The sequence below is a fragment of the Muntiacus reevesi genome, chromosome 7 (genome assembly GCF_963930625.1).
Source record: "Muntiacus reevesi chromosome 7, mMunRee1.1, whole genome shotgun sequence".
In the NCBI taxonomy this organism is placed as follows: Eukaryota; Metazoa; Chordata; class Mammalia; order Artiodactyla; family Cervidae; genus Muntiacus; species Muntiacus reevesi.
This window is the reverse complement of record NC_089255.1, coordinates 37,883,029-37,955,117: the sequence shown is the minus strand read 5'-3', so window position 1 is coordinate 37,955,117 and position 72,089 is coordinate 37,883,029.

Genomic DNA, 72,089 nt, shown 5'->3' with positions numbered 1-72,089 from the left:
CGGAGTTCAGTATAGGGGGGACACGTGTATTTGTGACCAGTTCATGTTGGTGTATGGCAAAAACCATCACAATATTGTAAAGTAATTATCCTCCAATTAAAATAAATAAATTAGTTTTTAAAAAATGTTTAGAAAACCAGTATGTGAACATGCAGCAACAAAAATAGTAGTTGCACCAGGAGAACTGGTAAGAATTTAAGCAGTAAATCAGTCATAATGCAGTCAGAAGGTCTTTGGTTCTTCTCTAAAGTGCCTACATAATAGCACTTGATGCACATTCCTGAGTTGTTTTGCAGAGGCTAAACACTTCACCAGATGGAAGACATTAACAACATGATGACCAGAAATATAGATCAATGGAACAAAATAGAAAGCCCAGAGATAAATCCACGAACCTATGGACACCTTATCTTTGACAAAGGAGGCAAGGATATACAATGGAAAAAAGACAACCTCTTTAACAAGTGGTGCTGGGAAAACTGGTCAACCACTTGTAAAGGAATGAAACTAGAACACTTGTTAACACCATACACAAAAATAAACTCAAAATGGATTAAAGATCTAAATGTAAGACCAGAAACTATAAAACTACTAGAGAAAACATAGGCAAAACACTCTCCGACATAAATCACAGCAGGATCCTCTATGACCCACCTCCCAGAATATTGGAAATAAAAGCAAAAATAAACAAATGGGACCTAATGAAACTTAAAAGCTTTTGCACAACAAAGGAAACTATAAGCAAGGTGAAAAGACAGTCCTCAGATTGGGAGAAAATAATAGCAAATGAAGAAACAGATAAAGGATTAGTCTCAAAAATATGCAAGCAACTCCTGCAGCCCAATTCCAAAAAAATAAATGACCCAATCAAAAAATGGGCCAAAGATCTAAACAGACATTTCTCCAAAGAAGACTTACAGATGGCTAACAAACACATGAAAAGACGCTCAACATCACTCATTATCAGAGAAATGCAAATCAAAACCACAATGAGGTACCATTATATGTCAGTCAGAATGGCTGCTATCCAAAAGTCTACAAGCAATAAATGCTGGAGAGGGTGTGGAGAAAAGGGAACCCTCTTACACTGTTGGTGGGAATGCAAACTAGTACAGCCACTATGGATAACAGTGTGAAGATTCCTTAAAAAACTGGAAATAGAACTGCCATACGACCCAGCAATCCCACTCCTGGGCATACACACTGAGGAAACCAGATCTGAAAGAGACACGTGCACCCCCAATGTTCATCGCAGCACTGTTTATAATAGCCAGGGCAGGGCAGCAACCTAGATGCCCATCAGCAGACAAATAGATAAGGAAGCTGTGATACATATACACAATGAGCTATTACTCAGCCATTAAAAAGAATACATTTGAATCAGTTCTAATGAGATGGGTGAAACTGAAGCCCATTATACAGAGTGAAGTAAGCCAGAAAGATAAACACCAATACAGTATACTAACACATATATGGAATTTAGAAAGATGGTAACGATAACCCTATATGCAAGGCAGAAAAAGAGACACAGATGTATAGAACAGACTTTTAGACTCTATGGGAGAAGGCGAGGGTGGGATGATCTGAGAGAACAGCATCGAAACATGTATATTATCAGGTGTGAAACAGATCTCCAGTCCAGGTTGGATGTATGAGACAAGTGCTCAGGCTGGTGCACTGGGATGACCCAGAGGGATGAGATGGGGAGACAGGTGGGAGGGCGGTTCAGGATGGGGAACACATGTAAATCCATGGCTGATTCATGTCAGTGTATGGCAAAAACCACTGCAATATTGTAAAGTAATTAGCCTCCAACTAATAAAAATAAATGAAAAAAAGCAAAAAACAAAAAACAACTTGATGACCATGAGGATGTGGCCCCTGGATCTACTGATGCCTAAAGATTGATCATTTTGCTCCCTTTAAAAACGCTTTCCTGAAACCCATCAGGGTGTTTGGGGTTTTTGAGCATTTGCTGCCTTGGACTCCTTGTCTGACACCTGCTGCTGCTGCTGCTGCTGCTAAGTCGCTTCAGTCGTGTCCGACTCTGTGCGACCCCATAGACGGCAGTCCACCAGGCTCCCCCGTCCCTAGGATTCTCCAGGCAAGAACACTGGAGTGGGTTGCCATTTCCTTCTCCAGTGCATGAAAGTGAAAAGTGAAAGTGAGGTCGCTCAGTCGTATCCGACTCTTCATGACCCCATGAACTGCAGCCCACCAGGCTCCTCTGCCCATGGGATTTTCCAGGCAAGAGTACTGGAGTGGGGTACCATTGCCTTCTCCGCTGACGCCTACAGTGTTATTAAATAAGGGCTGTATGTCTCAATAACCTCATATAGGAAAAGAGATGGTAAATCTAAAGATAGGTAATTGGGTCTACATAAAAAGTCAGCAAAAAATGTACAGAACTTGTGAAAGAAGGGGAAAGGAGGTTGGATGTCTAAGATGAGAGCAGGGAATCAGGGGAGGTAGGGAGAACAGAGCATTGCCCAGAACTGGAGCCTGAAGACAAAGGTGGCCAGGGGGAAAATGCCAGTGGGATACCCAGCAGGCCTTTTTTTTTTTTTTTACAACAAAATATTTTAATATTCAATTTTAGTTTTGTAGTGCTTCAACACAAACACCTATCTTGCTCTGAAAATTTGTAAGCAAATTCAGCCCAATGTTAGTGCTATTTAAAGATAAAGAAGGCTGATTTTCAAAGCTTAGAGAAGCCTGCACAGAGCAAAGAAATTCTACAAATGGAACTAATTCCAAAATAACAGGGCTAGAAAAGAAGGCAGGAGAAATATGTCTGTCCCTTGTCCTTTATCCTCATATGTGTAACCCATATTCCCCCACCACCAATTACTCTGGGAGCGATTAAGAGAAAGTCCAGGACCCTCCCCCTAGTTCACATGTGAATTAGAGGAATGACCAGGACCTTTTAATTCTATAGTAAGTTTTTACATATTATCTCATGCGATTCTTACATATACAAATTAAAGATTAGAATATGATAATTCAGGTGAGAGAAATGGCTATGGAACCTGTGGCACATTTAGAAAAGTATAAATAAAAGCTAAACAATTTAATACAAATCTTCTAATTTACCATGTAATTTTAATCTTCCATGTTCTCTTAGTTACCCTACCTCCAAAAGTTACTAGGGAAGAAATACACACCATTTTCAAACTAAAACTTTAGATGTTCTACTTTTTTTTAAATGAGAATGGGTAAACAAGCTCTTTAAGAGTTTATTTTAAACACAAGATAGCATCTCTTCTTGATCTGTGAGCATATTTTAGAGGTTGTGCTGTTCCTTATTATTCCAGTAACAGATTGCTGTAAATAGAGTCTAAGATGGTTCTGCTTCAACAAATGGCTCTGCTAAAGTCACAACACAGACCCAATATGCATTGACTTTGCATGACAGGAATATAAAAATACTTCTCAGAGGCAAAATTGAATAAATACATAGTACAACAGGGACTATATCCATGTTTCAAACCTATATTTATAGGTAAAATTAGATAAAAACTTGGCAAGTATTTCTCAAATTCATAAAGCAGACTTATTAAATTAATTAAATCTATATTTGACTAGATTAACAAGTCAATTTGATCAAAATAGATCTTATTTCTATAGATAGATACAATCTTAGTGACAGTTAATTTTATCAAATCCTAATGTATGCCTAAAGCCCTTATTACCCATGTCCACCAAGAGCCTAGGATTTAAATTCTGAGGGGCATACTATTCTCTAATAGAAACTACCATCTGTGAGAAGACAAAATAAGAAGTGCGTGACATCTAGTGGTAGTTGCTGCAATGACAGTTATTTGGAAAAATATTTTTAAAGGCATACCTTGAAGATATTGCCTGCAATGAGGGAGATCTGAGTTCGATCCCTGGGTGAGGAAGATGCCCTGGAGGAGGGCATGGCAACCTACTCCAGTATTCTTGCTTGGAGAATTTCATGGACAGAAGAGCCTGGTAGGCTACAGTCCATAGAGTCACAAAGAGTCAGGCACGACTGAGTGACTTTCACTTCACTTCACTTGAAGATATCAAGGGTTCAGTTCCAGGCCACTGCAATAAAGCAAATATAGCAATACAGAGTCACAGAATTTTTTCTGTTTCCCAGTGCATTTAAAAGTTATGTTATACTATACTGTAGTGTATTAGGTTTGCAATAGCAGTAGGCCTAAAGAAATGTACATATCTTAATTTAAAAATAACAACCACCATCTGAGTTTTCAGCAAATCATAATCTTTTTGCAGTAGTGACACAACTGTCACATCAAAGACCACTGATCACAGGTCATCAAAACAAATATAATAACAATGAAAAGTTTCAATATTTTGAGAATTACAAAAATGTGACACAGAGACATGAAGTGAGCAAATGCTGTTGGAAAAATGGCCCCAGGAGACTTGCTCATGCAGGGGTTGCCATAAAGCTTCAATGTTTATGAAATTTGCAAGATCTATGAAGCACGGTAAAGCAAAGTCAATAAATGAGATGTCTGTAATACAGTTCTGTACAGGTGAAGAAGAAGAAGTTCAGTCATGTCTGACTCTTTGTGACCCCATGGACTGTAGGCTACCAGGCTCCTCAATCCATGGGATTTTCCCAGCAAGCGTACTGGAGTGGGTTGCCATTTCCTTCTCCAGGGGATCTTCCCAATCCAGGGATCAAACCCAGGTCTCCCACATTGTAGGCAGAGGCTTTACCGTCTAAGGTACCAGGGAGGCCCCTCTGTATAGGTAGGTTTGAGCTAATTATTTACAATTTATTTTTTCCCCTCATTATTGCCATTATAGATTCATGACATATGAAAGCTATATGGTCTTTTTATACAACTCGGTCATATGGTAGTTCAGACCCATACCTCAAAAAAAGGCACAGCATGTTTTTTCCCCAAACACACTTTTCCCTTTGATTGTTTTCTCTAAGTATATTCCTTCTGAATACACAACATAGAATCACCCTATTTCTCATCTGATAAAATCAGTTACTTCCCACATTTTAGTATATTGAAAATTGCTTCAAAGGTAACACATTAAAACTGGAATCTTATATTACATTTGCCTTTTTACACAGTTCATGGGGTTCTCATGGTAAGTATACTGTGGTGGTTTGCCATCATCACCAATGTAATAGACATGAACTTGGGCAAACTCCAGGAGAAGGTGAGGGACAGGGAAGCCTGGTGTGCTGCAGTCCATGGAGTCACAAAAGTTGGACATGACTTGGTGATTGAATGACAACATGTTTCATTTTAGGTGCAAGCTATTCTAGTTAAACAAATAAAAAAGAGCCTCACATTTATTACTTAGAGCTCTTATTTTCAAGCCAATCAATATATTTGTGAAAAAAAATACAAATGCATGAAGAAACTTAGGGGAAGAGCATTAAGTGATGAAAATAAAATTAACAACAGACAATATTTATTGTGAGCATATCATCTTCCAGGTAAGTGTGACATAAGTGATTTATCTATATTTTTCATTTAATCCTCACAAAAGCTCTTTGAGATAAGGTACTGTCTTTATCTGCATTTCTAGATGAGAACACTGAGGTTGAAAGATGAGGCAACTTGTCTAAGGTCAAAAGAAAAGGGCTAAGGAATTATCTGACTCCAGACATGGAGTCAAATCATTTCAAATCTGATTTCATTAACTCATTCATTCTTCCTTTAATTTATTCAACAATATTTATCAAGCACTTAGAAAGTGCTAAGAAACTTTCTTTATGCAGGGAACATATCAATAAAACAGAAACACATATTTAAGCAGAAACTTAATGGAAGTTAAGAACAAGCCTTCTTAGTCTCTAGGAAACCAAAGTGAGGAGCAATATTTATAAACAAAAACAACAGTAACAATACAAAGAGGAGGAAAAGAAGGAGAAAATGACAATTTCAGTGGAGTATAAGAGAGGAGAGCAAAGAGGAAATCTCTTGGCATACATTACTTCAATTACTCCTGTGATTTAAGTACCTTGGGACCAGTGACAAGATGGCATATTTTTTGCAGGATGGCTTTAATATTATTTATTACAAATTCTAGGAAGCATTCCAAAACTACTCCTTTCACTTTATCTGGCTCCTCTATGGAGTATATTCCCCAGTGGCCATCACATATTTGATGTTTGGACACTGCATATTTTTCTCTCCTTGGAACTCTGTTCAAAGCAAGTAATAATTCTAGTGAAGGCAGATATGCATGTTTGAGCTGATAAAGATTAAAAGACAATCAGCAGTCATAGAAGACAGACCTTTTAAGCAAACTGATGACATCTTTTTCTTTGACTGTATACTTAATTGCTTATTGATTTAAAAAATAGGTTATAAGATTAGCATATGGAAGAAAGACATTGAAACTATTTTTTATGGGCACTTAATCAACAACTAATTAGATCTTGGATGAAAATTATTTCTTTCAAGTTGCTAAATATGTTTCCCTGTTGGGGTAAAAATTCCAGTTAACAACTCTATTTTTAGCTGATAGAAAGTGTTCAAAGGGCTGCATCAGCTTGCCCCACAGTGTATGTGATTCTGTGGATAAATCACCATGAGTAAAGCCATGCAATCTTAAAATGATCTATCACAACTGAAAATCAATATATCAAGCACATAAAATAGTGTAAGATAATTCGCTTGCCAAGTGATAAATTACACATGCATATCAATGCCACATGTAATGCAATGCTCATAAAAAGTAAGCTTAAAATTCTTAAAATATATGATTAATGAAACTAGCATAGTCTGAAAAAATATATATTATACTGCTTACACTAACCAATATATTATACTCAGAGTTTTATGCTTCTGAGAAATGGCATTTACATATACAGTATCAACATTGCAGATAAATCAGGATTTCTTGCACTGAAGTCCAATTCTTTGGGTAGTGATTCATGTTTCACTTTTAAAAATGGTGATTTACACTAATGTATTTCTCATAAAATATTTAATACCGCCTACAATTATTGCCAAAACTATGTTCTAACCCTCTCTATCAAGATGTCCACAGAAATGCTTCCCAAAGCAATAATAAATTTGTGAACTTTGATATTTTACAATAAAGCAACAATATTTCAAACAGAAAATTCTTGTGCTACAAACCTGAGCCTCCTCCTCGGCCTTCCCATCTGCTGTAGATATCCATGCTGATTATGCATAGGGCGGGAAGAATTTACTGATTTAATTTGATTTTGGGTCTATTCCATTTCACTTTCTGTACTAACCATAGTATTCATAAACGTAACCAAAAACAGCCTTTGGGGGAATTCTAATTAACAGGCATTTGTAGTCTTGAAGCTTACCTGAACAACATACTCCTGGGAAAAAGTGATAGTTAAGAAAAGAATCTCCCACTGAGAACTTCCCTGGTGGTCCACGGGTTAGGACTCCATGCTTTCAAAGCAGGGGCCAGGGTTCAATCCTGGTCAGGAAATTAGATCCCATATGCCACAACCAAAGATCCTACCAGATGCAACTAAGACCCTGTGCAGCCAAATAAATAAAAAAGGAAAAAAGAAGAAGAAATAGAAATATCCCACTGCTTTGTGTCCCAGGAAACAATTACTGCAAAGAATCACTCCTCTCTATTTGACTTAGATAATATTGTTCCTCTTGTTTACCAATGGCAGGGCCAAAATTAGACTCTCCAAATCCCAGTCACTGTTTCATAAACGATTAGCAGAACTGCGTGTTCTTGCCAACTAGTCTGGATTAAATGCTCCCTAATTTAAATTGATCTGCCTTTAGTCAGGCTTCAGCACATCCCTCAGGATCCTAAACTCTGGCCCATCCTTGAGCATAATAAAGCATTAGAATACTGAACAACTTCCCCTTCACTGTCCCTCCTGGGAACCAGCTGACCACAAGGAAAGACATTTCCTGGTCAACTGTCCCACCACATCACCTATTCATCCTCCACACCTAGTTATCTCTAGCCACATGTATTCCTCCCTATAAAAGCCTTTTCTGCCTGACTTTTGAGATACCCGGGGCTCTCCTGAGTAGGTGTGTCCTCCCTATTGCAATAGTATTAGCTGCTCAGTCACGTTCAATGCTTTGTGACCCCAAAGCATTGCCCATCAGGTTCCTCTGTTCAGGGAATTCTCCAGGCAAGAATACTGGAGTGGGTTGCCATTCCTTTCTCCAGGGAATCTTCCCATTCCAGGGATTGAACCCAGGTCTCCTGCATTGCGGCAGATTCTTTACCATCTGAGCCATCAAGGAAGCCCATCACAATAGTTCTCCTTCCCCCACTGCAATAGTCTGTTAGAACAAAGTCTCTCCTTACCAAAGTCAAGATTTGTTTGTTTGTTTACTCGACAGCATAAAAAATATAGAAAATAAACCATTGCTACTGACAGCTGAATATTTTTCTCTTTGCTACATTAAAATACTGTTGTTGTTGTTGTTTTTAGTAACAGCCTTACTGAAATATACTACATATAGCATAAAATTTACCCTTTTAAAGTATATAATGGGCTTCCCAGGTGGTGCAGTGGTCAAAAAAGCCACCTTCAATGAGGGAGACCTGAGTTTGATCCCTAGTTCGGGAAGATCCCCTGGAGAAGGAAAAGGCAACCTACTCGAGTATTCTTGCCTGGAAAATTCCATGGACAGAGGAGTCTGGTGGGCTACAGCCCATGGTGTCACAAAGAGTCAGATATGACTGAATGACTTCACTTTCACTACATGAGATTCCATAAACAAGGCAATCTGATCTAGTAGGGGCAGATGGGAATTGATCAGAGAAAATTTTGCTGAAAACAAAACAAACCATTTGGAAGACCTCCAGTTAACCTGGAAAAGATCAGAAGTGAATTGATCTGGAGGTCCGGAAAGAACTTCCATGAATAGGAAACAGCAAATGCCCATGGGTCAGAATGAGGTTACTAAGTCTGAGTCAAGAAGAGCTACAGATCAGTGTGGTCTATAATCAGAATGAACAAGGCAGTCATACTATGCAGGACTGCAACATGTCAAGTATTTGGGGTTTTCTCTCAAGAACAAAGGGAAGCCATTGAACAGTTTTCTGCAGGGCAGTGACAAAATGAGATTTGCATTTTAAACAGATCGCTCTGGCTCTACTGCTGAGAAGAGATTGGAATGGAGCAAGAGAGGCTGCAAGAACACTATTAAGGCTACATTTTCAGTCCAGTGATTTGGATCTGAAATGGTTTTTTATCATAACTGCACAATATAATCTTCTTGTTATTTATGATCTTCCTCGGAGAGAAACAGTTTCATAATATGATGTCCTCAGACTTTGGTTTTGGCCATCCAAATTTGAAAGGCACTATATTGCCTGTTGGCAGAAAAACCTTTCCCAGAGCTCCTGTGTATTGGGTGAATTTGGCAAGTTTCATGGCAGACCATCTGTGCAAAAATTCTCTGCTTTTCTAGCACATTTAGCTCTGTGGTCCCATTCGGAATTGCCTCAAAATGCTGTTTCATTTTTTCACTTCAGTTTCAAGCAGAGGAAACAAAAATTAAGAGCCTCTTTAAAAGGTTTATACTGAGCAAATTTTAATTTTTGCTCTTTTATTTTTATCAGTATAATTTCTGAAATAGGTGGTGCTAATTACCAATTGATATGTGTTGAATGTATAATTTTTAGACTTCAGTTTCTTTTAAAGTTTATCATATTAATAATTAAATCAATGATTCTATGAGAGGCCTCCCCTATTACCTTCTGACCCTTTCTACATGTGTGAAATATCGCAAATCGGGCAGATTTCATATTTACTTGAAATAAATATCTACACTTCTATAATGAATTGTTGTAGACTTAAATTTGCAATGTAGTTTCCTAAAAAATCAAGATGGCAAAGATATTGTGAATGAGAACATAGAGTTAACAAGTTATTCACAAGATATGTTTCTGTGAATAAAGAAATAACAGGAATTTCTGAAAAGGAAGTCAAATTTAAGTTCAGTATTTTTCTTACAAAAGCAGTACAAATTATTAACTCATGCTTTTCCAAATCACAAGTAAAAAATACATTGTGTGTGTTGTTTTCAAATTTGGAATTCATAATTTAGCACTTAATCTATAAATAAAATTCAGTGTTACAATTTAGGGTATGATTTCATATTTTTGGTTATTTTTAGATTAAAATAAATATTTACAATATTCAAAAATGTTCATAAAGTAAGTTTAATGACTGCCTTATATGCATCGCTGTTAGTCACTAAGTCATGTCCCACTCTTTGGCGACCCCATGAACTGTAACCCACTAGTTTCCTCTCTCCATGCGATTTTCCAGGCAAGCATGCTGAAGTGGGTTGCCATTTCTTTCTCCAGGGGATTTACCCAACTCAGGGATAGAACCTACACTTCCTACATTGGCAGAAGGATTCTTTATCACTCAGCTACCAGGGAAGTCCCACATGTTATATATATATATATATATATATATATATATATATATATATATATATAATTTTCAATGACTGAAAATAAATATTAGATGATTTCTTCAACCCATAGCAGGCTAAATCTTGAAGAAAATGAGTCTTTTTTAGCTAAGACCATTGGTAGTTGGACTGCAAGCACAGGAGTATAGAAAAAAGACTAATCCAGAGAGCTCTAATTGTAGGAGGAGAAAGCATGAACTGTCACAGTTATACTTAGAAAAGGGAGGAGAGACAGAGGGACTAGAAAAAATTTTAGAAGGAAAAGATAGGGTGTAAGTAGAAAGAAATAGATTTAAGGGACTAGATCTGAAAGAGAGAGTGCCTGATGAAGTATAGATGGAGGTTCGTGACATTGTACAGGAGACAGGGATCAAGACCATCCCCATGGAAAAGAAATGCAAAAAGGCAAAATGATGGTCTCAGGAGGCCTTACAAATAGCTGTGAAAAGAAGAGAGGTGAAAAGCAAAGGAGAAAAGGAAAGATGTTCCCATTTGAATGCAGACTTCCACAGAATAGCCAGGAGAGATAAGAAAGCCTTCCGCAGTGATCAGTGCAAAGAAATAGAGGAAAACAACAGAATGGGAAAGACCAGAGATCTCTTCAAGAAAATTAGTGAAACAAAGTGAATATTTCATGCAAAGATGGGCTCAATAAAGGACAGAAATTGTATGGACCTAAGAGAAGAAGAAGATATTAAGAAGAGGTGGCAAGAATACACAGAACAACTGTACAAAAAAGATCTTCATGACCCACATAATCATGATGGTGTGATCACTCACCTAGAGCCAAACATCCTGAAATGTGAAGTCAAGTGGGCCTTGGAAAGCATCACTACGAACAGAGCTAGTGGAGGTGATGGAATTCCAGTTGACCTATTTCAAATCCTGAAAGATGATGCTGTGAAATATGCCAGCAAGTGGAAAACTCAGCAGTGGCCACAGGACTGGAAAAGCTCAGTTTTCATTCCAATCCCAAAGAAAGGCAATGCCAAAGAATGCTCAAACTACTGCACAGTGGCACTCATCTCACACGCTAGTAAAGTAATGCTCAAAATTCTCCAAGCCAGGCTTCAGCAATATGTGAACCATGAACTTCCAGATGTCCAACCTGGTTTTAGAAAAGGCAGAGGAACCAGAGATCAAATTGCCAACATCTGCTGGATCATCAAAAAAGCAAGAGAGTTCCAGAAAAACATCTATTTATGCTTTATTGACCATGCAAAGCCTTTGACTGTGTGGCTCACAATAAACTGTGGAATATTCTAAAAGAGATGGACATACCAGACCACCTGACCTGCCTCTTGAGAAACCTATTTGCAGGTCAAGAAGCAACAGTTAGAACTGCACATGGACCAACAGACTGGTTCCAAATAGGAAAAGGAATACGTCAAGGCTGTATGTTGTCACCCTTCGTATTTAACTTATATGCAAAGTACATCATGAGAAATGCTGGGCTGGAAGAAGCACAAGGTGGAATCAACATTGCCAGGAGAAATAACAATAACCTCAGATAGGCAGATGACACCACCCTTATGGCAGAAAGTGAGAAGGAACTAAAAAGTCTCTTGATGAAAGTGAAAGAAGAGAGTGAAAAAGTTGGCTTAAAGCTCAACTTTTAGAAAACTAAGATCATGGCATCTGGTCTCATCACTTCATGGGAAATAGATGGGGAAACAATGGAAAAAGTGTCAGACTTTATTTTGGGGGTCTCCAAAATCACTGCAGATGGTGATTGCAGCCATGAAATTAGAAGACGCTTACTCCTTGGAAGGAAAGTTATGACCAACCTAGACAGCATATTAAAAAGCAGAGACAATACTTTGCCAACAAAGGTCTGTTTGGTCAAGGGTATGGTTTTTCCAGTGGTCGTGTATGAATGTGAGAGTTTGACTGTGAAGAAAGCTGAGCACCAAAAAATTGATGCTTTTGAACTGTGGTGTTGGAGAAGACTCCTGAGAGTCCCTTGGACTGCAAGGAGATCCAACCAGCCCATCCTAAAGGAGATCAGTCCTGGGTGTTCATTGGAAGGACTGATATTGAAGCTGAACCTCCAGTACTTTGGTCACTTCATACAAAGAGCTGACTCATTGGAAAAGACCCGGATGCTGGGAGGGATTGGGGGTAGGAGGATAACGGGACAACAGAAGATGAGATGACTGGATGGCATCACCAACTCGATGGACATGAGTTTAGGTAAACTCCGGAAGTTGGTGATGGACAGGGAGGCCTGGCATGCTGCGATTCATGGAGTTGCAAAGAGTCAGAAATGACTGAGAGACTGAACTGAACTGACTGAAGTAGAAAGATTATTACAAGAGTCACCCTGTGAAAGGAACCATGGTGGAAGTCTGGCATTTAAAGAGGATTTTTATGATATCCACTCTTCTCCACTGTATCATGGAAATTTCATTAAAAATATATATCATCCATTTTTTTAGGAGTCAGGTATATGCTTTTGTGTATGTATTTATGTGCTTCCCTTTAAGTGTGCGCGGGGGGCAGGGAATAATGTAAAGTCTGCCAAGACTGAACCCTTGGAAGCCCAGTTGCTCTTGGGATAAATTCAAGAAATATAAAAAAAAGCAAAGATAGGTTATTTAATTTTTGTTTTTAAATCAACCTGTTAGATTTGGTTTGCAAAGTAAAAATAAATCATTACCAGTTTAAACCTAGGCAGTGGTTTGGGTCAAAAAATTTTATATCCAATACACCAGTAACTAGAAACCTCGCTCTATCATTCAGGATGCAGAGATCTTGCTCAAATGATTGAGTCAGTCAGTTTTGGCATCTATAAATGGAAAAGAGAAAATGATAAAACCAGGGATAGAAGGATTAAAGTGGATAACAGATATGAACTTCTCAGCAAAGTGTTTGGAACATAGTGATTGCTCAATAAATGGTGGCATGTATTATTTTAATTAACTTTCCAAAAGAGAATCAATATTTTTCTGGTGTACATGCTGCTTTAAGACTTTGTTTTTTCTAAATAATATGATTTCCTCAAAAACAGGCAATAGTTTAAAATAGTATAGTACCTGTTCAAGTACCTGAAAAAGGTCAGTGTTCATTTCAATACCAAAGAAAGGCAGTGCCAAAGAATGTTCAAACTACCGCACAGTCGCACTCATTTCACATGCTAGCCAAGAAATGCTCAAAATTCTCCAAGCTAGGCTTCAACAGTACATGAACCTAGAACTTCCAGATTGTCAAACTGGATTTAGAAAAGGCAGAGGAACCAGAGATCAAATTGCCAACATCTGCTGGATCATAGAAAAAGCAAGAGAATTCCATAAAAACATCCTCTTCTGCTTCATTGACTGCTAAAGCCGTCGACTGTGTGGATCACAACAAAATGTGCAAAATTCTTCAAGAGATGGGAATACTATCCCACCTGACCTGCCTCCCGAGAAATCTGTATGCAGGTCAAGAAGCAACAGTTAGAACCGGACATGGAACAATGGATAGGTTCCAAATTGGGAAAGAAGTACGTCAAGGCTGTGTATTGTCTTCATGCTTTTTAACTTCTGTGCAGAGTGCATCATGAGAAATGCCAGACTGGATGAAGCACAAGCTCAAATCAATATTGCTGAAAGAAATGTCAATAACCTCTGATATGCAGAGGACACCACTCTATTGCAGAAAGTGAAGAGGAATTAAAGAGCCTCTAGATGAAGGTCAAAGAGAAGCATGAAAAAATGGATTAAAACTCAACATTCAGAAAACTAAGATCATAGCATATGGTCCCATCACTTCATGGCAAACAAATGGGGAAACAATGGAAAAGTGACAGACTCTACTTTTTTGTCTCCAAAATCACTGCATATGGTGACTGCAGCCATGAAATTAAAAGATGCTTGCTCCTTGGAAGAAAAGCTATGACCAACCTAGACAGAATATTAAAAAGCAGAGACATTACTTTGCCAACTAAGGTATGCATAGTCAAAGCTATGGTTTTTCAAGTCATCACGTATGGATGTGAGAGTTGGACTATAAAGAAGGCTGAGCACCAAAGAATTGATTCTTTTGAACTGTGGTATTGGAGAAGACTCTTGAGAGTCCCTTGGACTGCAAGGAGATCAAACCAGTCAATCCTAAATGAAATCAGTCCTGAATATTCATTGGAAGGACTGATGAAACTGAAGCTCCGGTACCTTGGCCACATGATGTGAAGAGCTGAGTCATAGGAAAGACCCTGATGCTGGGAAATATTGAAGGCAGGAGGAGAAGTGGACAAAAGGGTATAAGATATATGGATGGAATCACCAACTCAATGGACATGAGTTTGAGCTGACTCCAGGAGATGTTGCAGGACAGGGAAGCCTGGTTTGCTGCAGTTCATGGAGTTGCAAAGAGTTGGACATGACTGAGTCACTGAACAACCTGCTCAAGTATTTATGCTGATAGACAGATATTAGTCATTCCCTAACTACCCTTATAAGACACAAGGTATTTCATGTTATTATACACACACACACACACACACACACACACACACACACACACACACACACACTATTGGGTTAGCCAAGAAAGTTCAACAAACCTTTTTGGCCAACTCAATATACAATATACATTATGTATATTGCTGTAATGTCATATATAAAACACGTTCATATATAGGTCAAAGCCTACACACAGCACACAGAATTTAATAGGCACTTTTGCTGTTTAGAAACATCCATGGTAAACAAAGGGCTTCCTGTGTGACTCAGACGGTAAAGAATCTGCCTGCAATGCAGGAGACCCAGGTTCAATCCCTGGGTCGGAAAGATCCCCTGGAGAAGGGAATGGCAACCCACTCCAGTATTCTTGCCTGGAGACTCCCATGGACAGAAGAGCCTGAAGGACTACAGTCCACGGGGTCTCAAAGGATGGGACGTGACTGAGCTACTAATACTTTCACTTTCATGGTCTACAAATCACTATTCTACTTAAGTTCCCTAAACAATCCCACACATTTATTTCTTCTCTCAATAATATCAAATTCTTCACAATGAAACATGATTATTCTTAAATTCTAGCCTTCATAAGTCAATTTCTAATCATCCTCTTTTCCTACTCTCTCTGTGAAAGTTTGGGGCATATTTTGTCCAAAGTCAAACCTCTGTTGCAGTAGTTCTCTCACCTTTCATCCTCCACCTCACCCTCACCTCTGCCATCACTTTTTCTGTCAATGGAATTTGTTCTACATATTCCTTTCTCTTCAGATATTTCATCTCATGGATAATGGGGAGAAAAATACTTTGGTATATATTTCCTAAAATAATTTACATCAAAAGCATTTTCTAATTTAAAAAATTGTTCTTCCTTTGTTCACATTGAAAATTCCTATTAACAAATGCTACCTAGTCTACGAAGACTCTATGATTCCATTAGAGGGAGTTAGAAACTATGTTCTCTGTGCTTCCAAAGAATGATGTGCATATCTTCATTATCTTCTGATTTCTTTATGCACCCAAAGTGCAAGCATGTTATTGGCAGACTGTGTCCTGAAGCGTTTCATATCTTCCACCCTTCCCCCTTTGCTTTGTGTCCACTCGTCACAGGTTGTGCTCCATCCACAGTATGTGAAGCCTCAACCTTTCTTTCAATGAAGATCACATTATATTTTCACAAAAACAATCTCAGTTTTTCTTGTATGAATTGCTCTTGGATGTCTCTGTGTTTTCTTCTAGTCCACTGACCAGAACTCCTTGTTAATACCAATCATATGCTTTTTCCTGGACCTCAAAGAAAGAATTTAGACTATTAGGGCCATTAACAATGTATATTTTAATAGTTTTGTATATGTGTGTGTGTGTGTATTCTTTCTTTCTAGAATATGAGCTTTTTGATACCATTGAAATTAGATGCAAATTAAGACTCAGTTTAAATTCTGTTCTTTTTCTGCTCCTTCTATTTTCTTTTCTGAGTTAATATCATCATGCCTTTGGTTTCAGTTGTCTGCTATATGTAGATGTCCAATCCATTCTGGCGGATATAATAAAATACCATAGATTAGGTAGCTTGTTAGCAACTGATTAGTATTTTTCATCGTTCTGGAAGGTGGGAAGTCCAGCACCAAGGCACTAGCATAACTGAATTCTGGTGAAGGCTCTCTCCCTATTCATAGCTGGCACCTTCTCACTGTGTCCCTACATAGAATAGGCTAGAGAATCTCTCTTGATCATCTTTTTCAAGGCATTACACACCTTCAAAGGATCTACCTCTTAGTACCATCTTCTTTGGAGGTTAGGATTTCAACATATAAGTTTTGGGGAGACACAAACATTCAGATCATAGTAACAGATGAATTGCAATCTGTATGTCCAATTTGGACTTTCTTTATGTACTCTAGACCAACTCAGAATTGGTGATTTCTATTCTACAATGTTTTGTGATATCCTCTGCCCCAGGATATATTTTGAACTTGTTTTTCCAGAAATGAACTTACAATAGTCTACAAAACCTTTCCTGTACTCAATATTCTCCCAGTGCTTACTTTCTTAATTAAAGGCATATAATTTTGCTAGTTAAATATATCAGACACTTTGTGTCAGCCCTTACTTCCATATGCAATCATCACCAAATCCTATTGATTTTACTTGCTAAATATACATTTATCACCATCTGGAGGCTGGGAAGTCCAGGATCAAGGCACTAGCCTTGTACAATTCTCTCTTCCAACTGTACAGGTATCCTTAAATAAGTAACCATTCTCTTTTCTTAGGCATTCTATCCTAAATTTTGTGCCTACTTCCAATATGGACTCCCATTAATAAATTCTCCAGAGTTATCTTGTAGCCAGGATTATCTTCTCAAAGCACACATCTAAAGAATTCACCTCTGCTTAAAACATTTCAATGGTTTGCCCTTTTCTTAAAATTAAATTAAAACTCTATAATTTGTCCTATAATTTTCAGAAAGGTCTAGCTCATTCCTCTCTAGGCACACTAGCCTTCTGTCTAAAAGTTAGATGTCATAAGAAGTCAAAGAATGTAAATATAGTTTCAGCTATTAGGTTACCAGATTAATTTTTTTCAACTGTTGCTCAAAAGTTGTTATTCTCATCTGTGATACAAGCTCTGCTAGTATCTGTTAATATCTCTGAGTTATCAGTTGTATTTAATAATTCATCATTATTTTCTAAGATCAGCGTAAATAAGGTCAGAAGAAATAGAATGTCATCGATTAATTCATCTTGTCACGTGGACAATTTAATGCATTATGATATTCTATATGGAAAAGACATTCAAAGTTCTCAGTTGACTAACTAATAAACCTTAGCTCTTCTACAAAAATATACCTACATTTAATAGCTTTTGTTTTTTAAAGAGACTGAACTAAATGGAGGTACATTAATTGACTGCTGAGCATAGCTTCAGGATCTTTATTCAAGTTTATTTAAAAGCAATCTAATTAATTTAAAAATCCATGCATCTCATAGTGGTGAGCTGTGTTGATTTTGATTGGGTTTACTTTGTCTATGTTTAAACAAAGACCTTGTGGCATTTGCTTTGCCTCACATGGAAATTAAGTTAAGACACAGCCTGCTAGTTTTCAGTGAAACTGAAGTAATTGCTTATTAAATGATCTTTAAAGCCATGCTACACCTTGATTAAATGTCCTTTATTTTAAATCTGTTGTAACACTATTCATTATTTAATATGGTTCTTAGTAAAGAATTTTGTATTATGCAGTTTTGTTTTAATGTAATCATCTGAAATTTTATTCAATAATTTACTTTATTAAAATTCTTTAGAGACAAGAACCATATGCACATTTTTCACATTTTGTAGAAAATTTCTAAAGTTCTCTAGAAGAAAATAAGATATTGTCATTTTCTAACACAAATAATACTTTGAAATCAGAAGGTAGGTTTCAAAACCATGATGTGAAGAAAGTACTCATTGAGAGCAAACTCCCAAGCACCTATTGTAGCTATAACTCTGTTCAAATCTGCCTAGTGAATTTATGAAATATCCTTCATTTCTGAAAAATTTACTTAATTCACATGAGTAATTAAAGCCCAAAGTTATGTTCTACTCTCTAAGATAACATAAAGAACCCAATATAAGTATTGTTGGGCTGTAATGGAGTCAAAGCATAGTAATTAAAATATAGAGGTTCAGTAAAATTCACTGCAAAAAAAAAAAAAAATCAACATTTGGGAGTTGACAGGGAAATTTCTCCCACTATGTAAATGTAGTTTATCAGGAGTATTTAAATTTTTTTTTTTCTGCTAATATGTGATGACAATCTATTCTAGACTAGAAGTATCGGTAAAACTTACTTCCTAAAATTGATGAAAATGTGATATCTAACTGGTTTTTCAAGCACTTTATTTTAACATTGATATTTATATAAAATTAAGGCATGTGTTCAGAGAAAGAGGTCCCAGACTTGGAACTGAAACATTTTGTGAAGAAATGAGAATTGGAGCCAGCCTCCAACTGTGCTGCTCCTTGCAACCACCAGTGCTGCGGCTGGCAGCTGCTTTCACCACTGTCTCCTGTTATACTGTTTTTGTTTGTTTGTTTTTTCCCATTGGATGTAATATATCTTCTTTCAATATTTAGCCACTGTTCTTTTCTTAAGGCTGGAAAACCAGATATTTTTACCTTGTTTTCAAAGTCCTATAACATACTCAGTATTTACGTTATTGTGCTCCCTTTTTCCCTCCTTTGGTCACGGACGATAATGTCAAATACAGTTAGGCTGGGATTTTATATATTATTGCTAAAAGTTCCACCTAACAAAAATCCATACAAGATATCATGTTATCTAAAATGAGGAAAAGACTTGTGTTTTAATTTTACATATTTTTTCCACATATAAATTAAAAGGGCTTAGATGAGTGCAACATCCAAGGGTAAGTGGTACTGTTTAGTTTTATAACAACTAATTTTTCTATATGTAAAACATTTAAAGTGCATGGAAGGAGGTGTACTAATGTTATAAAATACAATAATAGTTTGATTTAAGTTATATCTGGCTATTTTAAATATTCATCAATTGGAAGGCCTTCAAAACACACACTTGTGAATATATAAAATATTCAATTAATTTCACAGGGAGATATTTAAAAATCTATCCTTGCAAATAATTAATCTCATGTGGCAAACACATTTTAGAGCTATGAATCACAATATCAGAGAATCAGACTAATAAAAGCAAGCTGCTATTCCAGATATTTTTCTTTGGTGATTTAAGAGCTTTATATTTTAACCTCGCTTTAGGAGTGTGTCCAGCTACAGCTTTTTCAAAACATATTTGATTCCACTTTTAGGTAAGATCAGAGTCCATTGTTTTTAGCATACAGCAGGTGCTCAATTAATGTTAAGAGAACAAGTGGACATTCACTTGGAAGGATAAATAATCCTACTTGAATGGTATTTACATAGTCTCCTTGCTTTCAGGCTTTCCCCAACTCTAAGTCATCATTGGGCAGTATTAGATCAATCTCCTTGGTATGCTATCACAAGGTTTTTTGAAAAAAGCCTGAGTTTCACAAAGCCATAAAGCATGGACTCTAGTATGACATTCATGGTTCTTCATAAAATAAACCCACATTTGTTTTTCATATATATCTTTCACTATTCCCCTACAGGAATCTTTGATCCACACAAACTGATATACTCAGTGTCTCTCCAATTTTTTCAAGTTGTTTTCTTCTCTACCTTCACACTCAGGCACACTACTTTCTAAACCCTAATCATCCTTTAAAGAGCTGTTGAGGTTCTTAATCTTAAGCAAAGTTTTTCCTGACAATCACAAGGCTATCCTCAGGAGGAGTGATTAGGAATCACTGCCTGAGTCCTGTGTTTTTGAAGTCTCCAAGGATGCAGGGGAAGGACCTAGTCTTACACATATTATGCAGCCATCAAGTCCCCATCACAAGGGATAGAGCTGGACTCCTCATATGCAACTAATACCACCACAACCAACTCCCAGCCCACTAGTGAGTATTGCCTACTGTGAATCGAAAATGTATTCTTTCCATCCACTAATGGTTGCTCCTTAGGATGATTTGCCATCATCATTTGCATGGACCATGGCAGTCCTTCCACTCTGGTGCTCATATATTCCCCATTCTTTACCAATACTCCCCCTAACTGCCAATTCCATTTTCAAAGTCATTCCAGTTTTTTTTTTTTTAATGTAAATCTAATAGATTTAAATATAAACATTTCAGCTTCCAGAATTTTTAATATGCTAATAACTTCCGATCATATTTATTTTTCCTTTGTTTTTCTTTTTTTTTTTTTTATTTTTCAGTGGGTTTTGTCATACATTGATATGAATCAGCCATAGAGTTACACATATTCCCCATTCCGATCCCCCCTCCCACCTCCCTCTCCACCAGATTCCTCTCTGTCTTCCCAGCCCACCAGGCCCGAGCACTTGACTCATGCATCCCACCTGGGCTGGTGATCTGTTTTACCATAGATAATATACATGCTGTTCTTTTGAAACATCCCACCCTCACCTTCTCCCACAGAGTTCAAAAGTCTGTTCTGTACTTCTGTGTCTCTTTTTCTGTTTTGCATATAGGGTTATCGTTACCATCTTTCTAAATTCCATATATATGTGTTAGTATGCTGTAATGTGCTTTATCTTTCTGGCTTACTTCACTCTGTATAATGGGCTCCAGTTTCATCCATCTCATTAGAACTGATTCAAATGAATTCTTTTTAACGGCTGAGTAATATTCCATGGTGTACATGTACCACAGCTTCCTTATCCATTCATCTGCTGATGGGCATCTAGGTTGCTTCCATGTCCTGGCTATTATAAACAGTGCTGCGATGAACATTGGGGTGCACGTGTCTCTTTCAGATCTGGTTTCCTCAGTGTGTATGCCCAGAAGTGGTATTGCTGGGACGTATGGCAGTTCTATTTTCAGTTTTTTAAGAAATCTCCACACTGTTCTCCATAGTGGCTGTACTAGTTTGCATTCCCACCAACAGTGTAAGAGGGTTCCCTTTTCTCCACACCCTCTCCAGCATTTATTGCTTGTAGACTTTTGGATAGCAGCCATCCTGACTGGCGTGTAATGCTACCTCATTGTGGTTTTGATTTGCATTTCTCTGATAATGAGTGATGTTGAGCATCTTTTCATGTGTTTGTTAGCCATCTGTATGTCTTCTTTGGAGAAATGTCTGTTTAGTTCTTTGGCCCATTTTTTGATTGGGTCATTTATTTTTCTGGAATTGAGCTTCAGGAGTTGCTTGTATATTTTTGAAATTAATCCTTTGTCTGTTCTTCATTTGCTATTATTTTCTCCCAATCTGAGGGCTATCTTTTCACCTTGCATATAGTTTCCTTTGTTGTGCAAAAAGCTTTAAAGTGTCATTAGGTCCCATTTGTTTATTTTTGCTTTTATTTCCAATATTCTGGGAGGTGGGTCATAGAAGATCTTGCTGTGATTTATGTAGGAGAGTGTTTTGCCTATGTTCTCCTCTAGGAGTTTTATAGTTTCTGGTCTTACATTTAGATCTTTAATCCATTTTGAGTTTGTTTTTGTGTATGGTGTTAGAAAGTGTTCTAGTTTCATTCTTTTACAAGTGGTTGACCAGTTTTCCCAGCACCACTTGTTAAAGAGATTGTCTTTTTTCCATTGTATATCCTTGCCTCCTTTGTCAAAGATAAGGTGTCCATAGGTTCATGGATTTATCTCTGGGCTTTCTATTCTGTTCCATTGATCTATATGTCTGTCTTTGTGCCAGTACCATACTGTCTTGATGACTGTGGCTTTGTAGTAGAGTCTGAAGTCAGGCAGGTTGATTCCTCCAGTTCCATTCTTCTTTCTCAAGATAACTTTGGCTATCCAAGGTTTTTTGTATTTCCATACAAACTGTGAAATTATTTGTTCTAGTTCTGTGAAAAATACCGTTGGTAACTTGATAGGGATTGCATTGAATCTATAGATTGCTTTGGGTAGAATAGCCATTTTGACAATATTGATTCTTCCAATCCATGAACATGGCATGTTTCGCCATCTGTTTGTGTCCTCTTTGATTTCTTTCATCAGTGTTTTATAGTTTTCTATGTATAGGTCTTTCGTTTCTTTAGGTAGATATACTCCCAAGTATTTTATTCTTTTTGTTGCAATGGTGAATGGTATTGTTTCCTTAATTTCTCTTTCTATCTTTTCATTGTTAGTATATAGGGATGCAAGGGATTTCTGTGTGTTAATTTTATATCCTGCAACTTAACTATATTCATTGATTAGCTCTAGTAATTTTCTGGAAGAGTCTTTAGGGTTTTCTATGTAGAGGATCATGTCATCTGCAAACAGCGAGAGTTTCACTTCTTCTTTTCCTATCTGGATTCCTTTTACGTCTTTTTCTGCTCTGATTGCTGTGGCCGAAACTTCCAACACTATGTTGAATAGTAGTAGTGAGAGTGGGCATCCTTGTCTTGTTCTTGATTTCAGAGGAAATGCTTTCAATTTTTCACCATTTAGGGTGATGCTTGCTGTGGGTTTGTCATATATAGCTTTTATTATGTTGAGGTATGTTCCTTTTATTCCTGCTTTCTGGAGAGTTTTAATCATAAATGAGTGTTGAATTTTGTCAAAGGCTTTCTCTGCATCTATTGAGATAATCATATGGTTTTTATCTTCCAATTAACATTTGAATCATAGGAGTCCCAGAAGAAGAAGACAAAAAGAAAGGCCATGAGAAAATCCTCGAGGAGATAATAGCTGAAAACTTCCCTAAAATGGGGAAGGAAATAGTCACCCAAGTCCAAGAAACCCAGAGAGTCCCAAACAGGATAAACCCAAGGCAAAACACCCCAAGACACATATTAATCAAATTAACAAAGATCAAACACAAAGAACAAATACTAAAAGCAGCAAGGGAGAAACAACAAATAACACACAAAGGGATTCCTATAAGGATAACAGCTGATCTATCAATAGAAACCCTCCAGGCCAGAAGGGAATGGCAGGACATACTGAAAGTAATGAAAGAGAATAACCTACAACCTAGATTACTGTACCCAGCAAGGATCTCATTCAGATATGAAGGAGAATTCAAAAGCTTTACAGACAAGCAAAAGCTGAGAGAATTCAGCACCACCAAACCAGCTCTTCAACAAATGCTAAAGGATCTTCTCTAGACAGGAAATGCAGAAAGGTTGTATAAACGTGAACCCAAAACAACAAAGTAAACGGCAAGGGAACCACACCTATCAATAATTACCTTAAATGTAAATGGGTTGAATGCCCCAACCAAAAGACAAAGATTGGCTGAATGGATACAAAAACAAGACCCCTATATATGCTGTCTACAAGAGACCCACCTCAAAACAAGAGACACATACAGACTAAAAGTGAAGGGCTGGAAAAAAATATTTCACTCAAACGGAGACCAAAAGAAAGCAGGAGTCGCAATACTCATATCAGATAAAATAGACTTTCAAATAAAGGATGTGAAAAGAGACAAAGAAGGACACTACATAATGATCAAAGGATCAATCCAAGAAGAAGATATAACAATTATAAATATATATGCACCCAACATAGGAGCACCGCAATATGTACGGCAAACGCTAATGAGTATGAAAGAGGAAATTAATAGTAACACAATAATAGTGGGAGACTTTAATACCCCACTCACAACTATGGATAGATCAACTAAATAGAAAATTAACAAGGAAACACAACCCTTAAATGACACCATGGACCAGCTAGACCTAATTGATATCTATAGGACATTTCACCCCAAAACAATCAACTTCACCTTTTTCTCAAGTGCACACGGAACCTTCTCCAGAATAGATCACATCCTGGGCCATAAATCTGGTCTTGGAAAATTCAAAAAATTTGAAATCATTCCAGTCATCTTTACTGACCACAGTGCAGTAAGATTAGATCTCAATTACAGGAAAAAAAATTGTTAAAAATTCAAACATATGGAGGCTAAATAACACGCTTCTGAATAACCAACAAATCATAGAAGAAATCAAAAAAGAAATCAAAATATGTATAGAAATGAATGAAAATGAAAACACAACAACCCAAAACCTATGGGACACTGTAAAAGCAGTGCTAAGGGGAAGGTTCATAGCATTACAGGCTTACATCAAGAAACAAGAAAAAAGCCAAATAAATAACCTGACTCTACACCTAAAGCAATTAGAGAAGGAAGAAATGAAGAACCCCAGGGTTAGCAGAAGGAAAGAAATCTTTAAAATTAGGGCAGAAATAAAAGCAAAAGAAACTAAAGAGACCATAGCAAAAATCAACAAAGCTAAAAGCTGGTTTTTTGAAAAAATAAACAAAATTGACAAACCATTAGCAAGACTCATTAAGAAACAAAGAGAGAAGAACCAAATTAACAAAATTAGAAATGAAAATGGAGAGATCACAACAGACAACACTGAAATACAAAGGATCATAAGAGACTACTACCAGCAGCTCTATGCCAATAAAATGGACAACTTGGATGAAATGGACAAATTCTTAGAAAAGTATAACTTTCCAAAACTGAGCCAGGAAGAAATAGAAGATCTTAACAGAGCCATCACAAGCAAGGAAATCGAAACTGTCATCAGAAATGTTCCAGCAAACAAAAGCCCAGGACCAGATGGCTTCACAGCTGAATTCTACCAAAAATTTAGAGAAGAGCTAACACCTATCTTACCCAAACTCTTCCAGAAAATTGCAGATGAAGGTAAACTTCCAAACTCATTCTATGAGGCCACCATCACCCTAATTCCAAAACCAGACAAAGATGCCACAAAAAACGAAAACTACAGGCCTATCATATTTAGAATGAAAACAAACTTCTCACCATGACATATAAGGCTGTATATGAATTGGTCTCTAGTCCTCTAGTCTATCCTCTAATTTCAATTTCCACCCTTCTCTCCTTGCTTTCGATGTAGTTACATGAGCTTTTCACTGTTCATAGAACACTGCAACTCAGACACATCTTGGGGAATTTACACTTTCAGTTCCACTGAGCTGTAATTTTGAACCCACCAAACTTAACGTGGCCATCTCATTGCTGTCTTTTGGATCCCTACCTGCCGTTTGGGAGAAGACCTCCTTAAGCAATGTCCCTGACACACATACCGACACCATTTTCTCTCATATCCTTTACTTTGGAACATTTACTACTACTGAAATAGTCCTATGATGTTTACTTTTTTTTTTCTGTCTATATTGACTAGATTTTGAGTTCAAAAAGAACTAAGATATTGTGGGTCTTGTTAACTTCTGTATCTTCAATACTTAGACCTTCAATATTTAGTGTTTGTCATAAGACAGTGGACAGTCAAAAAATATTTTTTGAAAACCTAAATGGGAAAAAAATAGATGAAAGAATTAGACAAAATTGCTCATGTAAAAGCATTTATATACTCTTAAAAATTATGTTAATATCACAACCATCTATTTGACACTCAGCTAAATATTGCCTTGTACTCATTGTTATAACATTATAGTATCTTAAATTCTTTCACTTATTCATTAAGTTAAAATTATTAAATGTTACTATGGGCCTTGAAAGATGCAGTAAATTCAACAGATTCATTACCAACATCAGGTAGGTGGGATGTACTGGAATCCAGCCTAGCTTGGGGGAGGGGCAGCAGTTAGGAGTCTTTCCAGAGGACCTAACATTCAAATGGAGATATGAAGAATGAACAGGAAGCAACAAATCAGACACTGAGGTGGATGAGGTAGAAGAATAATATGTTTACTAACCTATTTATCCCTCATATGACCCAGCAATGTCCTCTGAACCAGAACTAGAATATAAAGAAAATAGATACAGCACATAGGCAATAAATAGTGACTGTTATATTTGGTATCCTATTCTTTAAAGGGCCAGAATGTGGAGGGATGATGCAGAAAAGAATAAAAAAATATATTTATTAATTCCCATTACATGCCAAATTCTAGGCCATCAGTTTTCACACGAATAATTTTATTTTATTCTCTTGATGGCCGTTTTGAAGGCTGAGCCTCATCAGGTTTTATTGACCCTCATAAATTATACTTACAGCTGAAGCTTTAACTGGGTATATTCTGACTCTTGAAAATCCAAGCTCCTTTCTGTTACCTGACTGGGTCAGTAGTTCTCAATCTGACTGTACATTAGAAACAGGAAACTGAGGCTGCGCTTGAGACCAATAAAATCAGAGTAGCTGGGCGTGGAACCCAGGCTTCAACACCAGCTAAGCTTTCTCAGCTGAATTTGATGCGCAGCCAAGTTTGAAAAAATCGCCTGTTTAGATCAAGAACAAATCTCCAGCTAGTTTAATTAATTCATTTTGGTTTTCTCATTCATATTTCTGTCTTCAACAAAGATGTCACCCAAACCACAATAAGCAAAAAAAAAAAGAAAAAAAAAATAGATTCTCTTCTTTGGCATGGCCTCTTTAATGCATTAGTCCTGAAAAGTCAACTGTGAAGGTTGAAACAGCATAACTAAATAATTAAGCCACTTTTGTCTCTCAACATACTACATACTGTGTCTGTTTTAATAATTCCTGGCTCCACCAACATATGCTATCAGATTTAAGTCTCTATGGTCTGGCACTACATATTTTTAGTAACCTTAGCTTCCAAAGAAGAACAGAAGAAAGTAACACCATTTACATAACTACAGGAACATGATTTATTTAAGTTTGCAAAAGAATATCACAGGCGAATGCATAAAACTTAAAAATTCATTCTTCTTTATACTTGCTACAACAAAGGATCAGCTGGCACTTAACAAAATTTCTGTGGTATATATTATTATTAGATAAGGCTTTTGCAGCTTAATATAAAAGGGGTTAACATCGCCGGTAGCCATTGCCCTCAAATGAATCAATATTCTCCTACTGCCCTGGGCTACAAAACATTTTCCTGGCTTAAAGATAGTATGTGATCCTTGTCTTACAGTTGTCATCATGAAATTTAATACCACAAGCAGTAGACTCTGTAAATAAATATCTAATATAAATGCCCTATTAGTCCCTTGAGATAAAGCAATAAGTCATATTTTAGAAAAGTATTTTTTACCAATCAATACATATTCTGATCTTTGGATCATCATATCAGTTCCTATGACTGATAACTACTTAGCACAGAGATCACTGAAAATTAAAACTCTATGACATCATTACGTGACCCTCTAACCCAATGATTCCTCTTTCCTCTGGACTATATCCATACTCATTAATCATGAACTTGATTTATTATTAGTAATATTTGAGACAGAGATAGAATAATTTATCTTTTAAAAAATGATTTGCTGCACAAAGATGATTTTAGCAGCTTTATTCACAATTACCAAGACTTGGAAATAACTAAGATATTCTCCATTATATGGAAAGATAAACTGTGGTACATCCAGACAATAGAATGTTATGCAGTGCTAAAGAGAAAAGAGCTATGAAGTCATGAAAAAACAAGAAGTCTTATTTTTAAATATATATTACTAAGTGAAAATAAGACAATCTGAAAAAACTATATATTTGTGTGATTCCAATTGTATGAATTGGAAAAGACAAAACTATGGAGACAATAAAAAGATTAGTGGTTTCCAGGGGGTAGGGTGTAGTAGGAGGATGAACAGGTGTAGCATAGCAGATTTTTAGAGCAGTAAAAATAAACTGTGTGACTCTATAACAGTGGACTGATGTCATTACGCATTTATCCAAACCCATAAAATGTACAACACTAAGAATGAAACCCAATGTAATCTATGGACTTTAGGTGATTATGATATACAATGTAGTTCATCAGCTGTAGCAAATGCACCACTCTGGCAGGGGATGTTGATAATCAGGGCAACTATGCATGTGTGAAGGAAGGGGATATATGGGAAATCTCTATACTTTCCTCTCAATTTTACTGCAAACCTAAAAATTGAGTCTATAAAACAATTATATATACAACATAATATATATATTATATATATAGGGAATGAAATACAGAGATATGCCTCAACATAGAGGAATCTCACAAACATACATACTGCACAATTGCATTTATATTCAGTTCAGTCACTCAGTCGTGTCCGACTTTGCGACCCCATGAACCGCAGCACGCCAGGCCTCCCTGTCCATCACTAATTCCTGGAGTTTACCTAAACTCATGTCCATTGAGTCAGGGATGCCATCCAACCATCTCATCCTCTGTTGTCCCCTTCTCCTCCTGCCCTCAATCTTTTCCAGCATCAGGGTCTTTTCCAATGAGTCAGTTCTTCACATTAGGTGGCCAAAGTATTGGAGTTTCAGCTTCAGCATCAGTCCTTCCAATGAACACCCAGGACTGATTTCCTTTAGGATGAACTGGTTGGATCTCTTTGCAGTCCAAGGGACTCTCAAAAGTCTTCTCCAACACCACAGTTCAAAAGCATCAATTCTTCAGTGCTCAGCTTTCTTTATAGTCCAAGTCTCACATCCATACATGACCACTGGAAAAACCATAGCCTTGATTAGATGGACCTTTGTTGACAAAGTAATGTCTCTGCTTTTTAATATGCTGTCTAGGTTGGTCATAACTTTCCTTCCAAGGAGTAAGCATCTTTTAATTTCATGGCTACAGTCACCATCTGCAGTGATTTTGGAGCCCAGAAGAATAAAGTCAGCCACTGTTTCCACTGTTTCCCCAGTTACGTCTTTCAGTTTTATATTAATAGTGTATGTAACCAAGACTCTGGTGTTTACTATTCAGTTCAGTCACTCAGTCATGTTTGACTCTTTGTGACCCCATGAGTCACAGCATGCCAGGCCTCCCTGTCCATCACCAAATCCCAGAGTCCACCCAAACCCTTGTCCATCAAGTCGGTGATGCCATCCAGCCATCTCATCCTCTGTCGTCTCCTTCTCCTCCTGCTCCCAATCCTTCCCAGCATCAAGGTATTTTCCAATGAGTTAACTCTTTGCATGAGGTGGCCAAAGTATTGGAGTTTCAACTTCAATATCAGTCCTTCCAATGAACACTCAGGACTGATATCCTTTAAGACGGACTGGTTGGATCTTCTTGCAGCCTCAGGGGCTCTCAAGAGTCTTCTCCAACACCACAGTTCAAAAGCATCAATTCTTTGGTACTCAGCTTTCTTCACCATCCAACTCTCAAATCCATACGTGACTACTGGAAAAACCATAAGCAGGCAAATCTAAACTATGGTTTTGGAACAAATATTCATTATCTCCCATGTGTGAGGTTTTATGATGATAAAATTTAAAAACTGTGGTGTTAAAAATTAAGATAGTATTTACCTTTGGGGAGAAGAGATAGTGACTGCACAGAACTCTAGAGAATGGTCTATGTTGGATGGATAATGTAACATTTGGATAATGGATAATGTAACATTTCTTGAGGTGAATTGTGACTACTGGGATATCTTTACTTCAGGGTAATTTATTGTTTATTAATTGTGTGTATGTAAGATTGTGTTGGTCAATTCATTGTCTCTTTTCACCATTTTGTTAACATAACCCCTACTGGAAAAATAAAATGGTTTCTTAAGGAAGTCATCATTACATATCAGGTTGTGGAGTAAGCAGGGCTGAGATGAGAATAAGAAAAGTTTTATCCATAGTTTTAAAATGCTTATAATATGATTATTTTATACTTGTAAATAAAATAACACTATGATTATAAATAATTGATTTAATATATTCATTAGGGAAGTCTTGATATTAACTATAAACACTTTTGGTGGCTAACCTAACATATTTAACAAGAGGTAACAAAGCTGCATTTCTTTTAAAAATATTCCAATGAAGACTTTCTCTTAAATCTTAACTAACCTTTAGTCTTCACAGCTTAATCTGAATCTAAAAGTATTAAAAAATTTATTATATAAATTCAGCAGTATGAAACAAATGTACTAATACCTCAAAGGTTAATCTTAAATCATATTTTAAAGATCATCAAAATTACACTGACCTTAGCCATTTTATAGCACTCTTATCTTTTGGCCAAAGAAAATTCTCCTGATCTGTCATTTAACAAATTATATGTGATTAAGCAAGATTTGACCAAAAAGTGACAGGTCAGATCTTCTCATGGAGTGTTGAAAATGTGGAACTGCTACATTGCATCTGCAAACTGTGACACTGCCTCAGACATGTATGGGGCAGGACTGATGTCATCTGTCTCAAACAATGGAGAAAGATTCTCAGCATGTGGCCTAGAGGCTATAAATGGCCAACATTTAGTGCTTGAGGTCAATTCAATAATACAATAGGATTAACCATACATGCCCCCACTTTTATTAAGCATTATTTGTTTATTCACTTCTATAACATCACTGCTTTGTTGCTGTTTTTAGCATTCTTATTATATCCTCCCTTCTTACTCCTTTCACTGGCTACACTTTAGATATTTGGCATCCATCTGTGTGAGTGGTGAACCAAATATAAGAAACATTTTCTCTGAATTAGACTAACCACATTAGTATGGACTTCCTTTCATAGGCAATTTCCATTTCTTCTGAAGTTAAAATATATTCTGGAATATCATCAAACAGAAAGGAGAGCAATGAGACATTTCTTTGTGCTGAAACTTAGCATTACTTTGTTTCTTCTTCCACACCATATTTTACTGTTTTTCTGTGTATACTAAACTTGTATCAGTCATGTTTTAGACAGCAGTTGCCATGCCAAGCAATGGAGATAAATATATAAGGGAGAAGACATGATTGTGAAGTAGACAAAGATCAACACAAATATAGACAAAATAGGCATAATAGAGTGTTACAGTTGACGAAATAAATTAATGAGCTATAATCATGGTAAATGGATCCTCATATGAGGATAAAGAGAGATTTCAAATAAAGGTTAAAACCTGAAAGCAGAATAGGTATTCATTAGCTGAAGGGTGAGATATGATAATGTAGGCATACAGTGTAGCTTAAGTATAATCAAGACCTGAAGTAGTCTTGCTGGGGATGGTAATTCCCAGTTGCTGGAGCAAAGACTGTGTCTCTGGATTAGAGAAAGGAGCATAATAATGTGCATGGTCACTAGATACATATAAGCTTGGAGAAGTAGGAAGGACACATTGTTGAGACTGTGTATGTTGTATTAAGGGGTTTCATCTCTTACTATAGAGAATCAAAAGACACTAATGCATCTTAAGCAGGGGAATAATATAGCCAGCTATCTCTGGCAGCAGTGCAGAGGGAAGACTGGATTGGAATAAGGTTCTAATGAAATGATTCTAATGAAAGGGCTGAAGGTAAATAAAGCTTTATAAATACAGAGAAGATGGAAATTAGAGATGTTAAGGAAAAAGAAAATGCAAAGTTTAGTGACCATAGCTGGTGAGAGTAGGAATCTTGGGAGAAATCTAAGATGACACCTGAGCTTTTAGCTTGAGTGATTTTGTTTTCTATTTGATTCTTCTGCTCTTGTCATGTATTTTTCTATTTTCTTGCTTTGTCTTGAATTAACTGATTATTTAGTTAAAGATATTTTTATCAAATTTACTGATTTACTATTATACTGATTTCTAGTGTTTTCTTTATTTATCTAAGGCAGTAGTTCTCAACTTTGGTCATTTTGAAATAGGGGACATTTGCCAATACCTGAAGACACTTTTAGTTTCACAGTTAAAGAAAGTGCTACTTGCACCTAAAAGATGATGCTGTTAAAGTGCTATACTCAATATGCCAGCAAATTTGGAAAACTCAGCAGTGGCCACAGGACTGGAAAAGGTCAGTTTTCATTTCAATCCTAAAGAAAGGCAATGCCAAAGAATGTTCAAACTACTGTACAATTGCAATAGCCACACACTGTAACAAAGCAGTACTCAAAATTCTCCAAGCTAGGCTTCACCAGTACATGAACTGAGAACTTCCAGATGTTCAAGCTGGATTTAGAAAAGGCAGAGATCAAATTGCCAACATCCATTGGATCACAGAAAAAGCCAGAGAGTTCCAGAAAACATCTATTTCTGCTTTGCTGACTATGCCAAAGCCTTTGACTGTGTGGAACACAACAAATTGTAGAAAATTCTTAAAGAGATGGAAATACCAGACCACCTGACCCATCTCCTGAGAAACCTGTATGCAAGTCAAGAAATAATAGCTAAAACTGGACATGGAAGACTGGTTCCAAACTGGGAAAGGAGTATGTCAAAATTGTTTATTATGACCTTGTTTATTTAACTTACACACAGAGTATATCATGGTGAAGTGCCAAGCTAGATGAAGCACAAACTGGAATCAAGATTGCCGAGAGAAATATCAATAACCTCAGATACGTAGATGACACTACCCTATGGCAGAAAGTGAAGAGGAACTAAATAGCCTCTTGATGTCAGTGAAAGAGTAGAGTGAAAAAGCTGGCTTAAAGCTCAACATTCAAAAAACTAAGATCATGGCGCCCAGTCCCATCAATTCATGGCAAATAGATAAAGAAACATTGGAAACAGTGACAGACTATTTTGGGGAGCTCCAAAATCACTGCAGATGGTGGCTGCAGCCATGAAAGTAAAAGACACTTGCTCCTTGGAAGAAAGACTATGACCAACCTAGACAGCATATTAAGAAGCAGAGACATTACTTTGTCAACAAAGGTCGGTCTAGTCAAAGCTACGGTTTTTCCAGTGGTCATGTATGGATGTGCTGCTGCTAAGTCACTTCAGTCGTGTCCGACTCTGTGCGACCCCACAGACAGCAGCCCACCAGGCTCCCCTGTCCCTGGGATTCTCCAGGCAAGAACACTGGAGTGGGTTGCCGTTTCCTTCTCCCATATGGATGTGAGAGCTTGTATATAAGCTGAGCACTGAAGAATTGATGTTTTTGAACTGTGGTGTTGGAGAAGATTCTTGAGAGTCCCTTAGACTGCAAGGAGATCAAACCAGTAAATCCTAAAGGATATCAGTCCTGAATATTCATTGGAAGGACTGATTCAGAAGCTGAAGCTCCAATACCTTGGCCACCTCATGGGAAGAACTGATTCATTGGAAAAGACCCTGATGCTGAGAAAGATTGAAGGCAGGAGGAGAAGGGGATGACAAAGGATGAGATAGTTGGATGGCATCACTGACTTGATAGACAGGTGTTTGAGCAAACTCTGGGAGTTGGTGATGGACAGGGAAGCCTGGCATGCAGCAGTCCATAGGGTCGCAAAGAGTTGGACACAACTGAGCGACTAAACTGAACTGAACTTCCATCTAGGGGCCAGTCAGAGATGCTATTAGACATCCTACAATGTATAGGACAGTCCACAACAACAATGATTTATCCAGCCCCAAATATTAATAGTTCTGAGTCTGAAAATAATGTATATAAAATACATATTTAGCTTATCACAGGTTAACTTCCTATAATATTAATGTATTTCACACATAGGTAAGAAACCTTATATCATCCTGCTTTCATTCTCCATCCCTCTCACCCCAACACACTGCTTTTTTGGTGTTATTGTCATATTCTAATTCCACTATTTTTATAAATGGCAAATGTATTTTTTTTTGCTTTAAATAGTCCTTTTGACTTTTCAGATGTTATTTTATATCTGTTCCCTAGGTACACATTATTTAATATATGTAGTTGCTATCAAAAGACACATTTTTAATTGTTTCCAAAGCCACACTTAAAAATTAAAGCCTGAGCAATCCACTAATTTGTAATGTTTTCACACTCGTTATCGGTCAGCAAGACATCACATTGGTGATCAGCCCCAATCACTGCTGTTGCTGCTGCTAAGTCACTTCAGTCATGTCCGACTCTATGCGACCCCATAGATGGCAGCCCACCAGGCTCCCCTGTCCCCGGGACTCTCAAGGCAAGAACATTGGAGTGAGTTGCCATTTGCCCCAATTGCTAGTATAGTTAAATAAATGGATCTGATGTCCTGTATTCAATGCATTGCATCTTTTAAGTATGACTTGACTTTTTGCCAACTCTTTCTACAAATGTGAAGCTGCTAGGTTATGTATCTTTTAAACTGCAGCAGTTTCCTTGAAATATACTATATGTCACTAAGTTAAATATGTTGAGGCATTTTAGCATTTTATCTTACGCTCCATGTTTTTAAAATTTGTATTTTTCAAAGTTAAAAATTATATCATACTTTTATTATGCAGTACATGCATTTTTATTGCTTCAGGCTTTTATGTAAATACACTTGCTAATTTTAGTTTATTACTAAATACATTTCTTTTATTGAGCTCATATTTTGAAGTATTATACATTTAACATTTAGTAGAGAAAAAGTGACAATTCTATTTGAATTAATAAAAACATAAAATCTTAATTTTTTTAAAATTTTGAAGTATATTGATTTTATTAAAGAGTGAACATTAAAAACAGGGAAAAGTGTTAGGGCTTAAAATCCTAATCCATTGCAAATATAAAAAGACCATTTAATTTTCTTTTAACACAGAAATCTAATCTTGAACCCTTGAGCATTTCATGGTCTCTTCACCTTACAATTCCAGTAAGGTGATCTTACTAAGAATCCATTGAAAACAGCTTTGATCCTTAATGTCACAGCCCCTCTATTTTATGACTGAGATAGTGAGCACTTTAGAAATCAAGGCTGGGAATGACTATCCTTTGCATATTCAATCATCCTTTTATTGAAAAATAATAACCTTTTTCTGATTCAATGCCCTTTGCCCTATGTACAGTTTTAGTCTTTCTTCTAGTTTCTGACATAAAACAAAAATTTTCAAAAGGTCTGCAATAAGTATTAGCTAACAATAAAAGAAAGCTCTCTTGCCTTCAACTGCCTATGAACAAAATAACTTGAATCTTAATGTTCCTCTAAACCATTCATTTGCTTACAATGTTAAATTGCTTTAGTATTAAACTGGATTTTTATGTTTTTTAGCTATTTGTGGTTATTTGAGCAAAATCATATTTTAATTCTTCTCTCTTCATTATATAATTTTCTCTTACACAATATTGTAGCCCCTTTCAAAGTATTTGAAGTACTGTAGTAAATATTTATAGTATTTGATGTATTATAGTGCCCACTTCTAATGTTACTGCAATGAACAGGTTACCTACATTAACAAACCTAAAGATAATAACAATGGAAATGTTTTTAAATCAATAATTTTTTTTACACTTGACACATTAATTAGACCATATTAACAAAGATAATACAATTAAGCATTTAAAACCACATGAAATCTTACAAAGTTTTGTATAAAACAAAATATATGAATTATCTAGCTATAGAGGAATTGAACAAGATCTCCTGATGGAAGTTATACCTGTCATCATTCGGTTCAGTTCAGTTCAGTTCAGTCGCTCAGTCGTGTCCGACTCTTTGCGACCCCATGAACCCCAGCACGCCAGGCCCCCCTGTCCATCACCAACTCCCAGAGTTCACCCAAACCCATGTACATTGAGTCGGTGATGCTATCCAACCACCTCATCCTCTGCTGTCCCCTTCTTCTCCTGCCCTCAATCTTTCCCAGCATCAGGGTCTTTTCAAATGAGTCAGCTCTTTGCATCAGGTGGCCAAAGTATTGAAGTTTCAGCTTAAACATCAGTCCTGCCAATGAACACCCAGGACTGATTTCCTTTAGGATGGACTGGTTGGATCTCCTTACAGTCCAAGGGACGGTCAAGAGTCTTCTCCAAAACCACAGTTCAAAAGCTGTCATCATAGTAGAATCTATATCTGGAAATGAGGGCGCTTCTCCAGAAAGCACCTGTTTCCATAGCTTATATTGTACATTGAACATGGTTTTTTAAGAGCTGGGTTGACTTGTTTATGAAGAACAGAAAATGGAACTTAAACTATCTTAAAGAGTAAGGAGAATTATTTGGTTTAGGTAACTGAAAATAACATAAGTTTGCTATAAACAGAATAGCTTGCACAGAGCTTCACCAGATTAGGAAATGTAGCCTTGCTATAAAATTGATCATTCTCTAATGTCTGAGTTTTTCTGACTCCAAACTGCCTAGTTCTTCTAAACAAGGCACTGAATACTTTGCCTCTATTAGTATTGTCTTAATACATCTTTTTTCTCAAAGGATAAAGATCCCTTTTTTAAAGCCTTTGAATGAAAAGTTCCCAAGTATCCCATTCCCCTGCCTGCTGATAATCTCTTTTCCTGCTGTCAAAGTGTAATTTTAAAAAGTCGAAAACGCGATTCATGCAAATAGATACAGAACAACCACGTGTTAAAATTTATGTAATTAATTAATGAAGAACAAGCCAAATGGTAAAGCTAATACAAAAAATTTAAGAGGCCCAGTATTTTCAGTGAATAAAAGCGATGCAGAGAACAAGTAAAGACAGTTAAATAACATCTCTTTTTTTTTTCCTGGCACATAAGTATGTGTATATTCTGAGAGCTCACGAGGAAAATATATGCAAGGTAAGGGTAGAGATTTTAAGACAAACTTTATTTGACTTACCCATACTTCTCATGTTTTCTCTAGCTGGTCCAGTTCTACATCAGAAAGTATTACAGTGGAAGACAGCAAGGAAAGAGAAACTCAGGGAAATCTAATTGATAAAATCTTTGTAAAATCACTTTTCTTTAAAATTTGCATAGATATCCATAGCATGAGATATGCCATTTGATAAGTGAAATATCCCAAATCATTTTTCTAAGAATTTCAAGCTAATTTTAATATGTACATCTAACCTTAAGTACTACAGTTATGGGAAAATCTATTCACATATTGAACAAAGAATATTCATTGGAAGGACTGATGCTGAAGCTGAAGCTCTAATACTTTGGCCACCTGATGTGAAGAGCTGATTCATTAGAAAAGACCTTGATTCTGGGAAAGATTGAAGGCAGGAGGAGAAGGGGATGATAGAGGACAGGATGGTTGGGTGGCATCACTGACTCAGTGGACATGAGTTTGAGCAAGCTCTGGGAGATAGTGAAGGACATGGAAGCCTGGCGTGCTGCAGTTCACGGGGTCACAAACTGTCAGAAAGAACTGAACAAATGAACAACAATTTTCTTTATTTAAGTTAATTTAAATATTATAAGATGTACATATCTTAAGAAATGAACAGCAAGAGTTTCACAAATGTCTATATTCATGTAATCAATTCCCCAATCAATAAATAGAACATTTCTATCAATCCAGACATTTCACTTTAGTCTCCAATAAAGCTCTGCTCCTGGAGGCAACCACTAACGTGGTTTCTGTTACCACAGATTAATTCTGCCTATATTAATTATATATAAATGGAATCACTTCTTTACTCAACATGTTTTAAAAATTCATCTATTTTATCATATGTCTCTGGTTCATTAATTTGTACTGCTATATGTTATTCTATTGAAATTCATATGCCAGAATTTATCTATTTAATTGCTGATGGTTATTTGGGTTACTTCCAGCATTGAGCTATTATAAATAAAGCTAACAATTAGTCATGTACAATTTTTCTATGACATGTCTTCATTACTCTTGGGCAAATACCAAGGAGTGGAATAAATAGATCATACAGTAGTTGTACGATTTTTTTTGCAAACAATTGACAAAATGTTTTCTAGAAGACTTGATTGTTTTACACTCCCACCAGCAATATATGAAAAGTATTTTTGCTCCACATCCTTGCCAACATTTTGTGTTGTCAGTTATTTCCAACCTTAGTTACCAAATGAACAGTTAGCAATATCTCATTGTAATTTTTATTTGCATTTTCCTGTCAAGAGTTTTTTCATGCAATTTTTGAGCAGCAAAAAGCAATGTTTTTAGAAGGGTCTACTCAAGTATTGTTTCTTTTTATATGACTGTATTATAATTATTATTGATTTGTAGAGTTTTTTTTTTAATATATCCTGGGTACGAGTCCCTCACCAGATATATGTTTATAAACATTTTCTCCCAGTTTGTGATTTATCTACACATTTTATTGATAACATGCTTTGCTGAAGCCTTAAGGCCATTGGATATCCTTATGAGAAAAATGATAGAAATAGCAAAAAAGCTTTCTAAAGTATGAGTATATCTGCATATTCAAAGCTCAATGAATTAAAAAATATAGTTTAGTCAAGGGATTGAACCCAGGGATTGAACCCATGTCTCTTGTGTCTCCTGCATTACAGAAAGATTCTTTACCTTTTCACATGCATGCACAAGGCAATTTCCATAAAAAGTAATGATGTCACTGGGGAGAAAAGCATTAAACATCAAAAGTTAAAAAAAAAAATCATATATTGGGACAATCTCTGATCCAAGACCAAACCACTCTTTGGAATTCATTTGAGTTCCTGGATCTAATTCCCTACCAACTTCCCACACAACACAAAGCAATTCTCTGGCACCAGCATAGTGTCAAAAATTCAACTCAATTCTGACCCCATCTAACTAGAGAGAGCATCAGATTCCACACGTGAAGAGCTCAGTCCCACAAGAATGCCCCTACCCTGCTCCCAAGTCCAAGCTGTTGCCTGTACTTCTGACCAACTGGCTAAAAATCAAACGTTTCCATGGCTTCTTCCTCAGGCTCAATTAATTCACTAGAGCTGCTCACAGAACTCAGAGCAAGTCTACTAACTAGATTTCTGGTTTATTATAAAAGGATAGAATTCAGGAACAGCCAGATGGAAGAGATGCAAAGAGCAAGGTAGGCAGGAAAAGGAGAAAAGCTTCCATGCCCTCCAGGCACTTTTTCACCAACCCAGAAGCTCTCCATAGTCCTTTTGCAGTTCTATGGAGGCTTTATCACATAGGTGCAACTGATTAAATCATTGGCTATAATCAATCAATTCAACCTCCAGTTCTTCTCCTCTCTCCTGAGGTTGAGAGCACTAAAGGTAAGAGAAGATAACTTTGGTTGTTTCTAAATATTCCAACTCTTTAATTATGGGGTTGGTTGTTTCCCCTCTCAACTGCCCTCATCCTTTGGCTACCTAAAGACTTTCCAAAATCAGCTCATTAACATAACAAGACACCTTCATTGCTCCTATCACAGGAAGGATCAAAAGCCAAATGTATATTTCTTACTATAAATCATAATATTACAATAAGTTTTCAAAGAAGGGAATCACAAGCTGGCTTGGACAGGCTGTCATGTGCCTCCAGAAGCACATGCCATTGGTTCTACCTGTGGTTGGGCAAATGTTGATATCAACTTAAAAGAAAAACATTCAAAATGAGAATTGTGAGTTTAAGTTGTATTCAGGATTTAATCCTCAGCACAGGACTAGAGCCCAGAAGACAGTCACTCAGTCAACTCTGAGTGACTGCTCGGAAGAAGTAGGGGAAAAGTCAGTTTTTATGTGACTTTCAGCTAGAAAATACTTGCAGCTAATCATGTATCTTGGTAAGATTGCTGCTAATCACAAAGAATAGATACCTCAAAAATTTTAAAGCTTTTTTATGTATGAAAAGAAAGAAAGTGAAATGACTCAATCGTGTCCAACTCTTTGCGACCACATGGACTGTAGCCTGCCAGGCTCCTCTGTCCATAGAATTTTCCAGGCAAGAATATTGGAGTGGATTGCCAAGCCCTCCTCTAGGGGATCTTCCCAACCCAGTGATTGAACCCGGATCTCTGGCACTGCAGGCAGACTCTTTACCATCTGAGCCACCAGGGAAGCCCTTTTTATGGGAAGATGCAAATACTTGAGGTCATTAAAATTTTTCCTAAGGTATCTAAGGGTCTGCTTGTCCAAAGCATAAACTGCCTCATCCTGTTTTTCATTCTGAAGTCCTTTCAGGGTGCGCTGTTGGGCAGCACTGCAGTGGGTTACACCTTAGCCTTTGCAGAACTGGGTTGTGAGCAGTGCTCTTTGTCTTAGTGATCTTAATTTTTTTTTTTTTTTTTTTGCATCCACATTGGACAGAAGGAATTAGGATAAAATGAGAAAACTTCAGGGGCAAAGCATTCTCTTGGGATCTATCTCTCATCAATAAAAAGGTTATTTATTGCATACATCAGTTTTCTAAGATAATTGTTGATTTAAGTGTAAATGTAAGGTAATTTTTTTACTTACTGGAACATTATGAAGCAATTTCTTCTTATCTAAAACTAATGCTTTTCATATATGTCAATAGAGAATTTTTTCCCATAATATAAAAGTCTACTTGAAACCTTGACTCTTTTCTTACTAGCTATACAGCTTTATTGATTTCCATTGTGAGATATACAACTAAAGCATGCGTTATAAATACTGTATCATTCAATGAAATAGACTGTCTTTATACAAAATGCTTTATTCTCAAAATGACATTGACCTTTTTGTTCCTGGCCCAATGAAATGCATCCTGAAAAGGATAAAAGAAATGGTTTGCCTTTCAATACATTTAAGTTAAAGTCTGAATTCTGTAACTATTATTTAAACATATACTATTTGTCTTCTTTTAAGCTACTTTTTTTTTATCACCAGCATTGTGCAAGATACTTTTGAAGCAAGGTGCTTTTAATATAATGTCTCATTTAATTCTCACAACATCTTTATGATTAAAGTTCAGGGAAGTTAGATAATTTCCCTAATAGTACAGAGCTGCAGACTAAAACTCAGAGAAGTGAAATAGCATCTCCAACTACAAAGTCTGACTAAACACAAGATCCTCTCTTGAAATGTTAACTGGTGAATTAATGGATTTTCATATAGGAATCATTTGCATTCATCTTCTGTAATTTTGAAATTATTTCAAAATTAACATAAAAATTTTAAAAAGTAGTAAAATTCATTAGTATAAAGTATTGCCATGTATTTATTTTAGTGTTTGAAAGGCTGGGTTCATCACTAATTATTGCATAATATATAATCAATATTTGTAATATTACTTTCCAAAGTAATAGAAACACTTTGCATGTAAATAGTATTGTCAAATCATTTACAATTTTGTTTACTGTTTTAGGTATTTTCTGACCTAAGATTGAAATGTTCTGCAAAGAATATCCATTTTGTAGTCATTTTAACAGAAAAAGCCCCTAGATTTTAGAAGGGTTCATTAATATCTTATATGTACATGAAACAGATTTAGTGCCTATAGCTGTATTCCTTGTTCTTAAATTATCATGAAGGATATGCTGCTAATTACAGATCAAAGAAATAGTTCTTTTATAGTTCCTTTTCTCCCTAAGGTTATATTTTCTCACTTAAGAGGGTGAAATGTAAAATTGGTGGTTATGAAATAATACATAAAATCATCTCTGCAAATAATGTAAGAGTTACTGTAGATCAAGTAGAGAAAGATTTTCCCTGAGAGGTATAATCACCACAAAGACTTTCTAGAGGATGATGGTTTTTCTTTCCAAGGAATGGCCTTAATTTCTTTTTTAATATGCCAGCTGAAGAACAACATTATTTATTTTGCTCTTGCCTTAATGCCAGCAGTAATTGAACACACACAAAAGTTCATAAATAGTTAAAATATTCTCAGTTTTACCATAGCTTTTCGTAAGTCAACTAGAGGGTAACTATTTTAATTTGTTAATTTAGTCCAAATTTGTTACTGAATATTTTAACATTTAAAAAAAACAGATCACATTTTATATGTAAATAATACATTAATTAAACATTATTATTTAGTTTTTAATTGTTGGTGTGACCATCCAGAGATTTATTGGATAGGGGTGATCTTGTTTATGTGAGAAAACTAACTAGTTTTAATACCTTGTATACTTTAAAATATGGAAAAATTGGTTTATAATCAAGATGTCTTAAAACTGAAAGTACATAAAACTAATTTATACTGCCTTTATCACTTTCCTAAGAGAAAATTTCCCAGGAAGACAGTTACACTATTCCAACTCTTCAGCTTTATTCTTACTTTATGGAAAATAACAATTCTATGGGATGAAGACTTATGTCTAATGTACAGTCCTATACTTTACTAGTTGTTTGACTTAAGTTACTAAATTTTTCATAACTTCTGATTCCTAATAAATAAAATAGGAGTATTATATATATTGGCTTTCCTGATAGCTTAGTTTGTAAAGAGTCTGCCTTCAATGCAGGAGACTCTGGTTCAATTCCTGGGTCAGGAATATCCGCTGCAGAAAGGATAGGCTACCCACTCCAATATTCTTGAGCTTACCTTGTGGCTCAGCTGGTAAAAAATCTGCCTGCAATGTGGGAGACCTGGGTTCAATCCCCGGGTTGGGAAGATCCCCTGGAGAAGGGAAAGGCTACCCACTCCAGTATTCTGGCCTAGAGAATTCCATGGACTGTGTAGTCCATGGGGTCACAAGTAGTCAGACACGACTGAGTGACTGGAAAAAAAAATTATACATATTATGTACATCTGTTTTCAATATTGTCTGTCATAAATCAGTATTAAATTATGTAAAGTATAGAAATAATACAATGTCTGGCATGTGATAATACTCAAAAGTAGTTATGGAAGTTGTTATTATTTTTCTTTCTCTCAGGTGAAATGTGCAATTAATTGTGCTTACAGTCTGAGATTAGCTATAATCACCTCAAGAAATATTTTTGTCTTTAATCCTCTCCTTTTCTGTTTCCTTCAACATTTGTTCAACTGCCTAAGAAAATTATCTTTCCTTGTGCGTTTTTCTTCCTTATTCTACTAATAGTTTTAACTTTTTAAAAATAACACAAATTACTGTCACCAGTAACACTGGTGCTTTTGATATATCAGTTTATGGGAAAATAAATTCATAAGCTTTTAGATAATATGACAGCAATGTCTTACTAACCCAAGGCAGTATATATTAATACTTTTCATGCCAGAGACTTGTATAGTTAATATGTAAGAAATATAAATTTCAACTTAAATGCCCTTAACAATAAGGGGAATTTTTTGTTCAAGCACAAAAAATAAAATAAAATTATTATGTAGCACAAAGGTGAACCCAGATTAACAATTTCAATGAAGGACCCAGTATTTTCCATAGCTTCACTCTGCCTTTTCTATCATCAGCTTTGTTTAAAAGCATGCTCCACTTATGATCATAAGATGACTAACAATAGCAATCTGTTTTCTGCTTCTTGGACAGCCAGAAGGAAAATAAATGTCTCCCCCTAAACTAGTACTTCTGAAATTTAATGTGCATTTGGATCACCTGGGCAGGTATTTTGCTAAATTGAAAATACAGATTCAGTAGGTCTTCAGGTTCAAAATCCTGAATTTCAAACAAGCTCCCAGGTGAGGTCAAAGCTGTTGGTATGTGGATCACACTTTGAGTAGCAAAGCCCCAAACCAGTGATCCTCAGAGTGTGATCTTCCAATTACCAGAGTAATGAGAATTCTTAGGCCTCATCTATGACCCCAGAAATTCTAGGGATGAGATTCAGAAATCTGTATTTTAACAAGTCTGCTAGATGATTTGGATGCACACTAAGTTTGAAGCCCACTGACCTAAAGGATACAGAAAAGACCTGGGTTTGCTCCTATGGAAACCTGGTGACTGCCATGCACTGACGAACTTCAGCCTGATACACTTATTCATTTCTGAGCCCACCACTGGGCAATAACACTGGAATAACTCTAATTAGTCTTTAAAAATCAAACTGTTCTTGTAGCTGGAGGTAAGATTTATACTTCATGATGACAACACAATAAGAAATGTGAGGAATGGCAGCCGTGGGAAAAAATGACATTTCCATTGGATTTCAGCATGAAACCCTGGGAATAAACTGGGTAACAAGGAAATTGATCTAAGAATCAAAATAATTCAACAAATGGTAACTAAATGCTTACTAACCCCTGTATGTGCATGCTTAGTCGCTCAGTCACGTCCAACTCTTTGTTACCCCATCGACCTCAGCCCACTAGGCTCCACTGTCCCCATGGATTCTCCAGGTAAGAAGACTGGTTGGGTTGCCATGCCCTCCTCCAACCCCCTGAATATGAAGCATTAAACTGGGTATTGTGAGGCATAAAAGGCAAGATGCAATATAACTGAGAAAGCGTGAACCAAGGGACACTCATCAGTCTCATACCTCTGTAAGTGTTAAAATAAAGTGATCCCCAAACTTACTGACCATGAGACAGTGGGGCCTGAGCTGGAACTTGATGCACACATAGAAACTAGATGTCAGGAGGGGAAGAGAGAGACATCTTAGGTTAAGTGAACTGCAAGGACTTGGATATAAAGATTCAGAAGACAAAGGAAAACCTAACTAGCCTTTCTAAAAAGATTGCTTGGGGAACTAAAATAGTTCAGATGCAGTTGGGCCAAATTTTGGAAATGCATTAATGTTATGTTTTGAAATCTAGAGCAACCTTATTAGGTAGATATATTATCCATATTTTAAAATTGATACACTGAAAGATAAATTAATCTGTTAGGGTCACACAGCTAGGAAATGGCAAATTGGAGTGTAATCTGGGGAAGTGGAAGTTAGGAGAGAATAATTATGGAGTTAAGTCAGTAATCCGGACATTTAAAGGAAAGTGTAGACCAGGGTAGTGGCAGAGAAAATTACACAGGAATGCAGACTGGGGGGTAACTCATAGAAACTTATTTTTAAACTGAAAATATTGCCAAGGGAGAACAAAATTAGTACCAAATGTGAGGGGAAGAAGTAAGTTACAAGAAAGAATCATGAATTCCAAGTAGGAGTGATCATGGGAATATAAGAAATAGATATGTTAGGGACATCCCTGCTGGTAGAGTGGATGGGACTCCACCTGCTAATGCAGGGGACATGGGTTCAATCTCCAACTTGGGAAAATTCCACACACCGTGGACAACTAAAGGTCATGCGCCAGAATCATTGGAGCCCACATGCTCTAGGGCCTGTGAGCCACAACTAACAGGCCCCTGTTCAGCAACTACTAAAGCCTGCACGCCTGAACCTGTGTTCCACAATAGGAGAAGCTACCACAACGAAAGCCTGTATAGCACAACCAAGAGTAGCCCCCACTCACTGCAACTAGAGGAGCCCATGTGCAGCAACGAACATGCAGCACAACCAAAAATAAAATTAATTAATTCATTAGAAAAGGAATATAAATGTTAGAAAGAGCTCAGATTGGGATTTTTTTTTTTTAAGTGAGTTTGTACATCCTGAAATAATAGACATTTGAGTGAAATATAAGAAAATAGAATTTAGAGGTTCTATTATGGGCTTTATCAACAGATAATACAAGATGAAACTCTAGCTCTGTCCATAGACTTAAGTAGTCTGGCCAATTTCTATTAATTTTAGTTGGTTTTTATTTACAAATGGGGTTAATGATAACAATAATACAGGAACCAAGAACTTTCAGATGTACAAGCTGGATTTTGAAAAGGCAGAGGAACCAGAGATCAAGCATCCATTGGATCATAGAAAAAGAAACAGAATGCCAAAAGAAAAATCTACTTCTGCTTCATTGTCTATGCTAAAGCTTTTGACTGTGTGGATCAAAACAACCTGTGGGAAATTCTTCAAGAGATGGGATTACCAGACCACCTTACCTGTCTCCTGAAAAATCTGTATGCAGGAAAAGAAGCAACAGCTAGAACCAGACATGGAGCAATGGACTGGTTCCAAACTGGGAAAGGAGCACGTCAAGGCTGTATATTGTCACCCTGCTTATTTAACTTATATCCAGACAACATCATGCAAAATGCCAGGATGGATTAAGCACAAGCTGGAGTGAAAATTACCGGGAGAAATATGAACAACTTCCGATATGCAGATGATGCCACTCTAATGGCAGAAAGTGAAGAGGAACTAAAAAGCTTCTTGATGAGGGTAAAAGAGGAGAGTGAAAAAGCTGGCTTAAAACTCAACATTCAAAAAACAAAGTTCATGGCATTTGGTCTCATCACTTCACGGTAAATAGATGGGGGAAATGTGGAAGCAGCGACAGATCTTATTTTCTTAGGCTCTATAATCAGTGTAGATGGTGACTGTAGCCATGAAACTAAAAAATGCTTGCTTCTTGGAAGAAAAGCTATGACAAACTTAGACAGCATATTCAAAGCATATAACTTTACTGACAAAGTTCTGTATAGTCAAAGCTATGGTTTTTCCACTGGTCATGTACGGCTGTGAGAGTTGGACTGTAAAGAAGACTGAGTGCCAAAGAATTGATGCCTTCAAACTGTGGTGCTGGAGAAGACTCTTGAGAATCCTTTGGACAGCCAGGAGATCAAACCAGTCAATCCTAAAGGAAATCAACCCTGAATATTCATTGGAACAACTGGTGCTGAAGCTGAAATTCCAGTACTTCAGCCACCTGATGTGAAGAATGAACTCATTGGAAAATACCCTGATGCTGGGCAAGATTGAAGGCATGAGGGGAAGGGGACAACAGAGAATGATATCACTGGATGGCATCATTGACTCAGTGGACATGTGTGTGAGAAAACTCAGGGAGATAATGAAGGACAGGGAAGTCTGGCATGTTGCAGTTCATGGCGTCGCAAAGAGTCGGACATGACAGTGACTGAACAACAACTGTAGCAAACATTGCTATCTTGAAAATTGTAAAGTACTTGGAAATATTCCTTCTACTTGACATATGCCCAATGAATATGTTTTTCTTATTTTTTTATTGTTAATAAATGTCTAAATGATGGTTTTAGATTTAATAGTATAACTTAAATCCATAAATATAAAAATTGAGATCATATAATGAATGAAGACTCCATGAAAGAAGTTTAAGCAGGAACAAAGCAAAAATTATGATAGTCAACAATCCACACTGTTGTAAATATAGAAGAAATTGGGAATGAAAATACATAGCTCTCTAATTTTAATAAAAATGTTACCAAACCAAACTTGGGCCTACTAGCTCATATGCAATAAAGTCAATCTACTTACATTGAGCTATGGTGAAGGAATGTGCAGTACTTATTTCAGGGGCAAGACAAAGAGTCCAGGGAAGATAATGCTCAGGAAAAAAAAAAAAACCCAAAAAACCTTTCTGAGTGGTTTCAAGAAGCATTTTTAAAGGCAAGGTGAAGGAAGGGATTTATCCAGGTGTGAAGAGTTAGTGCACAATTTTCTATTTGATGGTGAGGTAACAAGGTGGTGTCACAGAGGTTAAAACTGCTGATCCTCAGGCTGCAACAGGTCTGCAGGCTACATGCTCATGGTTACCATTTGGTGGAGGCTTTAGTAATTGTAATACAATTACAGGAATATGCATAATATACTCTTATCTACGTACTTTAGGGAGGAACTAAAGATCCTGTGACTGCCATATTGCTGACTTATTGTGTAAATTGATACCAGTTCTCCTGGCCCAACTGTCAGTTTTGTCACCACATGTTCACATCCTTTCAATCATTAATTCTTGATCAGGGAAGGCATGGAAGACTACAGCTTTTTTTACTAACAAGAGACAGGCAGATGAAATGGGGGGAGCAGTCTTTCCTGGGAAGGCACTATAGGGTACTTTTTCCATACAGTTAACAGGTACTGACATAAAGAAATAGAGTTAAGACCAGCTATGTAGGAAAGGCTAGTACTTGTTGAGCACTTATATATGCCAAACATTAGTACTATTTCATTTATCTAACAGCCCATTCTATTATTATCTCCATTTTATAAATGGGGGCATTGAGGTATGGACTATTTTATAAGTTGGTCCAAGTCACATAGCTTATACATGATAGAGTAAAGATCTGTCCACAGACAATCTTACACTAGAATCCAGATGCCTAGACACTACACTATACTCTGTAATCCAAGCTACATACAAAGAAATGTGTAAAAAAAACACAGCTAAGTTACCTTTAACAAGTCTCTTTAACACCCCATTAGAATGTAAGTATTTGATGGTTTAAATGAAGCAATTTAAGTAGTCTTCCTCTGTCTTACATCTTATACCTATCTAAGATGTGTTAGTTTAATAACTTTAAACTCATCCCAACATAATGGTACAGGGAAGGTAATTTAAAATTCATATATGCAACTTAACAATTTTGAGTTACTGCATTTTTTTCTTCAAGGAAACCATGGCTTAGAAGCATTTATTATGGAGAATAAAAGTTTTAGTTGATAGGAAAACATCAGAGACTCTACAGGCACAACTAAAATATAATTCTGCTGAAATCTGTAAATAACAGTCTAAAACTCAGGAGAGTTTTATAATAATATTTTGCCTGTGTATAATGACTTTTCTTGAAATATCTCAGTGGATCTTATTATGAATCATAATTATAATTAAGCTTCAGAATATCCCTCATATTTTTGTTGTTGTTTTGGTTTTTTACCTTGAGAGATAGTAGGAGGAATACTAATTTTTCAGGGTCACTGAAAGAGTCGGAGGCTGAAGGAGGAATAGAATAAAGGTTTCTTACTCAAGTCATCTGATAAATATCACCACGGGTTTACAAAGGGTTTGGCAAAGAACATTAAAGCGTCAGAAAAAATAATTGAAGAAAAGAAGTATACCACAGGGAAGTCAAAGAAAGCAACTTTGAAAGTTTTCATTTGTGAAGCTTAAGAATATTCCTACCTCTACAGTCCCCACATGCATCCTACTTGTTCCATAAATCAAAGTAATAAAGAAATTAAGAAAAAAAATCTTAAATTGGACTTCCTCTGAATATCTGTATATCTAACTGAAATCCCAGTGATCAGTGATCAGAAATTTCTTTCTCTGTAAGATGAGAAAACTAGTAGAGTATACATTCTATATAGAACCCCAGAAGTAAATATATTAGTATGTTTTTTTTTTTCAAATTTGGAATAGTATAATCCCTGAAACCTAAAACAAAAATAAAATTAAAGGTAAATATAAATTAAAAAGTTTTAGTTGTAGAAAGCAAAAGATTTTTATGGAATTTTCACATCAATATATAAAAAGTAATTTTAATTTGGTTTCATAATTTAAGTAAAAGCCAAGAGTTGTTACATCCCAGAAATAGATAACCTTCTATAAAGGTAAGATACCTAACATACACTACACTCAATTACAGTTACTTAGCCCTCCCTTTTATAGGTCTTTCAGTGGACACAGTAAAGGATTAATCAGGTAAACATTTACAGATAAGAGAAAGTTAAATAAATTTCCATTATTTTGTAACCCTGTGCATTGGTTTTACTCACTGTGTTTTAAAGTACTCATAATGATATGGGGTGGAGCTTCCCTGGTGGCTCAGTGGTAAAGAAGCCACCTATCGATGCAGGAGATGCAGGTTTGATCCCTGGGTCAGAAAGATTCCCTGGAGGAGAATTGCAACCCACTCCAGTATTCTTGCCTGAGAAACCCATGGACAGAGGAGCCTGGCAGGTTACAGTCCATGGGATTGCAAAAGAGTCGGACACAAACTAGCAACTAAAGCAACAAAGATATGAAGCAAAAAAAAAAAAAAAAAGATAGCTCTTTTACTCACCAAATTAAAGAATGGAAACATAGCTTTATCACATTTGTACATGTAAAAACAATATAAAAACCTCATGCATGTGAAAATCAACATAAAGAACAAAAATGTTAATATTAACACATTCCATTTATTTAATGAAATTTAGAAATGACCCTCTAATAGATATCACATAGTATTATCAAGATACTAATAATTTAATGGAGATTAGAGATAATTTTTTCTCAAATTTTCTCAAAGATCAGTTTTGTCTAAATTCTCAGGGTTAGTTAGGGTACAGTTAGGATGAACTCCAAGGTTATGACTTTCTCCACTATAAATCATAACTTGTTTCTTTTTCTTTCTGTATAAATGCTTTTAAGAAACATAGGTATCATCAAATCACCAGTTAGATATCTTTTTCCCAAATGCTATCACAATTTTCTGCTTCTATTTCATTTTAACTGATGAAATGAGTGTCGGATAATGAAAATTCATAAGAGCAAAGGAGATACCTGAGAATAAATGTGATTGCAACAATCATACAATGCCCTAAAAAAGATACAAAAGAATGATTCATAAGAATTCTCTGAATAAACTCTTTTTTTTAAAACCTTTTCAATCCTAGCCACTTTGCAATCAGTTCAATTTCTCTTGACACTCTTTGAAGGACAAAAAGTCAAATCATTTTGCTGTTTTCTGCAAAATCCAATTTTACCCACACAGCATAATTTATACGTATTTAATTAACAAAATACTAGCCATCCATCCTTTAAACTGATAACATTGGTGCCAAAAAGAAAATGTATTTAAATCCATCAGTAAAAAGAATAATTTCAGGTAACATTAGCTGAGCAATTTCTTGGTGAGAGGGACCACACTAAGTTTTACATGTCATTTGGTCGTGTGAGTATAGTGGTTAACAACTCTGACCATTGAATCTGATTGTAATAAAGGTGATCCTATACTACATTAAAAATATTCCATGTCTAAAGAAACCCCTACATTACTTGAGAGGCTTCTCTAGATCCTCAGATATATTTGACATGCTATTTTATTTTTTCTAAATCTATCATTCATAATTAGTTCTTGAAAGTATTAACTACAATACTGAAGTTTGACCAGTGTGGTAATGCAAAATTATAGAGGGTCCCCACAATTATTATTATCACCCTCTAGTGTCAATATCCTGTATGACCCAGGCCCCTCCCACATGGGTAAGCCATGTGAATAGGATACTTTAAGGTAGAATACCACTGCTATGATCAGGTTATGCTATATGGCAAAAGTTGACAAATTTTGCAAAAGTAATTAAAACCTTTAATCAGCTGACTTTAAATTAATGAAAGGGGAGATTATCATAAGGGAGCTTGATTTACTCAGGCAAACCCTTTAAAGAAATTAGGAGTGGAGGGATTTTAGAAGTTGAAGTAGTTCAACACAGCAGAGTTATGATCCTTCTGGCCTTGAAGAAGCTAATAGCCATACTGTGAACTGCAGGTGAAAATGATCATTTGACAAGGTCCTGAGGATGACCTCTAAGAAACAGCGTCATTTCTGGTCAACAATAAGTACGGAATCTGGAGCTTTAGTCCTATAACAAGAAGCTGATTTCTATCAAAAAACAGTAAATTCAGAAAGGGTCTCTGAACCTCAGGTGAGATTGTAGCCTAAGCAACACTTTGATTTCAGCCTGGTGAGATCCTCAGCAGGGGAGGATACTAAGCAGAGGGTGCATCTACCCATAATACTGGTCCACAGAAACTGTGAGATAATAAATTTGTGTGTTGTCTTAAGCCACTAAATTATAAAATTTGTTACTCAGCAACAGAAATGAATAGAACCAGTAATCTAATTTCTGATACAATTCTAAAACATTTAGATTGATTTGGCACCTGTGTACACCTCCACTCTCATCTATTGAATAAAATACTTAGGGAAATACTTTTGTGATTAGAGTTCAGATTGGTAAGGTTACTACATTAAATAGATTTTATAAAATTAACTTGTGTGTCCCATTAAGAGTGTACACTTAACAAAAACCCAATAATGTACTTATTTTTATCCTAACATTTAAATATCAATAAATTAATGCAGAGTACATCATGAGAAATGCTGGGCTGGAAGAAGCACAAGCTGGAATCAAGATTGCTAGGAGAAATATCAATAACCTCAGTTATGCAGATAACAACACCCTTATAGCAGAAAGTGAAGAGGAACTAAAAAGCCTCTTTATGAAAGTGAAGGAGAGTGAAAAAGTTGGCTTAAAGCTTAACATTCAGAAAACAAAGATCATGGCATCTGGTCCCATCACTTCATGGGAAATAGATGGGGAAATAGGGGAAACAGTGAAAACAGTGTCAGACTTTATTATTATTATTATTATTATTTTGGCTCCAAAATCACTGTAGGTGGTGACTGCAGCCATGAAATTAAACATGCTTACTCCTTGGAAGGAAAGTTATGACCAACCTAGATGGCATATATAAAAGCTGAGACATTACTTTGCCAAATAAGGTCCGTCTAGTCAAGGTTATGGTTTTTCCAGTAGCCATGTATTGATGTGAGAGTTGGACAGTGAAGAAAGCTGAGTGTGGAAGAATTGATGCTTTTAAACTGTGGTGTTGAAGAAGACTCTTGAGAGTCCCTTGGACTGCAAGAAGATCCAGCCAGTCCATCTTAAAGGAGATCAGTCCTGGGTGTTCATTGGAAGGACTAATGTTGAAGCTGAAACTCCAATACTTTGGCCACCTCATGCAGAGTTGACTCATTAGAAAAGACCCTGATGCTGGGAAGGATTGGGAGCAGGAGAAGGGGACGACAGAGGATGAGATGGCTGGATGGCATCACCAACTCAATGAACATGGGTTTGGGTGGACTCCGGGAGTTGGTGATGGACAGGGAGGCCTGGCATGCTGCGATTCATGGGGTTGCAAGGAGTAGGACATGACTGAGTGACTGAACTGAACTGAATGCTATGTATTTTGCTGGATACACTTGTAGGGAAAAAGAAGGGATTAGAACCAGCCCTAAATGAGTTTCTAATCTGATTTAGAAGGAGCAATTAACTTAAAATTTAGAAAGTGACTTTATATACAATTATTAAGCAATAACCATTCACAACACTCACTGGCATCCTGTTTCTCTTGTTCATCTCCACTGTCAGATGAGCGAAGACAGGTACTGACCTCTTAGCTCAAAGTAGCCACGTGATAGAATTTTGCTCATCAAGATTCAAGTGGAGCTTCTCTGGTGGTCTAGCGGTTAAGAATCTGCCTGCTAATGTAGGGAATACAGGTTCAATCCCTGGCCTGGGAAGATTTCAAATTCATGGGGCAACTAAGCCCAAGTGCCACCAAAACTGAGAGCCCACGTGCACTACAGCCCATGCTCCACGAGAAGAGAAGCCCCCGCAAGGAGAGAGTAGTCCCCCTTGCTGCAGCTAGAGAAAACCCTCATGTAGCAATGAAGACCCAGCACAGTCAAAAATAAAGGAACAAACAAAATTCAAATGGAACTCTGCTGATACTAGTCTATTTATCAGTTTATTCCTCTCCGGAGTATAGATATCATACTTGGGATGGTGGCAACCATTTTTCAATCATAAGGGAAAAGCCAAGAAATTTTACAAATATGTCAAATATCTATCTCTACACTTACTTTCAGTGGAGAAAGAAAATCTATTTAGGTTGATGTTAGTTGAGTTTTCCATTACTTGTGGTGAAAATTTTCATGACTACCATTTTACAATTTCAAAGGCACTGTGCATTTACACAGAGGAGAGCCCAAGAGTCTCATAACCTGTTGTCACAAGTGAAAAAGCAGTACAGAGTGGGAAAATCTCAGGTCCATTTCCCATTTTTCTCATCTCTTCATCTATGCATGCTAAGCATTAAGATCTTGTTTACTTTATTGTACTACCTAAGCTTATAAAAGAATTAAAGGTATCATGGAAGAAAATTCAACTATGTTGTGTTTAATCACATAAAATGTGACTCTTTATATCTTTCTTAAAAAATTAAAATGAGAAAAAGCTTTAGCAATAGCTATTCAAAGCACTTTTTAGTTTGTTTTATCTAATTGAAAGGTTTTTTTGTATCCTTCATTCTTTCAAAAACAGGGCTTGATGGCTTACAGAATTATGTATTTTATTATACCAAGTAATGATTAGTGAGTTAAAAGGTTGAAATTAATGGAATACGTGATAAATCTAAAAATGTAATTAGAAGCAAAAATATCAAAATATTCTATGTAATAACTAATGATAGTCTGAGTTCAATTCTTAAATTCTTAAAGAAATAAGAGTAACAAAGCCAGCTTCAACGTCTATATCCAATGGCTAATAATAAACCAACCATTCAGAAGTGCCACAATTTTTATTTCTGAGACTGAGCAAAATTTCTCTCAGTCTCAGAAGAAACACTCACTGTATGATGCCTGTACATCACTTTAGACAGCACCATATCACTAAAGTCAACAGCCCATTTTTAAAAGCTGGTACTCTCGAAGCATTTGAAGGGACAGTTCCACAAATGGCTTTTGTATATAAAAATCTCATTAAATCAATAAATAAAATATTAAAACATTTAAATGAATAATATACAGATAATATGAATCTTTAATATTTATACTGAGAACAGTAGATATTTTATACATAGAACAAATTTATACATACTAGTCATCAAAGGTATGCAAATTAATGAAAGAAAATACATATTTGCTTTACTATAGATTTTTAAATAAATAATAGTGGATTGATTACAGTACAACTTAGATTCAATCACTGTTACAGAGCAAATTGTTCATTTTTTGAAAAAATAATTTCCAAATTATTTTGGAAAAAATAATTTGCCATCTGTAGTTTGGAGCCCTGTTCACCTCTTTTGACTCAGAAATTTACTTGAAGAAAACTTCCCTAAAATATTGAAGCCAAATTTTGAGAAGACTTTTTTTGGTAATACTAGTTACAGCAGAAAACACTTTAAAATACCTTAAAAGTCTAATAGAATCTTAGTTCTCCTTTAGGATGTTTGTTTAAAATGCCTGAAGTTATTTGGTAAGTATTTATAGTCTTAAGAGAAAAAGAACTCTGATACATACTTTAGAGTTACATTATAATTTACAACTATTTTAGGATATATGCATACAAATATGGATTTTTTTTACATTTATTTTTATTAGTTGGAGGCTAATTACTTTACAATATTGTAGTGGTTTTTGTCACACACTGACATGAATCAGCCATGGATGTACATGTATTCCCCATCCCGATCCCTGCTCCCACCTTCCTCTCCACCCGATTCCTCTGGGTCTTCCCAGTGCACCAGGCCCGAGCACTTGTCTCATGCATCCAGCCTGGGCTGGTGATCTGTTTCACCCTAGATAATATATATCTAAATATAAATATGTAAGATATAATTTAAAATAATATGGAGTGTTTAATGCAAATAAGATTATAAATCTATAGCTACAATATTAGTATAGGATTTAGTAACTATGGTTAAAAAGTAGAGATTGGAAACAATTCATAGGTGTAGCACATACTAAATAACTGATAATGTTGCTGATATTGTTTTATGCTGTGTTTTTTTAAAAGCCTGAAATGAAATCAAGCAAAAATATAGGTCATTATTATATTTGGTTAATAGATATATATAGCTAATTTTTAACATCTACCTACCTTCAAAGTTAAAATCTTCTAAAAAGAAAAAATATTACTTCTAAGGAAAAGTTAAACTTTACCTAAGGTGAAATATACAATACTAAAACCTCATATTTTTCCTCTTTCTTCTTCATTAAAAATCACAGTAAATTGGCTTGTTTATTATGGTACAGATCTTTTAGAAATTTGCTCTAAGTTAAGAATGCCAGTTAATTTAACCCATAAAAAAGAACATATGCATTAAACTGATTCAATTTACAATTATAAAAGTACTTGTCCCCCACTCACAAATACACCCAACAGAATAAAAATTCTTTGGAATAACTTTTACTTAAAGATGAACATCTAGAATAAAAACCTACTGCTATAGTATGTGAAAATTTAGGAAGAACATAGAATTTTCAAAGTTTTATTCAATTATATATATATGAGCAATTTTTATGGACTAGAGGTCTAAAATACCTAACCAAGGAGTTTGGATCACAAAACACTATGAGCACAGTCTGAGCACATACTCGGCCCCAATTCTAAGTTAAAGTTGTGTGCAAGGTGCAAAAAGCTGGCAAAGACAGTGTTTTGTACAGTAAAACCATATCTCTTACAGAAGGAGGGTCAAATCATAGCTGTGTTCAAAGCAAAGCAATGCTAACTCAAAAAAGTAAAAAAACAAACAAACAAATATATGTAAGCCTGTCCAGAACATGAAATCACTAACTTCAGATTTGCAGATGACACCACCCTTATGGCAGAAAAAGAAGAAGAACTAAAGAGCCTCTTGATCAAAGTGAAAGAGGATAGTGAAAAAGTTGGTTTAAAACTCAACATTCAGAAAACTAAGATCATGGCCGTCCCATCACATCATGGCAAATAGATGGAGGAACAGTGGAAACCGTGACAGATATTTATCTTTTGAGGCTCCAAAAGGATACTTACTTCTCGGAAGAAAAGCTATGACCAACCTAGACAGCATATTAAAAAGCAGAGACTTTACTTTACCAACAAAGGTCTGTCTAATCAAAGCCATGGTTTTTCCAATAGTCATATATGGATGTGAGAGTTGGACTGTAAAGAAAGTTGAGCACCGAAGAATTGATGCTTTTGAATTTTGGTGTTTGAGGTCTCTTGAGAGTCCCTTGGACTGCAAGGAGATTAAACCAGTCCATCCTAAAGGAAATCAGTCCTGAATATTCATTGGAAGGGCTGATGCTGAAGCTGAAACTCCAATACTTTGGCCATATGCAAAGAACTGACTCATTGGAAAAGACCCTGATACTGGGAAAGATTGAAGGCGGGAGGAGAAGGGGATGGCAGAGGATTAGATGGCTGGATGGATGAGTTTGAGTATACTCTGGAAGTCGGTTATGGACAGGGAAGCTTGGCGTGCTGCAGTCCATAGGGTGGCAAAGAGTAGGACATGTCTGAGTGACTGAACTGAACTGAACTGATCCAGAACATGAGATAAACTTCAGGAAAGCAGAGTTCTAGTCAATATTGATCACAAGTGGGAATACAGTAGAGAAAATAACAACAAAATTTAATTATATTTAGGTAAAACTTTTGAGAGTCCCTTGGATAGCAAGGAGATCAAACCAGTCAATGCTAAACGAAATCAACCCTGAATATTCACTAGAAGGACTGATACTGATACTGACTGAAGCTAAAATACATTGGCCACCTGATGGGAAAGCTGACTCATTGGAAAAGACCCTGATGCTGGGAAAGATTGAGGACAGGAGGAGAAGGGGACAGCAGAGGATGAGGTGGTTGGATGGCATCACTGACTCAATGGACATGAATTTGAGCAAACTCTGGGAGATGGTGAAGGAGAGGGAAGCCTAGCATGCTGCAGTCCATGGGGTCACAAAGAGTCAGACAGGACTGAGGGATTTAATAGCAAAGATTTTGAAGGTTATTCAATTTTAAATTACAAACATTAAGAAGTGATTGTCCATTTGTGATGTCATGAGATCAATTATCATAATTATAAAAGTAACATCAATCACTAAGGGTAATTTTAGTATTTTTAAAACTAGATGTGATAGGCAGAGTTTTTATAGGCAGTTGGGAGAGTGTACAGACTTCCATTTGGAGAGATACTCATATTCCAGAGTAAAGAATAGGCTAGTAAGAACTCAGTACTGAACTTCTGAATTAATGTGTGTTAAGTTCATTTTTTTCCAAGGAACATATCAACAATTTTCTACCTCATTTCTGAAAACATCAAGAATTAAAATACTTCAAGGATAGTACAGATATATTACCTTCTTTAAGGTCAAGGAGAAATGCAAATTTAAAAGCATTTCAGCTGATTTTATTTTCCTCCAAATGATACTTTAAATAGCTCAGAAATACCAAACTGGGCCAAGTAGTTAACATGATAATGATTACTTCATTATCTTATAAAATGAAAAACAAGAGATACCACACTCAGTCTATGCATAATAAGAGGAAGAAATGGATAGAGTGTTACTTACAAATATTTAAAATTAAAAATAAAACTTCTGACACATGTCTGATTCTCAGTTGACTCATACATGCTACTAACATAGCTCAGTGAGTTTTGCATCTTTACATATCAGTAAATATGTAAAGAATCACTAGCATTATAGGAGAGAACACTTTAAAAAGAATTTCACAGTACCAGAAATCCAGTTCTCATTTTTCTGACAGAAAACATTTCAATAATGGATGAAAATCCTCATCATCTATAGAACTGCTACTTGAATGAAGGAATTGGTTTTTATTACTGAATTTAAACTATTTTGATTCCAGTTCAACTAATATTTTTCACTGTAGTAAATATTGGGGGGTACAAGAATGAATATTACCCAACACTTTGTACTGAAAAAAAAAAAAAACAAAGAAAAGGGCAAAAGTATATAATAAAAGTTTAAAGCATAAACTCTTTCGATTGTTTGAGCTTACATGTTTGGAAAGACCACCTTATTTCTTCTTAAGTGCAATGTAAAAAAAACTTTCAAAGATTAAAAATTGAGATCTCTTTTTTTTTTTTTTCCCTAGTGGCTATCTGGATATGAAGTATGGAAAGACTAGAATTGACTTAGAAGTTCCTAAAACTAGTGTCTTTCAAAGAAATAAAAATGTAGAGAAATGACATCTCACACACACACACACACACACACACACACACACTCATAAACAACAAAAATCACCTAAATTCTGACAGATCTGGTCAAGATTTGAAATAAGAATTAGATCATACTAATTCCTTGTAACTTTCTTCTTAGTTTCCAACTATTATTATAAGGAGAAATAAGAATTTATTGTCACTCTAGCAATAGTTTAAGTAATATAAGAAATTTTATTATCAGTGATAACAAAGTAAGTTTACTATGAACCAGTTTAAAATGAGTAATAAAAGACACACATAATCAGTTGCAACCTCTGGATGTCACCAGGAAGGATTGGTGATTTTTATCACATTTCACAGACAAGCATATGAACATTTACCACGGTTTCTTGATTTCCACAAACTCAGGCACTTGATTTTATTAGCAAACTGAGAAGGATTTCATCTCTCAAGAGGGTTCCCCAAAACTGAAATGACTAATGCATAAAGTCATGCTGTGGTTTAATTGATTTACAAAGAGCAACATGCCTCTCCTGGGAGGTGGCTAAGCCACACGGTCAGATCTAGACAAGAGCCAATTTCTATACACATGGATACTTGTCAGGCATAAGATCAGAACAAAGAGAGATTAATGCAGGTAATTACGGCACCCAGGTGAGACTGGAATGAGCTTCCAATGGGACTGGGAAACCAAAAGCCCCTTGAATAGGATTCTCTTCCTCTGGACAGTGATTGGATAGGCACTGCCAACATTCATTCATTGCTGATGGGAATGAAAATGCTACAACCACTTCAGAACACAGTTTGGCAGCTTGTTACAAAGGTAAATATAGTCCTATCATGTTACAGGTTGAATCGTGTTCCCCTCAAACTTACATGTTGAAGTCCTGGTCCCCATTACCTCAAAATAGGAACTTACTTGAGAATAGAACCATGACAGATATAATGATCTAAGATGAGGTCAAAATCTAGTAGGGTGGGGCCCTAATTCCATATGACTGGTGTCCTTAAAGGAGAGACATTTGGATATAGACATACATGCAGAGAAAATGACAAATGGAAATGAAGGTCAATTTCAAAGCAATGCTTATACAAACCAAATAATGCCAAAGATTGCCAGCAACCCACCAAAAGCTAGGGAGAGGCATGAAAATTCTTCCTCACAGGCTTTAGAAGGAATCAGCCCTCCCAGCAGCTTGATCTTGTACTAAAAGGGGGTGGTTTCCAGTATCATATCTGATAGAGAAATGCAACTGTAGAAAAAGAATACTGTTAAAAATGTTAAATACTGCTTTAAAAGTTTTTTTTCTTTTTTTTTTAAGGAACTGTTTTCCATCATGGCTGTACTAATTTACATTTCTATGAGCAGTATGCAAAGGTTCCCTTTTCTCTACATCCTTGCCAACATTTGTCATCTCTTGCCTTTTTGATAATAGCCATTCCAACAGGTGTGACAGACTATGATTCAGTAATTCCAATTCTGGTTACATACCCGAAGAAAATGCAGACAGGGTGTCAAAAAGATATTTGCACTCTCATGTCTATGGCAGCATTATTTACAAATATATATATATATATATATATATATATACAAACACACACACACACACAAGCATTTGCCAAAGCCTTAGACTTCCGCTTTATTGACTACGCCAAAGTCTTTGACTGTGTGGATCACAACAAACTGTGGAAATTTCCTAAAGAGAGAGGAATACCAGACCACCTGACCTGCCTCTTGAGAAATCTGTATGGAGGTCAAGAAGCAACAATTAGAACAGGACATGGAACAACAGACTGGTTCCAAATCAGGAAAGAAGTACCTCAACACTGTATATTGTCACCCTGCTTATTTAACTTCTATGCAGAGTACATCATTCAAAATGCCAGACTGGATGAAGCATAAGCTGGAATCAAGATTGCTGGGAGAAATATCAATAACCTCAGCTATGCAGATGACACAACCTTTATGGCAGAAAGCGAAGAAGAACTAAAGAACCTCTTGATGAAAGTGAAAGAGGAGAGTGAAAAAGCTGGCTTAAAACTCCACATTTAGAAAACTAAGATCATGGCATTCGGTCCCATCACTTCATGGCAAATAGATGGGGAAACAATGGAAACAGTGACAGATATTTTTTTTGGGGGGGGTCTCCAAAATCACTGCAGATAGTGACTGCAGCCATGAAATTAAAAGACACTTGTTTCTTGAAAGAAAAGTTATGACCAATCTAGATAGCATGTTCAAAAGCAGAAACATTATTTTGTGAACAAACATCTGTCTAGTCAAAGCTATGGTTTTTCCAGTAGTCAGGTATGGATGTAAGAGTTGGACTATAAAGAAAGCTGACCACCAAAGAACTGATGTTTTTGAACTGTGGTATTGGAGAAGACTCTTGAGAGTCCCATGGACTGCAAGGACATCAAACCAATCCATCCTAAAGAAAATCAGTCCTGAATATTCTTTGGAAGGACTGATGCTAAAGCTGAAGTTCCAATAACCTTGGCCACCTGATGTGAAGAACTGACTCATTGGAAAAGACCCTGATGCTGGGAAAGACTGAGGGCAAGAGGAGAAGGGGACAACAGAGGATGAGATTGTTGGATGGCATCGCCGACTCTATGGACTTGAGTTTGAGTATGCTCTGGAATCTGGTGAGGACAGGGAAGCCTAGCATGCTACAGTCCATGAGGTCACAAAGAGTGGGACAGAACTGAACTGATAGACACAAAATAACAATATGTACTGATATATACCAAAATAGTAATTGTTATAATATTTAGATTTGGATATTTAAGATTTTTTTTGCTTGCTTCAGAACCTGATTTCTTTGGCAGTACACAGACTAATTATCATAACACAAAAAATACATATTCAACTTCATTAAGATTAAAATCTTCTACTTATTGAGTAACTCCTTTATTCAGCCTACCACTTTTTTTTCAGCCTCTTGCAGAAATACAAGAGACTGGCATTTTCCCTAATCAGATGAAGTGTTTTCAGGATTCTTTCTGAAAGTGAGTTTTAGTTGCTCAGTTGTGTCTTTCTCTTCGTGACCCCATGAGCTGTAGCCCTCAATGGCTCCTCTGTCAACGGGATTCTCCAGGCAAGAATATTGGAGTAGGTTGCCATTTCCTTCTCCAGGGGATATTCCTGACCCTGAGTCTCCTGCATTGCAGGCAGATTCTTTACCATCTGAGCCACCAGGGAAACCTGATTCTTTCTGAGAGGGAGTATTTTTTCTCCTAGAAAAGAGTATTTTTCTCTCTTTCATACCTTTCTCCATGTCGTACCTCATGCATTTCTGCTACACTATCCAATACTATTATTCAGTTATTATCTTCCTTCTGTATTAAGGCTGTACTCTGTTAATATCAATGCTCCTTTGGGTTTTTCTTCTGGCATGATCTGGCTTTTACTTGTCTCTACACTTTGGTCTTTAAAGTAGAGCCAGTCAAAATTATGTATCTACAATTCCAGATGTTCTTTCTACAGTTAGATATTTCCATCAAACATAAATGATTACAGCAAATGTCATGTAAAGAAATTCTACTGTTATCACATAGCAAAAAGATGAGCTACTACTCAGCATACTAAGCTGTCTAATCAGTATACTGAAAGTATGTTTATATATTTATAATTTTGTTTTACTTTTTAGTTTCAGCTTTTCATGATATCATCTTCTTGAGTCTGCTTAATATGATTTATTTAAACATGGGGTTATGTGGAAAATATAATTGCTTAGCACTTTCTGGAATGGTTTATGTAAGATCACTTCTTCCAAAGATCACAAGATGAGAGAGCTTTCAGATGTGTGCTGCTGCTTCTCCTACTTCATTATTGACTTTCTGACATCCAAAGGGCAGCTGGCTCTTCTTTCTATATTGACTTAGTGCAGGAGTCCTACGCTTTTCAAATTATCAATGTGCTTTGTATTTTCTTGCAGTGTTTTTTCTAAAAGGTGTATAATTACAGGCTGCAATTTTGTCTTTTCATTTTTAAAATGGATACATTTTTCTATAATTAAGTCTCAGATTCTCTGCTTCATGTATTGAGGATTGACAAAGTACCAAGAAAAGTAATTTTAGAACACAGGAATGCTGTGGTTACATGTGGTGTCATAATAATATGATTGATTGGGAAAATATTAAACAATCAAGAATTCAGGTGGGTATCAAAAATAATCCCATTATTTAGAGTTCTTGTGTTTTTTTTGTTTTTTGTTTTTTGTTTTTTACTGTCAGCCCTAAACTGATTATTATCTGTTTGACTATATAGGTGTTCTATATTTCAAGCTAGGGCTTCCCTGGTGGCTCTGTGGGTAAAAGAATTCACCTGTTAATGCAAGAGATGCAAATTCAATCCCTGCTCCAGGAAGATCTCCTGGAGAAGGAAATAGCAACCCATTCCAATATTCTTGCCTGTAAAACCCCATGGACAGAGGAGCCTGGTGGGCTACAGTCCAGGGGGTCTCAAAGAGTCACATACAACTTAGCAATTGAAAATAAACAACAAAAAATTTTCAAACTACAAGTACAAAGAGGAAGTTTGCTCATATTCTTTCTCCTCAAATAATAGTAGCTTAGGAATAAACTATTTTATTCCTAAAATAGTTTAAAAAAAAGATGTTATGAAATTCAAAGAGAAATATAACATAAAAAGCTGGTGAGAAGAACTGTGTAGGTTTATGTCAAGGGAATATAAATCAGCAGAATGTGGGTATCTAGATGCTTCATCTCAATCCACACTCCATCACCACTTAGTTACTTGAATCATTCATTAATGTGTCTGGATCTCAAGGTCCTATGTGTAAGAAGGGCGTAACAATGCCTGTCTGCCTGAAGAAAAAGGGTTGACTCTCTCAAAGCTTGTCCAAATATGGGATTTTGTGAATAGAAGAGAAAGAAAAAGTCTTATGGTTAATTTCTCTAAGTGAAACAAAATTTTTTCAAAACATCATTTCAACTCTGTAAAACTAAGTGAAAAAATAAGTATACAAGAGAACCTTTATACAGACCCACATAAGTAAAGTGTACTATTTACATAGCATATAAAGGATGAATTATATGCAATGGTAATTATAAATTTAATATATATTTTATATAAATATATAATGCAGTCAATCATCTATCCATTGGGAAAGAAAAAATGGAAGAAAATTTTCTTGTATTAATATTGGTCCTCACTGAGTGATAGAACTATATATAGTTTTCATTTTTATATGTTCTTCTATATTTTTGAAATTTTCTACAGTGATTAAATATTCTTTTGACTAATCTATTTTTATTCATCTTGGTATATATACCCACATCTGAAATTATATATAATAATAAAAAATAGTTATAAGGTGGGTATTTCGGAACTTAATCCTAAGAAGTTGGAGACTTTATGATTCTCAATAATGGGAAAATTGTTAAATAGATTATTTTATTATTCCCTTTCCATTAGAAGATAATTTAAATAAATGTACTGATGAGTTTTAATAAAATTAAATTAAGTTAGCAACATAAAATAAGTAAAATACCACATAATATATGTAACATATACAATCTTTGAAAGTGAAAAGTGAAAATTGCTGAGTTGTAGCCAAATCTTTGTGACCCCAGGGACTGTAGCTCGCCAGGCTCCACTATCCATGGAATTCTCCAGGAAAGAATACTGGAATGGGTTGCCATTCCCTTCCTCAAGGGATCTTCACAACACAGGGGTAGAACCCAGGTCTCCCTCATTGCAGGCATTCTTTACAGTCTGATAACTTTCTTGAAAATTCCTTTCATATAATCCTTAACATATATATATAATCTTTACATAATGTATAACCTTTAACATATATAATCTTTATATATAAAATATTTAATATATATTAAAAGTAAAAGATGTCCTTTTCAGCATAGGGGACTGAAATGCAAAAGTAGGAAAGATGGTTAATACTGAAATCAGATTGATTATATTCTTTGCAGACAAGGATTGACAAGCTCTATACAGTCAGCAAAAACAAGACTGAGAGTTGACTGTGGCTCAGATTATGAACTCTTTATTGCTTAATTCAGACTTAAATTGAAGAGTGCAATTGTGCAGTAGTTTGAACATTCATTGGCATTGCCTTTTGATTTAGGTGTAGCCTAAATCCAATCCCTTATGATTCTGCAGTAGAAGTGACAAATAAATTCAAGGAATTAGATCTGGTAGACAGAGTGCCTGATGAACTATGGATGGAGGTTCATGACTTTGTAGAGGAGTCAGTGATCAAACCATCCCCAAGAAAAAGAAATGCAAAAAAGGCAAAATGGTTGTCTGAAGAGGCCTTACAGATAGCTGAAAAAAGAAGAGAAGCTAAAGGTAAAGGAGAAAAGGAAAGATATACCCATCTGAATGCAGAGTTCCAAAGAATAGCAAGGAGAGGTAAGAAAGGCTTCCTCAGTGATCAGTGCAAGCAGGGATGAAAACAACAGAATGGGAAAGACTAGAGATCTCTTCAAGAAAATCGGAGAGACCAAGGGAACATTTCATGCAAAGATGGACAAAATAAAGGGCAGAAATGGTATCGATCTAAGAGAAGCAGAAGATATTAAGAAGACATGGCAAAAACACACAGAAGAACTATACAAAAAAGATCTTCATGAACCAGATAACCACAATGGTGTGATTACTCACCTAGAGCCCACATCCTGGAATGCAAAGTCAAGTGGGCCTTAGGAAGCATCACTACAAACAAAGCTAGTGGAGGTGATGGAATTCCAGTTGAGCTGTTTCAAATCCTAAAAGATGATCTTGTGAAAGTGCCGCACCCAATATGCCAGCAAATTTGGAAAACTCAGCAATGGCCACAGGACTGGAAAAGATCAGTTTTCATCCCAATCCCAAAGAAAGGCAATGCCAAAGAATCTTCAAGCTACCACACAATTGCACTCATTTCACATGCTACACAAGTAATTCTCAAAATTCTCAAGCTAGGCTTCAACAGTACATGAACCAAGAACTTCCATATGTTCAAGCCGGATTTAGCAAAGCTAGAGGAACCAGAGATTAAATTGGCAACATCTGTTTGCTCATAGAAAAAGCAAGAGACTTGCAGAAAAAAATCTGCTTAATTGACTATACCAAAGTCTTTGACTATGTGGATCACAACAAACTGTGGAAAATTCTTTTTTTTTTTTTTTTTTTTTTGGAAAATTCTTAAAGAGATGGGAATACCAAACCACCTGACCTGCTACCTGAAATATGTAGGTCAAGAAGCAGTGGTTAAGACCACACATGGAACAATGGACTGGTTCAAAATTGTGAAAGGAGTCCCACAAGGCTGTATATTGTCATACTGATTGCTTAACTTACATGCAGAGCACATCATGTGAAACGCCCTGGGCTGGATGAAGCACAGCGTGAATCAAGATTGCAGAAAGAACTATCAATAACCTCACATATACAGATGACAACACCTTTCTGGCAGAAAACAAAAAAAGAACTAAAGAGCCCCTTGATGAAAGTGAAAGAATAAAGTGAAAAAGTTGGCTTAAAAATCAACTTTCAAAAACAAAGATCATGGTATTCGGTCCCATCACTTCATGGCAAATAGATGGGGAAACACTGAAATCAGTGAGGGACTTTATTTTCTTGGGCTCCAAAATCACTGCAGAAGGTGACTACAGCCATGAAATTAAAAGATGCTTGCTCCTTGAAAGAAAAGCTATGACAAATCTAGACAGCATATTAAAAAGTAGAAACATTACTTTGCCAACAATGGTCCATCTGGTCAAAGCAATGGTTTTTCCAGTAGTGATGTATGGATGTGAGAACTGGACCATAAAGAAGGCTGAGCACTGGAGAACTGATGCTTTTGAACTGTGGTGTTGGAGAAGACTCTTGAGAATCCCTTGGACTGCAAGGAGATCAAAGTAGTCAATCCTAAAGGAAATCAATCCTGAATATTTACTAGAAGGACTGATGCTAAAGCTGAAACTCCAGTAATTTGGCCATCTGATACAAAGAACTGACTCATTGGAAAGGACCTTGATGTTGGGAGAGATTGAAGGCAGGAGGAGAAGGGGACGACAGAGGATGAGATGGTTGGATGGCATCACCAACTGAATAGGCATGAGTTTGAGCAAGCACCAGGAGTTGGTGATGGACAGGGAAGCCAGGTGTGCTGCAGTCCATGGGGTCTCAAAGAGTTGCACATGACTGTGTGTCTGAATAGCACTGAATGTATATAATATCCACATAATATTGTATGAGAAAAATAATATTGAGTTTTTCTTTTTTCAGATATGTATTATGATAATAGCATAGTTATTTCCATAGGGAAGCAAAGTCATTATAACATAAAAATTTCTCATTCATCCTCTTGATATTTACAAATATTAACAAAAATAGAAATAAAAATTGGGCATTGCCTAATAATTTTTACCTTTCAGGACTCTTTTATGATTTGAAAAGCATTAATCTAAATTATTTAAGCATATATATATATATATATGTATTTCAAACTCAAGATAGTTGAACCACAAACTCTATACATATTTACGAAGTTCTATAAGTCCTTAAAAACAATATATGAAACATATAGTCCTTAAGGAGACTTTCATCTTTAAATAAATAATACTACCCTGAATTATCAGTTTATTCTCTTGGTTAATACTCTTTTGTCTATGGACCGAAAATTTCAATACAGGATGGGTAGAGACATACACATTCATTTAGCTATGGAAACTTTATGTTTGCTTCTATGAAGAAAAATTCTTATCTCATCTAAAGAAATCAGTGTCACTAGTAGTAAAGGTATAATAGTAGACTTGCATGCACTGGAGATAGATATTATATTAATAGATATGTAGATATATGCTGTTCACACCAAGTATAAGGCTTCATTCAATGTGATGCAAATAATCCTAATGAACAATGACTACTAAACCTTGAAAAATGTTAACAAAATATAATCCTTTAAAAAGAAAGGCAGAGTTAGAGGGAAAACTGTATAACCAAAAGAAGGCAAGAGCTTTATTCATTATGCAAAGATATGTGAAAAGTTTTATCTGAGAATTATATTATCATAATATTGAAATAAAACAATATCAAAGAGATTCCTTCTGCAAGTTAAATTGAATACAGATCAAATCATTTGACAAATTCTATAGCAGAAAGTATTTGAACTACTCTAACTTATATTTTACTTCTAAATATGTGTTTATATCATACTATCTAGTCTCTCTTAAAACTCTTGAAAAATTGGTAGTTTATCTTAAGTGTTGTATTTCTAATTTATCACTTTCCCATCATGTTCTTGTTTTTTCAAGAGGATTAATATATTCAAATGGACAAAGTTCTAAATATAATAAGTTATTTTGTATTTAAGTTCTAAATATAATAAGAAAAGTGTCTAGATAAAGTAGGATAAAAGATAAAGGCAAACCTCTGATTATCAGGTCACAATCCAGAAGGTGTGTGAATTGAGGAGTATCTGTGAGGCACACTGGCCACAAACTGAAATGTGCTATTCCTTGAATACAAATGTCAAAGAATGTGATGAATAATGTCCCAGATAAACTCTAATTAGAACTATATTTATATATTGCTGTTCAGTCACTGAGTTGTGTCTGACTCTTTGCGACTCCATGAACTGAAGCAAGCCAGGTGTGATATAAAATATAGTGATCCTATACTTGTATAGTATATAAATAAATGCTTCCATTTACCAAAATCCCCCTTCCCCCTCTATATTATTTATATTTTAACAAAATCCCAAATATATACACCACTATTCATCTTTGAATAATAGTATATCTAGAGCAGTATTAAAATAATGTAAATAAAAGAACAATAACCAAAATGAACTTAAATAACATCTATGCATATATATATGAACAAAAGCATATGGGTGGAACATGTGGGAAACAAAAATGGCAAATGGAAAAATTATAATATATATTAAAAATCTATTTTAAATTATTTGAAATAAATCTAAGCAAATGCATGACTTATCATTGCAAACAACATGCAAACACTGTAAACCCTGGCAAGATTAAAAGAGTAAATACATATTGGAAATTATGGGAAGATTATGTCACAAAGAAGGTGTGGGTAAATACATACTCAATTCCTTTCATTTCATGCTTGAAGACAGTAGATATCTGCTCCAAACTAAAAAATTTATTAGCAAAAGCAAAATTAATTACCTCAATATATCAATATTTCACATATATTTTGACTGTTAGAGATGTATTTTAAAAACTAATTATCTCATTATAAGAAGATATAAAAATTATATAAAAAATAAATAAGAAGACTTTAAAAATTAAAGACAGGAATTTATACAGCTTAATTTCAGATGGTTTTTCTTCTTTCAAATGTCATCAAATAAAACTTACTAGTTTGGGAAAAAATTCTTGTATGTAGTCAAATTATTTTACCAATATATAGCTGTCTATATATATACATAGAAAGAAGACTAAAATTATGGTCATCAAATGTTAAATATTCACCTCTCTGTCATGGAATTTGGGGATGATACATTTATTTATATATAGTTAACCCTTGAACAATGCAAGAGTTGTGGATAGATAACAATAAAGTCAAAATTCCTAATAGTGCTATCGCTGCCTCAAAAACAAAAGAATTAATACAGTAAATGAGTCACCTAAAGGCAGGAAGTTGAAGCAGTTTGGATAGAATCAGAGCTAATACCCTAGTTCTTTTGATTACATATACTGTGATCTCCAATCAAACAAACTTTTCCCCACAATTTGTAATTTAAAGATTCATAAAAGCAAAGTACAGGTACTATCTCTACAGGAAAAAAAATCCATTATAAGTGTATTCACAAAGTTCAAACTCCTGTTGTTCAAGGATCAGTTGTAATGTTCTTGTTGCCTGCATTTTATAGAATTATAAAGTACAATGTTATAAAACTATTTTAATAGGGTAAAAATATCTAGTTTTAAACAGCTTTTAGTTGAATGAATATATTCATAAACACAGAATCATACAGAACATTCTTAAGTAGAGTCAACTGTAGTGCCTAATCTAAAATTGCTATCAAATACCATATACCTATACACAAACTGAAGGTCCCCTGAATAATTTGCTGCTTTATACATGATATGAATGCTTGATAGCTGCTGGACATCCTCAGAATTTTGCATAAATAAATTGCTTTATAATAATTAACAACAAACTCACTGAATTATTATTGCAGAAAGGAAATCAACTTGATTTATTTTAGTATTCTAAAGCAGTTCTATTTAAAAATCAAGTTAGTATAGAAACACTGTTTTTTGCAGTTTGCATTATAGTGAGGATAAGTAAACTACAAAAATGACTGAAGATCAAACACAAACAGACTGGACGGCAAGAGCCCAGGGCAAAGGATGCCAAGTGTTCATACCATGTACTTCATGCATTCCTAGATGTCTGCCCACCAGTTAATCAGAAACTGGCAATTAATTTAAAATGAAGTGAGGAGTGACCAAATTTCAGAAAAATATGTAATTAGTCTTTACTTTTCCTTCTGATTTCTTTCAGAAACTGCAGTTTTGAACTTTCTATTCAGTTCAGTTCAGTTGCTCTGTCGTGTCTGACTCTGTGACCCCATAGACTGCAGCACGCCAGGCCTCCCTGTCCATCACCAACTCCTGGAGTTTACTCAAACTCACGTCCGTCGAGTCAGTGATGCCATTCAGCCATTTCATCCTCTGTTGTCCCCTTCTCCTCCCGCCTTCAATCTTTCCCAGCACCAGGATCTTTTCCAATGAGTCGGTTCTTCACATCAGGTGGCCAAAGTACTAGAGTTTCAGCTTCAGCATCAGTCCTTCCAATGAATATTCAGGACTGATTTTCTTTGACTGGTTGGATCTCCTTGCAGTCCAAGGGACTCTCAAGAGTTTTCTCCAACACCACAATTCAAAAGCATCAATTCTTCAGTGCTCAGCTTTCTTTATAGTCCATGACTATACATGACTATTGGGAAAACCATCATAGCCTTGACTAGATGGACCTTTGTTGGCAAAGTAATGTCTCTGCTTTTTAATATGCTGTTTAGGTTGGTAATAGCTTTTCTTCCAAGGAGCAAGTGTCTTTTAATTTCATGGCTGCAGTCACCATCTGCCCTCCAAAATAAAGCCTATCACTGTTTCCATTGTTTCCCCATCTATTTGCCATGAAGAAATGGGATCAAACTGCAGTTTTGAACTTTCTGATTATTTTAGATAACATATTTTAAAATACCAAAAGAAAAGTATAAAATCTCTTTTCTCATAGCTGAGAAGTTATGCGTATGTTAAGAAATACAACAAATATATATAAGCAATGGAGTATGTTATAGCATATATATTAGGAATTTAAATAGCCTGCTTGTACATGGGAAATTTTCAGTTACCTAAGACTGGTTGTGGAAGAATATACAAGCTGAGTCACACCTTATGCTGGCTGTTGGTATAAATGAGAAACCTGGAAACCATAAAATCAAAAGACAGGGTAAAACATTGATTTTAGCACTTCAGTGATGTTAAGCATGGAAGACCATTAATGTTAATTTAGCATGCAAAGTTGCATGCTGTCAAGCAATCTCGTTTAATCACATACATAAGCCAGCTCACCAATACCCATTTACAAAAGAGGAAAAATGAGGCAGTTTTAAATTTTGATATAAAGAATAATTCATTTTTCATTCTCTAAATCAAGTCAGTGAATCTCTAGCTTTGTGTGAAGAGTGGCTTAAATCTGACTGTGTTCATCCACTATGAGTTATTGTTAGACATAATCAGTAAGTAAAACAAAACCAAAACTCACAGATACCTCTATGTCTGATTCTTTGCCACCCCATAGACTATAACCTGCCAGGCCACTCTGTCTATGGAATTCTCCAGGTGAGAATACTGCAGTGGGCAGCCATTCCCTTCTCCAGGGGAACTTCCCAACAAACCCAGGGATCAAACCCAGGTCTCCTGCATTGTAGGAAGATTCTTTACTGGCTGAGCCACCAGGGAAATCCATATATATAACTACTATTAGTCAAGGGAACCAAATATATATGTTATAAATTTATTCCAAAATTTAAAAATTATTGTAATCTTGGTTACATTTGACTATATGGGAACTTCTAAGTTATATCCATAAATATTAAAATCATATAGAGCACTACTTTATGAGCCAGAAAATAGAAAATTCAAATACCACATCCCTACTAAATCTACTAATTTGCTTATTCAAAGAAAGATATTATTTTTTTAATGAACAAATTTGAAACATCTACTCAAAAAGTGCTTCTCTTCAACTGAATCAGAATAGAAACAAATGAATATTTGAATTATAAAAGCAAATGCAAATATATGGATCCTTTTAAATAACTCAAGTCAACAAAGTATTCAAATTACACAGGATTTTTAATGTTCTTTAAAAATGACCTAATCTTGATTTTGTTTTATATTCACCATTCCAAGGGAGTTCAAAGTGTGACTTAGTTTCATTTGCTTTTCTACACCTATACAAATCCTTTGCATATAGGTTGGGGCATTCACAGTGTTTATTGACTGAGTCGATGCTATTTGCACCATACCTTTTATTGGCAAACACAGCACTACCATATTTAGAATATTATGTTCTGTTTATATTCAAGATAAAACAAAACAGGCAGTTGTATTACAAGTATGATAGAGTAGTCCAGTGGGTCTTCATTAGATAAAACACATACAGTAATCAAAGAATAAAGACCAGACTTGCATGGTTTAAATATTCAGGACTGAATGGGAACATATTAATAATTTACTTCCTTTTTATCATTTTCTGTAATATATACTTAAAGTTGTTCTACATTGATTATAA